Here is a 72089-nt window from a genome sequence, read left to right as displayed (position 1 = left end):
TTTGTTGTACACACACAGGCAATAAATGAGAACACACACTCAAAGACTTAACTCCAGGCCAATAGGTTTATTGGTAGAAAAATATTCTTTTCTTAATTTATTTTAGAACCACAAGATTCAGAATTCAAGTAAGTACATAAATTGTAAGGTACTTGGCATAGGTAAATATGGAACTTTGAATTAAAACAGTAGTGTACACAGTTTTGGCAAAAATGGCAAATAGCTATTTTAAAAGAGGACACTGCAAAAATCAACAGTTCCTGGGGAGGTAAGTAATGGTTAGTTTTCAGCTAAGTAAAGCACTTACAAGTTCAGTCTCTGGGGCAGAGGCAGCCCACAGTTTGGGGTTCAGGTCAACCCCAAACATCCAGCACCAGACGGTCAGGTGTAGAGGTCCAAGTAGGGCCCAAATAGCATAGGCGCCTATGGAGAAAAGGGGTGGTCGGGTTTCAGTCTGCTAGCAGGTAAGTACCTGCATCCTCGGGGATCAGACCAGGGTTTTTTTTTAGAACACTGGTGGGGTCACAAACATGCACACAAAATACACCCTCAGCGGCACAGGGGCGGCCAAGTGCAGTGTGTGAAGTAGGTGTCGGGATTCAGATAGAAATCAATGGAGGGACCCGGGGTTCACTCTGGCGATGCAGACAGGGCACAGGGGGGCTTCTCAGGCCAGCCACCGACTGGGCAAGGAGATGCCAGCCACCGACTGGGCAAGGGGATGCCTGCTGGTCACTACTGCACTGTTAGTTGGTTTCTCTTGGGCCTGGGGACTGCGGGTGCAGTGCTTCTTCCAGGCATCGGATTCCTTTGTTACCGGGCAGTCGCGGTCAGGGGGAGGCTCTGGATCCTCTTTGCAGGCATTGTTGTGGGGGTGCAGAGAGGTTGACTCAGGGTGTCCACATTGTTGGACTCGCCTGGGGGTCCTCTCTGCAGTGTTGGTTCTTCTGAACATGAGCCGGGGCCGTCGGGTGCAGAGTGTTGGGGACTCATGCTTCTGCAGTGAGGCTGGAGTCCCTTTAAAGATGGTTGTTTCTTGGTGTCTTGGACAGAACGCTGTCCACTGGGGTTTCTTGGTCCTTTGAGTGCAGGGCAGTCCTCTGAGTCCTCAGAGGTCGCTGGTCCCGCTGGATGCATCGCTGTGCAGGCTCTTTGAGTCTTGAGACAGGCCGGTAGGGCTGGGGCCATTTCAGTTGTCATCTCAATCGTCTCTGTGGGGCTTTCAGGTCAGCAGTCCTTCTTGTTGTTGTAGGTTGCAGGAATCTGGTTTCCTGGGTTCAGGGTCGCCCCTAAATACTCAATTTAAGAGTGTGTTTTGCACTGGGGGCAGTAGCCAATGGCAACTGTCCTTGAGGGTAGCTACACCCTCTTTGTGCCTCCTCCATGTTGGGAGGGTGGCACATCCCTAATCCTATTGGGGGAATCATCCAAAACAAGATGGAGGATTTCCTAAGGCAGGGGTCACCTCAGCTCAGGACACATTAGGGGCTGTCCTGACTAGAGGGTGACTCCTCCTTTTTTTTCTTATTATCTCCTACAGACTTACCACCAAAAGTGGGGGCTGTGAACGGAGGGGCGGGCATCTCCACTAGCTAGAGTGCCCTGGGATGCTGAAACACCAGGCTTGAGCCTTTGAGGCTCACCGCCAGGTGCTACAATTCCTGCAGGGGGAGGTGTGAAGCACCTCCACCCAGTACAGGCTTTGTTCCTGGCCACAGAGTGACAAAGACACTCACCCCATGTGGCCAGAAACCCGTCTGGCACTAGTAGTTGGACTGGTATACAGGGGGCGTCTCTAAGATGCCCTTTGTGTGCATTTCTCAATAAATCGCACACTGGCATTAGTGTGGATTTATTGTGCTGAGAGGTTTGATACCAAACTTCCCAGCTTTCAGTGTAGCCATCATGGAACTGTGGAGTGTGTGTTTGACAAACTCCCAGACCATATACTCTGTATGGCTACCCTGCACTTACAATTTCTAAGAATTGACTTAGACACTGTAGGGGCATAGTGCTCATGCAGCTATGCCTTCACCTGTGGCATAGTGCACCCTGCCTTAGGGCTGTAAGGCTTGCTGGAGGGGTGACTTACCTATGCCACAGGCAGTGGGTTGTGGGCATGGCACTCTGAGTGGAGTGCCATGTTGACTCAGTCATTTTCTCCCCATCAGCACACACAAGCTGTGAGGCAGTGTGCATGTGCTGAGTGAGGGGTCCCCAGGGTGCCATAATACATGCTGCAGCCCTTGGAGACCTTCCCTGGCCACAGGGCCCTGGGTACCAGGGGTACCATTTACAAGGGACCTATCTGTGTGCCAGGGCTGTGCCAATTGTGGAGACAAAGGTACAGTTTAGGGAAAGAACACTGGTGCTGGGGCCTGGTTAGCAGGGTCCCGGCACACTTTCAATCATACCTAGCATCAACAAAAGGCAAAAAGTAGGGGGGTAACCATGCCATCAGAGGCATTTCCCTATACCCCGCCAAACGAAAGAGGATCAGACGAACTGTTCCCAAGAGAGTCTTCATTTTCTAATTGGAAGAAACTGGAAAGGCCATCTGCATTTGCATGGGCAGTCCCAGGTCTGTGTTCCACTACAAAGTCCATTCCATGTAGGAATATGGACCGCCTCAACAGTTTAGGGTTCTCTCCTTTCATTTGCATTATCCATCTGTGAGGTCTGTGGTCAGTTTGAACTGTGAAGTGAGTACCAAATAGGTATGCTCTCAACTGAGCACATAGTTTCTTTCAGGGTGTCAAAGGCCTGTTGACAGTCCAAGGTCCAGTTAATTTTTGTGGGCATTTTCTTGGAGGTAAGTTCTGTGAGGGGTGTCACTATGGATCCATATCCCTTCACAAACCTCCTGTAGTAGCCAGTCAAGCCAAGGAATGACCTGACTTTGGTCTGGGTTTTGGAGCTTCCCAGTCCAGAATAGTCTGGATCTTGGGTTGGAGTGGCTAACCTTGGCCTCCACCAGAAGGTATCCCAAGTAAACCACTGTGCCCTGCCTTATCTGACATTTGGATGCCTTGATAGAGAGGCCTGCTGCTTGCAGGGCCTTCAAAACCACCTTCAGGTGGGCCAGGTCACCCCACACTCATTCCACATATGTTTCAGATAAGCTGACATGAAGTTGGTACCTCTCTTACAAACCACCTCCTTAGGAAACCCCACTCTGGTAAAAATACCTATGAGTGCTTTGGCTACTGCAGGGGCAATAGTGGACCTAAGGGGAATTGCCTCAGGGTACCTGGTAGCATGATCTACTACTACCAGTATATATTGGTTCCATGGTGCTGTGGGAGGTTCAAGTGGACCCACTATGTCCAGTCCCACTCTCTCAAAGGTGACCCCCACCACTGGAAGTGGAATGAGGGGACCTTTGGATGACCACCTGTCTTGCCACTTGCTTTGACAGGTGACACAGGAGCTGCAAAACTCCTTTACTTTCTGGGACAAATTGGTCCAATAGAAATGGTTGACTAATCTCGCCCACGTCTTGGTTTGTCCCAAATGCCTTGCAAAAGGGAATGTCATGGGCTAAGGTCAGAATGAACTCCCTAATCTCCTGAGGCACTACCACTCTCATAGTGGCACAAGGTTTGGGATCTCTTGCCTCAGTGTAAAGGAGTCCATCTTCCCAGTAGACCCTGACACAGCTGTTCCATTGAGGGTCCCCCTGGGACCAAAGCTCTACCTGATAAGGCTCCAGGTCTATGGACTCAGTTCCCTCAGGGGATAGAACATCTTCCTGAGAAGAGAGGTTCTGTTTCTTGTGCTGTGCAGAAGCTGGTCCCCCGTCTTCTTTCCTTTCCTCTTGGAAGGTTAGGTCATTATTCCAGACTCCGACACTTCTTTTTCACCCTGTGCTCTGCATTGTACTCTAGTCTTGACACACACCAGTTCAGAGATTCCCAGCATGGCTGCATGGGTCTTGAGCTCTACTTCAGCCCATGCTGAGGACTCCAGATCATTCCCTAGCAGACACTCTACTGGAATTGCAGAGGAGGCTACCACCTGTTTCAGGCCAGCGACCCCTCCCCATTTTAAAGTTACCATTGCCATGGGATGGACTTTAGTTTCATTGTCAGCATTTGTGACTGGATGTGTCTGTCCAGCCAGGTATCGTCCTGGGGAAACCAGTTTGTCTGTCACCATGGTGACACTGGCACCTGTATCCATCAGGGCTTCTACTCCATTCCCATTTATCAAGAGCTGCTGCTGGATTTTTACTTGTTAGGCAGCCAGGCAGCAAGTGTGGCTAAATCCACCCCACCCTCTGAGACTAAAGTAGCTTCAGTGTGGACCCTGATTTGTTCTGGGCCCACTGTTGATCCCACCTGGAGTCTGGCTATTACATTACTAACTGGAGTAGTAGTTGTGGGACTTTTCTTGGGGCAGGCCTTGTCTCTAGTTAGGTGTCCATGCTGTCTACAGTTGTGATACCAGGCCTTCTTGGAATCCAACTTTTTACCTTCATACCCATTTGTGGACTGTGAAGAGGCTCGAGGCCCACCCTCCTGAGCAAGTTTTTGGGGCCCTGTAGAAGACTCTTTATTTTTGACCTTGGATGTCTCACCACCCTTCCCCTGGGGAGGCTTTGTGACCCCTTTCTTTTGGTCACCCACTGTGGAAGTCTTTCCCAAATTTTGGGAGAAATAGGACCTAGGTCTACCAGATGTTGATACAGTTTGTCATTGAAGCAATTACTTAATAGATGTTCTTTCATAAATAAATTATACAGCCCATCATAATCACTTACACCACTGCCAGTTAGCCAACCATCTAGTGTTTTGACTAAGAAGTCAACAAAATCAACCCAGGTCTGGCTCGAGGATTTGTGAGCCCACCTGAACCTAATCCTGCACTCCTCAGTTGAAAATCGAAAGCCTTCAATCAGGGTAGCCTTCATGAGGTCATAAGATTCTGCATCTTTACCAGAGAGTGTGAGGAGTCTATCCTTACACTTTTCAGTGAACAGTTCCCAAAGGAGAGCTCCCCATTGAGATCTGCTTACTTTTCTGGTTGTGCAAGCCCTCTCAAAAGCTGTGAACCACTTGGTGACGTCATCACCTTCTTCATATTTAGTTACTATCCCTTTGGGGATTTTTAGGATGTCAGTATTCTCTCTGACCCTATTTAAGTTGCTGCCACCATTAATGGGAGTTAAACTCATTTCTTCTATTTCCCTTTCTATAGTTAGGAGCTGTTTCTCCAACACCAATCTCTTGGCATCCTTGATAAAATGATGTCCTCTTCTTTGAGGCTGCCCTCAGTGCTTACAGAGGTACTGGTCTCGCCTGTGGAAGAAACAGGCGTGGGGCTGTCCTGACTGAAGGGTGACTCCTCCTTGTTCTTCTCATTTTCTCCTCCGGACTTGCTGCCAAAAGTGGGGACTGTGTCCGGAGGGGCGGGCATCTCCACTAGCTGGAGTGCCCTGGGGCGCTATAAAACCAGGCTTGAGCCTTTGAGGCCAGATGTTACAGTTTCTGCAGGAGGAGGTGTGAAGCACCTCCACCCAGTACAGGCTTTGTTCCTGGCCACAGAGTGACAAAGGCACTCGCCCCATGTGGCCAGAAACCCATCTGGATGTGGTCAGCTTAGCGGGGCATCTCTAAGATGCCCTCTGTGTGCATTTCTCAATAAATCCCACACTGGCATCTGTGTGAATTTATTGTGCTAAGAAGTGTGATACCAAACTTCCCAGTATTCAGTATAGCCATTATGGAACTGTGGAGTTTGTGTTTGACAAACTACCAGATCATATACTCTTTATGGCTACCCTGCACTTACAATGTCTAAGAATTGACTTAGACACTGTAGGGGCATAGTGATCATGCAGCTATGCCCTCACCTGTGGTATAGTGCACCTTGCCTTAGGGCTGGAAGGCCTTCTAGAGGGATGACTTACCTATGCCTCTCTGAGGGGAGTGCCATGTCGACTTAGTCATTTTCTCCCCATGAGAACACACAAGCTGTGAGGCAGTGTGTATGTGCTGAGTGAGAGGTCCACAGGGTGGCATAATACATGCTGCAGCCCTTAGAAACCTTCCCTGGCCACAGGGCCCTTGGTACCAGGGGTATCATTTACAAGGGACTTATCTGTGTGCCAGGGCTGTGCCAATTGTGGAGACAAAGGTACAGTTTAGGAAAAGAACACTGGTGCAGAGGCCTGTTTAGCACGGTCCCAGCACACTTTCAATCATAACTAGCATCAACAAAAGGCAAAACGTTAGGGGGTAACCATGCTATCAGAGGCATTTTCCTACAAAGGGGTATAAGAAGAAGACCCAAAACTCCAGGCTTTTAGAATCGTTTGGGCATCAAGAGGAACATCTGCCTAGGAGAAGAGCTGAAGAGCTGGAGGAAGAGTACTGTCCCTTTGCTGTGTTACTTTGCTGGACTGGCCTAAAGTTGCTGCTTCTGCTTTAAAATAGTGCAAATGGTGAAATTTGCTGTGTGTCCTGCTCGAGAAAGTTCTCCAAAGGTTTGGAGCAGAGCTTGCCTCCTGTTGGAAGTCTCAGAGACACCAAAGACTTCAGTCTCCTCGACCTGCTGTACTGGGAACTGTGTGTTTTATGCTGTTCAAGAGGAGAAATCACTGCTATGCTGCCAACGAAGCCATTGGCCTGCACCTTGACCTGCACACTCTGCACAGAGTTGCATTGCCCCGCTTTGCACCGCAACCCTAGTCTCACTGATGCCATCATCGGATTACTTCACCAAGCCGCTGCTCGCACTGCGACCTGAGAGCACCGCACTCAGGCATCGCCTGCTCACACCGCAGCCTGGGCATCCCCGACTCACCGCTCCTGCCGACACCGGCCCCATTGCGTGCACCATGGCCTGTGGACACCGCTCGTGAGGTACATGAAGCACCGTCCCAAACCGCAGCCCTGGACCACTGACGTCAGCACCATCTACACCAGTGTCATCACCATACATTCCTGCCCGCACTGTGGCCTGTGGATACAGTTCATGAGGGTTACCAAACACCGCCTGGTCCCATCCTGCACCGCTGGCTTGGGCCTACCGATGACAGCGCTTCAGAAACGACGATGACGCTGCCTGCACTGTGAACTGGTGACATTGCACGTCGCTCTGACCCGCTTCACACCGCAGCCCTGGTCTCACCGATGCCTCTGGACGACCGTCACTGAGCCGCTGCCTGCACCATGACATGTGGGCACCTCACGTTGCACCGTCCCGCGTTGCACCGCAGCCCCAACACTATCCATGCTGGCGCTCTTAACTTCATCAGCCTGGATTTCGATCCCCAACGTGTATGACTACAAGGGCCCGATGACCCCGCACAGACTCCGGGAGAGACACTGTGATGCCAGCAACGCTGCTCTCCGGAGCTCACCGCGAGGATCACGACACCCTGCAAAAGGTACCGTTTGCAGGTCTCCCCAACACCATAGCTGGCCCGCGACACTGCTGCCGGCCTGAACTGTTGGTTTTGTTGATCACAATGCTGTGATAGCCCCTGGGTGAGCTATCAACTTCAAGCAACTGTCTTTTTGAGTAAATCTTACAGAATTCAAATTTTTATTATTTTATGTTGGATGTTTATCGTATTTGGTATTCTCTATCATAGATAAATATTGGCTATTTTTCTAAAACTGGTATTGTGTCCTTTTGTAGTGTTTTCACTGTATTACTGTGTATTATGTGCAAATGCTTTACACATTGCTTCTGAGATAAGCCTGACTGCTCATGCCAAGCTAACAAGGGGTTGAGCAGGGGTTATCTGAGCGGGTATCTCCCTTATCCTGACTAGAGTGAGGGCACTTATTTGGACAGGGTGCAAACCGACTGCCAACTAGAGACCCCTTTTGTAATAAGGAGGATATATGCTTAGCTCCAAGTGCTGTATCATGTGATCGCTATATGTAGTATATTTAACTGTGATATCACGTATTTTAGTAATGGAAGTCAGAGAATGGTGTAATCCAGTGGTTCCCAACCTGTGGTCTGCGGACCCCTGGGAGTCCGCAAAGCCTTCACAGGGGGTCCGCGAGAGCCTAGAAAATGAAAAAATATTAACAAATATGGACAAATTAGGTCCCCAGCTTCCAGTAATCACTCAGGTGGGGGTTCCCGGATTCCCATGATGATTCAGTGGGGGTCCCTGGGTTCCATTAATGTTAAAGTGGGGGTCCACAGAAATCAAAAGGTTGGGAACCACGGGTGTAATCAATTGTTGACCTGATTCTTGTGCTATGGCAAGTGCCCCTAGATGGCCCGTCCTTTTTTGTTCTGTTTCGCACTCTCAAACCTAGGTATTCCAGTGAATTGATTAACTCATGACCCATACGATCTTCTCTACAACTGCTTGTGGTGTGACATCCCAAGATCGCCTGGATTTACAAAAGTTCCTCGTCTGCCGGTGTGTAGATTAAATTGCCGTTACAATCTCCATTTACCATTATTATCCACAATGGATTTGTTAATTTTATCTGTGTTATAATACATATTAGGTTTTTAAACAGCGCCCTTTTTTGGATGCCTTAGGGTAAGTGTACAAATTAATAAGCAGAACTATCTTTGTGTGACTGTTGTGACTCAGTCTGAATTTTGAACTTAAATCCAAGGCTATTGATAGATTAACTGCCAAGCCCCCATTGGTCTTCCAAATCGGTGTGTCTTTCTGGTTTCTGCTTGGTATAGTGTAAATGCTGGTAGCTGAAGAGGATCGATTTACCAAGTTTCTTGTAGGGCAATTACCTCATACTTGCCCCATTCCAGTGAAGGTACCCTTCATAGAGAATCTTTTTCAGCCCTGCGATATTCCAGGAAAGAATGTTGAGGGATGTCTTCAGGGCGTCCCTTGCACTATGTCCTACTACTGCCATGTATGCACAAAGTCAGATTGTGTCACCGTCCAGGGAAAAGTGAAAAATGACCCATTCTCTCTCATTTTCTTTACTTTGAATTGAATTTTATATAGTGAACTTGCAGGTGTTTATCGCTGTTTATATGTTTACAGTGATACTTACTGTATTCCTATTGTTTTTTTTTTTTTAAATCAGTTATTATAGATTTAAAACAGATGTAGGTTAGTCCAAATATTACACCCTCTAGACTTTTTTGGCTCTGAACTTGTAAGTACTATAGGCAGGTCCACTGGAACTATGAGAATGTGTAGCAATTTTTACATAATTATAGATTTGCTACATTTGCCACATAATCCATCATCTGCAGTTTTAAACAAAACAAATATTACTAGCTCCAATGGTTCAAAAGATATGAAAAATGCAGTGACATGTGTTGCTGCACAGTGGAAGACCCTTTAGCCAAGCTGAACTGGTCTCCTTTCTGTTGCTTACTGCTATATTTGGGTCTGAAACAGGTACTAATAAGGCGCAACCAATACCCAGACAAAATACCAAGTTTAAAACTGACAAAATATTTAAGTAATACTATTGAAAAATGAGCTGCATTATACGGCATAATTTGCCTTTACTTGCTGCATAATTTTCTCAACCCTGCCACATAATTTGGCTTTCTCCTGCCCCAGAATTACAGTGGCCCTGAAAATTATTTAATAACCCATCATTATATATATATATATATATATATATATATATATATATATATATATATATATATATATATATATATATGTATTACAATGTGTGTTCCTTGTGATAGAGAGATATAATGGTTATTAATGAAGGTTATTGCTTCTGGTGCTCCAGTTTTCTTTACAAAGCTAGCTATATTCCAGGAAAAAATCCTGAATCATAAAGAAGAGTTTGTTGTATTTGACTCTATTAGTGGATGAAGGGACACCGATGTGTTTTGGTAATCAAGCACCCCTTAGTGTGTGCCAGATCCTGATTACTGATTGAGAGTTTGTATCCACCACACAATTAATTGTACTAGTTACTGAAGGCCTCAAGGTAACTTGTTTCACAGACAAAGGTTTAGAATTTATAACTTTTGGTCTAAAATGGGGAACAGTTTTAATTGGATATTGCACCCAGTAGAAGAGTTCTATAGAAGGATAAAGAGAGCAGACCATCTCTGATCTCCAGATGGGCTAGGGTAAGCAGTGATAGCAATATTGCTCAGAAGCACAAGAAACTGATGTGGCACTGAGTGTATCAAGTCAAATCACTAATTAGTAATACCTCACATTTTTAAACCCTTGAATGACCTTTTGTATCGCTGTGCTCTGGTCTTCATATTTCCTGCAGGACATTATTTTAACACTGACCATATAGGTTGAGAAATCAGGCTTGTAGCCTAAAGGCCATAGAAAACTGAGAGATGCAATAAGGGCAGTATCTTGCCTCCCTGTATGACTGTCAGAATGAGCTAGCATATTGTTATATATTTGTTTGAGTTCAAGTGCTCATTACAGGTCGTACCTTAATCTTTATCAAACTAATGAGAGGGTACCTACAATGACTATGGGCATCAATTCCCTATAGATTATATATGATCCCACATCAGGACTTCCAACATAGAAACCAGTAACTCATTTTGCAGTTCCGATGTCTAGAAAATGTGTTGAGTTCTCATTTGTGAACACTAGGTAACTTTGGAGAACTCATTTAACAATGTCTCTGATATGAGAAGATTAATAAATATCACTCAAGAGTGTTAACCCCATTTTCCAACTAGTGTCAACTATTCAGCAATTTCACGTAAGCAGGCACAAGTGGACTCCGAGGCATATGCGACATGAATATCTGCCTTTGGCGTTTCAAGAAAATGTACTAGGGCCCCAGGTATACAGCTGAGAGCAGTAGTTTCAATAGAAAGGAGCCACAGACGCTTGGAGCAGCTAAGACATCATACAGATGTCTACAAGAGGCATTGGTAGTAGAGATATGGTCAAGCCTAATCAATTTATCGGACATAAATTAATTATGTGCCATACTTTGGGGCCCATTATTAGACACTGAAACGCTTAAATGTTCTACCCAAACATTATCTTAGCTTGATTGTGCAATTGGCTTTGGGTTTCACTTTTTGGAGTAGATCTATTAAGTCGGGTTTTTCAGATGTCGTGGATAATTTTGTGCAATGTCCACTAGGGCTTTCTGAGTCCAATAGCAACTCATCCTAATCCAACAGGCACAACACTCTAGTTAAATGTACCTCAGAAGAACTATGTGATTTTTTGGGGACTTTTCCACACAGTTCACTCTGATGCCCTATTTATTTTCTATACCAGGCAATAAAATGTTAAATAATGGCAAATATTATATGCATCCAAGAAAAAAGAACCCCGTTTCAATACGCAAAAAATCAGGCCAAATATAGTTAGATTAAAAACAAATAAGCAATAGCATTCACCCAAATCAGACAAAATAAACCACAGTCACCTTTTACAGAAAGTAGTTAAAATCAATACGTTTAATAAAACAACATCGCTCAGCCCAAAAGTAAACACTATCTACAGTGCTTAGTGTAAATGTAATAAAGTCCATAGCACCATGGGAAATCAAAAGCTAAATCCCCAAGTGAGCTGAGATCATTGAGGGCACCGCGCTGACTAATGGAAAGCAAGTGGTTGAAGGGCTTATTTTACAAATTGCGGGGCATGTTTTTTTCTGTATCTACCAAGACTACTCAGAGCAAATAATAAATGGATTATAAAACAAGGGATGCCACTTTGCACAAGACCATATGTCACCAAATGAGTAGACATCATAGCTGCCAACATGTACTTAGACTTTCAACGGGCAAATCCGAATGGCATGATGGCGGCACTTTGTCCGAGGAGCCCTCTCTTAAATAGCTCAAAATATTTGAAAGCTAGAAAAACAAAACGTTGTGCACTGGGTGAAATGGTAAACATTAGGAGAGTTGAAAAGGCTTACCGAGGACACCAAAAGCCTGCAGACATTCCAGGGACAGGTTCAACTGGCTAAAAGCCTGGCCCTTCCTTATCTTCTCTGGGTACAGACATGCACTGATGGGTTTGTTATAGCCTAGGCTTTGTCAGGGCTGTAGCCAAGTGTGCCTCATTGAGACATTGGAGACACAGGATCCTAGTTACTTCCATAAGATGTCCCTCTCCTTATGTGTCAGCATCCTGTTTCGCCTTACATTCCACAATGTAGGAGCACAGGGTCCATTATGTGGTGCAGTGGTGGTTGGTGGGGGTTCTCGAGGTTCTGAAGATTCTGGATCCTTGGATGTCCATGAGCTGTGCCTCTCCTCCTTTGACCTTGCCTGAGCTCTCATTGCACGGGCACTGACGGGCCTACACCACCCCAGGCTTTGCTTGCGCTGTAGCTGGGTGTGCCTGTGCAACTCCCGCATCTCATGGGCCCTGGGTGGTGCATTGACGGTGTATGTGGTTTATCGGGGCACATAGCAGTCTAAACACTACTATCAACCAGTTTCTTTTCTCATGTGAGGACTCCTGGCCTCTTCTCGCATCCAGCTTTGCACTATTTGGGGTGCACTGCTGGTGGGTATAGCTTACCCGAAAGGAGGAGAATCTGGATCCTAGATACCAAGTCAGTAGTGCCATTCCTCTTGTGAGTGTCCCCGCCTCTCCTTGCATCACACATTTGCAGGGCTTATCGAGATACAAGTTGCTTTGGGTCGTGGAGTCCCTCATCAAAACTACCTCACCTTTTGTGAGTGTCTCTGACCTCGAGATTCCTTACTTGTCATATCTGAACAATCCCAGGAGAAAGAAAAAAGAATCATGACCTAGTATTCCTAGTGAGGGCAACTGGAACACCCAAAAGTACGCTGCTGTATGTGGTAATGATGTTTATTCTTATTCCAGAAACAAAAATGCTCAATATCATAAAACAACAAAGTACATATCAGTTGAAAGCGCGTGAATTGCACCTTTCCTCTGATCGATAACATGAATTATAGATCGTCTGTACACACTTTTCCACCTGAGAGAAATCATTGGGACACAACAGCCATGTCACGTTGAATTTCTATGAATGTGCAATGTGTTTATTGGGAAGCAAAGTTTCGTGTAGATCCTTAAACTGTTTTCATTTTTTTCCCTACGTTTGCGCCTTGTTGTAGCTTTTTTCCAGAACTTGCAGTTCTAACTTCTAAGTGCTAGACAGAGATGAAAATGGATGTGCTGTTTTAACTACATTGGAACTGGATTGATGTCCACAACCTTTCTACTTTACATGTCTTAAAATAGAAGCGAAAATCCAAAGTTGAACACATTAACTACACATGCAGAAAACTTTTCGCACTGTGGGTAGTTTTTATGAGGAATACGGTAAATTCAGACGAGAAAATAAATTAGCAACTTCTATCAACCCAACCTGAGATGCATGACTTGCGCCATCTTAATCAATGTCCTCAATCCTGAGTACCTCATTGCTTCTGCAGCACTCCTTAACATAAATCTTCACTTCAAATAATGTCTGTTGGGGGCACGTACCCATGTACATTTCCCTTTGCAAGACTGTAGTATAATTTTCAATATTCGAGATTTGCCTATTAATAATAATGACCCACACTGCTTCTATTTTGTAGCTTGTCCCTGCTTGGATATATTTTTGGCTGCTGTTTAATACTGTTTTTTTTTTAATTTATTTATCTCCACTGCCTTATTATTTGTTTTGTCAGTCTACAGAGAAAAACATGCAGCTCAGATGACATCTTGATCTCCTCTGTAAAATGGAAACGAACAAGATCAGACCTTGTGTAGCATACAAAGAATATATATTCACTACGAGCAAAACCTTGATCAGTGTTCTGCTTTTAAGATTTTAAGAAAAATCGAAGAGAAATTTATTATAATGGTATTAAATCAAAATAATGTTTAGCGTTGTAACCATGTTTAATATACAACCAGCATCTAAACCCTGGAGAGCACTTTGCACAATACTTCCTGACACATCTCTCTTTCTGGTCATTGGTAGATGCTTACATTTTCGCAAACAGAGTAGAATCTATCAAAGTAATATTCTGAGTGAAATTCGCCAACCATTTTTCACTTTGTGAAAATGAGTCTGTTTCCATAGCACCCACTCCTCGGGTACATCAACTTGTAGCTCAGTATTTTTATTGTATGAAGCGTATTTATCAACGGTGCTAACTGGGTCGGAAATCCTGACTAAAATTTCAGTGTACAGTCACATTTTAATGTGTAGGTATTGTATTCTGTAAATTCTTGGAGGCCACTTGCGACTACTACTCAGATGGTGTTGTTTTGTATTTTTATGCTTTGAGGTAAAGGTTTGCCATTTCGCTCCACTCATTTTTAGGGTCGATCCTGGGTTGCATGCGCTTGCGCATGCGTATCGCAGCGAGACGCTTTAGTGTTTAGAAAAGGGCTCTGAGCCCTGTCGAGGTCACGTCAGTGTTTTTCATTGGTTCGTGGGCCTGCCTAATAAAATCTGCTTGTTTTCATTAGTCGAAGGCATGCATAGGTCATGCCTTTTCCGGTGGCTAGTCCTCCTCGAGCGCATCGACCAAGTACAGAAAACATGCGAGGCTCGCTGTTTTCTGTCCGGCTCGTGGACTACTTTTTCTCTAATTTACTAGCGCGATTTTGCTTGGCAGAAGTCGAGTGCTTTACATTGTTAATTGCACTTTTTCGGGTACCTACATAAATGCACTTTTGCCATAGGTGGAAAGTCGGGTTGTAGGAGTTTACAACGCTATCAGCTCTAACATGAGCAAACGTGAGACCCGTTGCATTGCAAATGCTTGTTTTTTTATGCTTTGGTGGCGCAGAGTGCCAGTCCATATTTACAAGGCCAGACGAAGCCATCTTGCATGGTTTTTTATGGCCTTGTAAATATAGACCCTTTTCACGCATAACACTGTGTGAAAGGGGCGCTACATGGGGTTGCTTGGGGTCTTCCCACGCAAAACCCATGGAACCCAAAGGAATCTGACGCATTCATAGTTTTACAAGAGTGACGCACCTGGGATAAATATCTTTATGTCTCACGTTTTTTCCTCTTTCTATGTGTGCAACATTCTGCAGCACAGACAGAAAGAGGAAAACACCTCTTGTGATTGTTTTTTCCTCTTTCTATGTGTGCTACATTCTGAAGCACAGATCGAAAGAGGAAAACACCTCTTGTGATTGTTTTTGTGCAGGAAGTAGTCCCTTTCTGTACAAAAATAATCATCCCCACAAAGCAGGCACCCTTGCACCATGATGCAAAGATGCCTACAGTGGCACATGGCAGCAATTTGCGCACTGGAGCAGGGGTAGAGGAGAGAAATGCGCTGTGTCTTCTAGATACAGTGCATTTCTGCCCTTTCTCAGTGACGCATGGCAGCACAACAGGTGCCTTGCTGAGCCACCCTGAGCCACAGGGAGGGGGCAGAAATGCTTTACTGTGCCACCCTGCACCACCAGAAAAGGGCAAAAATGAGCTGTATCTACAAGTGCCTTGCTGCGCCACCCTTCGCCACTGGGAAAGAGCAGAAGTGCGCCATATCCACAAGATCCGGTGCATTTCTGTCATCTCCCCATGTTCTGGTGCACAAATTGCTGCCATGCGCCAATGCAGTCACCCTTGCACTATGGTACAAGGGTGCCTACATTATGGGGATGATCATTTGTTTGCAGTAAGGGACACCTTCCTTCGCAAAAACAATTGCAACAGGTTGTTTTCTCATTCTATGTGTGCTGCACAATGTAGCACACATAGAAAGAGGAAAAAGAGGGGAGAAGTAAAGATATTTCTCATTGTTGCATCAGTCTTATGCCACCCCTGAGGTGGCATAGAAATCTGGCACATTCTCAGACTTGTAAGTCTGGAAATATGTCAGATTCCTTCGGGTTCCATGGGTGTTGCGTGGGAACACCCCAAGTAACACCCACGGAACGCTCCTTTCACATAATGTTTTGCGCGAAAGGGGTCCATATTTACATGGCCTTGAAAATCCATGCAAGGTGGCTTTACGTGCCCTTTTAAATATGAGCTGGCACACTGCACCACCGGAGCATGAAAAAAAATGAAACTCTGGTAGCGCAGTTTGCTGCTAGAGCCTCGTAAATGAGGCTCTAACTCTTTGTTGTGACGGAAGTGAGGTAGTAATATTTGCAGGAACATTTCTTCATGAATTACAAGGTTGTTGTCACTGGTGTTAGTGACTTCAAGAAAGCTCAACCTATAAACAGACATTTATTTATATTAAACAAGAAGAACTAGATGGAAGGAAACATGGTGTATTGCTTCTCATAAAATTGCTATTGTTATATTTAACAAGGATCACATGAAAAACGACAATAAGTGCAAGCCCATGATACTACTTTCTTTGAGACAGACACACTAAAGGTCAGACAATGAATACATTTGTATCTTCCTCTTATCTATCCCTTTTTATTGAGCACCCTGGAATGTACACAAAGATATGTCTGTCTCTCTGCTCTTTTGATAGGCGTATTCAAAATCTGAGTGTGCACGTTTTGGTTTATTTAAATAAGTTACCCTCCAATGTGGGTATCACTTGTTTATTGGATACTTGTTCTTCATGTAATAATTTTCTTTGTTGAAATCTGAAGAGGTAACAGAAAATGGCGGATTACAAGAAGGATGTTATGCAAATGAGATGGGTAAATTGCACAATGTCAATGCTGATACCTTAAAATTCCTGTTTAACACTTCGAACAGCTAGAATTGTCAGTTAATGAAGACAGCTATGGAATATTCCACATCCTCCTAGATATGGGCTTCTCGATGTAAATAGCATATAGGGCCTTATTTATGAGCTTGTCATGCAGCACAGTGCAGCAAACCACCTTGCTCCGCTCCGTGACAGGGAAAAGGCAGGAATGTGCCATATTTAAAAAAAATACAGCGCAATCCTGCCTTTGGTTGCCTAACGCCAATGCAGGCACTCATGCACCATGATGCAAACGTGCCTGCGTTGCAGACAGGATTGTTTTTGTGCAGGAAAGGATACCTTCCTGCACAAACACAATACCCTGAGACATAGGTGGTCATTCCAACCCTGGCGATCCATGACCGCCGGGTTGGAGGTCCGCGGGAGCACCGCCGACAGGCCGGCGGTGCTCCAATGGACATTCCGACCGCGGCGGTAAAGCCGCGGTCGGACCGGCAACACTGGCGGGCTCCCGCCAGTGTACCGCCGCCCATTGGAATCCTCCAAGGCGGCGCAGCTAGCTGCGCCGCCGAGGGGATTCCGACCCCCCCTACCGCCATCCAGTTCCCGGCGGTCCGCCCGCCGGGAACCGGATGGCGGTAGGGGGGGTCGCGGGGCCCCTGGGGGCCCCTGCAGTGCCCATGCCACTGGCATGGGCACTGCAGGGGCCCCCGTAAGAGGGCCCCTAAATGTATTTCACTGTCTGCTGCGCAGACAGTGAAATACGTGACGGGTGCAACTGCACCCGTCGCACAGCTTCCACTCCGCTGGCTCGATTCCGAGCCGGCTTCATCGTGGAAGCCTCTTTCCCGCTGGGCTGGCGGGCGGCCTGAAGGCGGCCGCCCGCCAGCCCAGCGGGAAAGTCAGAATTACCGCCGCGGTCTTTCGACCGCGGAACGGTAACCTGACGGCGGGACTTTGGCGGGCGGCCTCCGCCGCCCGCCAAGGTCCGAATGAGGTCCATAGTCAACTTTCTATGTGTGCTGCAGCATGGAGGAAGTGATGAGGAGAAATAAACATATGTTTCCTCGTTACACCTCACCTGGAGAAGCGTAGCAGTTTTTGCACATTCTCAGGTCTACCACTAACCATAAATCTGGGAATGAGTCAAAATCCATAGGTGTTGCATGGAAACACCCACACATCACCCACGGAACACCTCCATGGGGCAGATTAATCCAATGCAGTGATTTGTGCTGTGTTGTGTTGCTTCTCATGTATTAAGCCACTCAGGGCCATGCAAAGTGGCCTTGCTGGCTTGAGAAATCGCATTTTGTAGTGCTGTCATGCTTGCACCCCATTGCATGGCGTAAGAGTGATGCAACTCATTCATAAATAAGGCCCATAAAGTATACGTCCAAGTGTCCAAACCAAAGTGGCAAGAAAATAGGAGAAATTATAATTCAAGGTCAGAGACTAATATGCAGGTAAATGATCTATTAGGATACGGCTGGGGGAAAACCAGACTAACATATTTCATTATCCCCTCTCTTATTTTTAAATTGTTGCTGTGATTTGCTAAAACTCTGTTGATGTCACAAGTGTTTAATGCCACATATTATTATATGTAAATTGTGTCTACCTTTACAATATAATCTGTTGAATGCTTACATTTTTCCAAAAGCATAATCACATGAGATTCAGTATGAACAGACCTTCAGAAGTGATCAAAAAGCAATTAAAGCCAGGAAATGTCATTTTTTGCTGCTTTTGTATTGTGCAAACTTGCCTCAAGGACAATATACACGCTGACCCAGAAAATGTTGACACATTTGAAAAAAAAAACAAGGTGAGAGATGGAATGCTTGAATTAATCTCAGATGGGGCATAACAACTAGAGATAGAAACCTTGGAACTGGGCAACCAGTATGGAATCCCAGCCGCTGCTCAACATCCTATGATTCTGGTCAAAACTCATAATGCCCTGGTGCCTAAAAATGTGTTGCAAAAACAACAAGGTGAACAAGGTAATGGATGGAATGATTGAATTAATCTCAGCCACTGCCAATTCCTCAGGCCATAACACAATCCATCATTTATTTGCCCACCATGCCAACTCATTTTGGACCGAGTCCATCCCGAACTGCCATCATATTGTTGTTTTTGCATTTGCTGCCCTAAGTGTGCCGGGTATAGCCAGAGATGGGTCCCAGGCTCACTGTGCCACTGGAACCAAACTATACCAGGCTGAAAAGCCATAACAAGGGAGAAACTAGTCCTAGGTTGCTTGTGTTCCTGTTCACGGAAGTCCTGACCTGGCAGTTGAGGCTGGGCTGTTCCCATTAACAGCAGGGTGAGACTGATTTGCATATGGATGGGTCCAAACTGAGATGGCATGGTGGACAAAAAAATTATGGGTTGGGATGCGGCCAAAGCGATTGTCAGTGGCTAAGATTAATTCAAGCATTCCATGCATCACCTTATTGTTTTTGCAACACATTTTTTAGGCATGAGGGCATTATCAGTTTTGACCAGAATCATAGGATCTGGTTTGCATCTAATGCTCTTGAGGCAAGTTTGCACAAGAAAAAGTTTCAACCAGACTTATAGAATGTTGAGCAGTTCCAAGGTTGTTAGCTCAGCTGTTATTTTACATCTCCCCAAAGTACTATAGACAAGCCATATCTAGGAAAATGTGTTCTGTTTATCTGGCTCAAACTGCACTCATTAAAAAATTTAATTATTTCTGCAGGGAGATGCACTGAGTTGGGATGCATAGCGACAAGATGTTGGTTACACTGTAACTCTCCCCTTTTAGGTCATCATTTTTTTTCATGTTTCCACCACTTCCAGCCTTATCCATCTGACCCACAGATTAAAGTCTTTGGGCCTGATTCACAAAGTTAAAGTTACACCTTTGTGTAAGTTTCTGATTGTTTGCTTTTCATAAAAGTATTTTAATGACTGAGGAGTCTCTGCACAAAAATATATAGGAAGGTATTGTCCGGTTAACAAGCTGAAAAGAGTGTGTATGAAGGTGTGCTGCTTATAATAATTGGAAGGTGGTGGATGAATTTAAAATTAAAGTTATTACTTTTAAACATTTGTGTAGTTTTAGTTTTATTTGTATTGGGGAAACACGTTTTCCTAACTATAATTAAGCTTAACTTTGTTTTTTCATTGAATTTTAATGTTTTATTAAACCTTTTAATGAAACTATGTTTGAAATCATAGAGCCCCGTGTTGTTTAATGGAGTGTCATACAGTAAAGTAGATTAGAGTGTTGTAAAGTCTACTGTTGTAGAGTGGAGTACATGGAGTAGAGTATAGAGGAGTAGTGTATTTTATAGTGTAGTAAAGTGTTATGTAGTGTAGTGTCTTGGTGTCTCATATGATGGGGTCAAGTATTGTAGAGCCAAGCTGCAGGTTGTACAGTGGACTAGCCCTTTGCACAGTAAAGAAGGGTGTCTTAGACTATCATAGAGTGGAGTTGAGTGTTTTAGGGTGAAATAGGGTGAAGTTGAGTGTCGGAGAGTCAAATATCGTTGAGTGGAATATTGTAGGGTATAGTGGAGGGGAGAGTTGTAGAGTGCAATACTGTGTCATATAGTGGAGTGGTGCATGATAGAGAGGAGTGGAGTGGTATGTCACCGAGTGTCATACAGTACACTAGCATAGAGAGGATGGGCATAGAGTAGAGTAGAGTCACATAGAGTGTAGTACAGTGTTGTCCAGTGGTGTTGCATACACTTGAGTAGAGTGTTGGACAGTGGAGCAGGCTAGAGCACAGTATAATACAGAGTCATGGAGTTGGATAAAGTGTAGTAGAGTGGAGTATACTGGAGTGCAGTAGAGTGGAGAATATAGGAGTGGAGTACACTGGGATGAGGTAGCATAGAGTGGAGTGAAGTGTCATAGAGTGAAGTGGCATTTTGAAGACTATAGTGGTGTGCAGTGCATTAGAGTGGAGTGGCATAGCATACAGTCAAGTAAAGCTTCATAAAGTAGAGTACTGTTTTGTACAGTGGAGTGGAGTGGCATGTTGTACAATGTGGTAAAGTGTTGTATACTACAGTAGAGTAGAGTGGCATACAGTCTATTAGAGTTTTGTAGAGTGGAGTGGTGTATAGTATAGTACAGTTTTGTAGAGTGTGGTAGAGTGGATTGGCATGTAGTGTTATAAAGTACAATGGTACATAGTGGAGTAGAGTGGCATAAAGAGGAGTAGAGTGGAGCACTATATCATAGAGTATAGACGAGTGAAGTGTGGTGCAGTGGCATACAAAGAGTTGTGTACAGTGTTGTATAGGGGGTCATTCTGACCCTGGCGGTAAAAGGCACTTACCGCCGGTCAGAAGACCGCCATCATACCACCGCGGCCGCGGTAAACCGCCACGGTCATTCTGACCCACAACTGCCAAACCGCCAAAAACCCGACATCCACTGAAGCCCACCTCATCAGCGGTCAGCAATAAACTGGAGATGACCAAACCTCCACCGTCACGCCAACACAAACACGCCCATGCCATTACGACCCACGAATCCACGCGGCGGTCTTTCAACCGCGGTATTCCATTGGCGGTATACACCGCCGCGCTCAAAATAGACACACCTTTACAAAACACAGCCACATTGGACAATTCGAAATACACACACCTGATACACATACAAACACCACTCCCACACACCCATCACCATATAAAACACACACCCACATCACCCACAAACCCCCACAAAGCGAAATTCAGAGACAAGGCGCAATACACAGAGAGAGAGCACAGGGAACGCAAACCACAACACACACAGGAACCCAACATCATCACCCACACCACATCTACGCACAAAACACCACACACCACTACACTCATCACCACAAACACCACCCCACACCTCAACCACACCACCCCATGGCACCCCAAAGACACCCCAGGTTCACGGACCAAGAACTCAGGGTCATGGTGGAGGAAATAATCAGGGTAGAGCCCCAGCTCTTCAGCACACAGGTGCAGCACACCACAATAGCCAGGAAGGCGGAGCTATGGCAAAGGATCGTCGACAGGGTCAACGCTGTGGGACAGCATCCCAGAAATCGGGAAGACATCCGAAAGCGCTGGAACGACCTACGGGGGAAGGTGCGGTCGATGGTGTCAAGATACAACATCGCTGTGCAGAAGACTGGCGGCGGACCCCCACCCATGCCACCCGAATTCACAGCATGGGAGCAAGAGGTCTTGAACATCCTGCATCCTGAGGGCCTCGCTCGAGTAGGCGGAGGAATGGACTCTGGTAAGTCTAATCTCAACTACTTCCCCCCCCCAACCACCAGCATGCCAACCCACACCCCCACCCCCACCCTCACCCCTAACCCCCCAGCACACATACTCCCTGTTAATGTCTCACCAGCACAAACCACCCAACCCAACCCAAACCCCTGAATGCCAACACAAACCATGGACACCCATCACCTAAGCATGACCACTGCACATACCCATCCCCCCCCACAAACCACCCTCACAACTCCTCCCACATGGGACTGCCAGCACTGGGGGACAAGGGCACCCACAAATCGCACGCCACGGCACACACAAAATCAATAACCATATTCTTTTACCCCTGCAGGGCCCGCACGCCAACACACCGGCCAGGAGGGTCCAGATTTGTCCATCCCACCCCCAGAACAGGCCCCCAGTGATGACAGCAGCTCTGTCGACCTAGAACCTGATGACCAGCCCAGACCATCGGGGACCTCTGGACAGTCGGTTACCCTCAGTCAGCCCCAGGCCACAGCAGACCTACCCCCCTCAGGAAACACCAGCACAGCACCCACCCAGCGGGCCCATGCTTCTGTCTCCAGGACAGGTCAAGCAGCGGTGTGTCTACCAGTACAGGGCACCCAGGGTAACCCACAACCCCAACAACAACAGGGACCTGGGGGCACTGGTAGTGGGCACACCGTCCAGGGGACAGAGGCCCAGGAACAAAGAGGAACTGGGAGGGCTGCTGTGCGACAGAGGGAGGACAGGCCTAGGGAACCCACTGTCCAAGAGGCCCTCACCACCATCATGGGAGCGTACCACCACTCCCAAGAGACGATGGCGACGGTCCTGGCCAGGTTCCAGGAGATCCAGGCCATGCAGGAGGGCCAGTACATGGGGTTCCGGGAAGAACTGCTCACCATCAGTTCCGCAATGGGTACAATCGTGGTGGCACTCAACCAGATTGTCACCACATTGTGGGACAATGTGGCCCCCCAAAGGGCCCCTGCTACTAGCATGGAGGAAGAACAGCCCACCACCTCCGCCGGCGCTAGTGGTCAGGAGGCCCCGACACAACAGCAACGGCCCTCCCGGACCCCACCCCCTGCAGAACAAGAACCACCCCGCAAGAAAGGACTGAGATCGAGGAAGAAGACAGAGTAGGATGTCAAGACCCCCGCCATGCACGGAAACCCCCGGATGTCATCCCACTGTCCCACTTTTTGCCCTGTCCAACCTTGAACTACCCCTGCTCCACCTTCCACAGGCATATGGACAATGGACCTGTAGGAACGACAGTCTGGACACTGCCAAGGACATGCCTCCACCATCACCCTGTTTGAACTATACACCTATTTTAAAACTTCAATAAACACAATTATTGCACATTAACCAACTGGATTCTGCTATCTATTTATTTATAGCAAATGTATTCGATATAACCAACAAAACATTTCTAGTTACATTGTGATGACAACATACCAGTGTCACACAGCGGGAGACCATGGGGAAAAAAACCAGAGGGCACTCCGTGGGGATCAGATCACTGAAATAGGAAATGATATACACAACTAAGTTACCATACATTGGGGTGAAAGGTCAGACAGTAGAGAGCCACTACAGTTACAGATATATTACAATGCTGGAGTAGATTATTACCTGTGTGTCACTGGAAATACTGCAGTATCACTCTGTCCCTGTTGTCTGTGTCGTCCTCTTCGTCTTCCTCCTCTTCACTCTCCGCAGGCTCCACAGCGGCCACAACACCACCATCTGGACCATCCTCCTGCAGGAAAGGCACCTGGCGTCGCAAAGCCAGGTTGTGAAGCATGCAGCAGGCCACGATGATATGACACACCTTCCTTGGTGAGTACATTAGGGATCCACCAGTCATATGCAGGCACCTAAACCTGGCCTTCAGGAGGCCGAAGGTCCGCTCAATCACCCTCCTAGTCCGCCCATGGGCCTCATTGTACTGTTCCTCTGCCCTGGTCCTGGGATTCCTCACTGGTGTCAATAGCCAAGGCAGGTTTGGGTAACCAGAGTCACCAATTAGCCACACACGGTGTCTCTGTAGCTGTTCCATCACATAAGGGATGCTGCTATTTCGCATGATGTACGCGTCATGCACTGACCCTGGGAACTTGGCATTTAAATGGGAGATGTACTGGTCAGCCAAACAGACCACCTGGACATTCATCGAATGATAATTTTTACGGTTCCTGTACACCTGCTCATCGTCTTTTGGGGGAACCAAAGCCACATGGGTACCATCAATGGCACCAATGATATTGGGAATGTGTCCAAGGGCATAGAAATCACCCTTCACTGTAGGCAAGTCACCCACCTCAGGGAAAATGATGTAGCTCCGCATGTATTTCATCAGGGCAGACAACACTCTGGACAACACCTTTGAAAACATAGGCTGAGACATCCCAGATGAAATGGCCACGGTAGTTTGAAATGATCCACTTGCCAAAAAATGCAGTACTGACAGCACCTGCACTAGAGGCGGAATCCCTGTGGGTTGCCGGATGGGTGACATCAGGTCTGGCTCCAGCTGGGCACACAGTTCCTGTATAGTGGCACGGTTGAGTCTGTAGATGAGTATGACGTGTCTTTCTTCCATTGTCGACAGGTCCACCAGCGGTCTGTACACAGGAAGATTCCTCCGTCTCCTCGCAAGTCCCAGCGGACGATGCCTAAGAAGGACAACATGGAGCACAGAGTCAAGCAACCCACAGGTAAGTGCCCACAGCATGCCCAGTACACGAATCTCTCGGGATTGAATGGCTAGTATGATTGTCGGTGCAAGGCCTAGCCATGTGTGACGCAGTAGGAATGAAGCCATGTGGGCCCTTGAAATGGCGGCTGCCTGACCTGTGAAGTGTGACAATGTGAAGTGAGGTCATTGCGCAAGCGTGGCACACCGTGGCGGTAGGCGGTCGCAGTCCGCGGCACAAAGCCGCATTGGACAACATTGAACCCTATGGGTTTCAGGAGCCAATGGCGGTGAGCGCCGGTGGTCGCGGTACGCACCGCCGCGGCACGCACCGCTGCGGCCATAACCGCCATTTTCTCTCTGCTTGATCACACGAGACCTGAGCATCCACAGGAGAGGACCTATACTGCAAGTGCTGGTGTGACCTCGGTCTGGAAGTGACAATGGCTGCTGCGACTGGGGAAAGGGCCCCCGCCTTCAGTTCCGAGGAGTTGGAGAAGCTCGTGGACGGGGTCCTCCCCCAGTATGCGCTACTCTACGGGCCTCCAGACCAACAGGTGAGTACACGGGGGGCAATGCATAGTGCCCAATGCCTGGGCTGAGTGGGGAGGATGTACGATGGAGGGGAGGGCAGCGAATGACGAATGCATGGCACGTCAGATGAGAGCATGTGCCACATGGCAAGGTTGGGGAGGGGGGCCACTCACATCGAGCATGCAGAAAAGTGATGATGTTTCTCTTCCCCCCCTGTACATGTCACATGGGTCAGCGCCCATCAGAAGATTGACATGTGGCGTGCCATCGCCAAGGACGTCCGGGCCCTGGGGGTCCACACCAGAAGGGGCACCCACTGCCGCAAGAGGTGGGAGGACATCCGCCGCGGGAGCAGGAAGACCGCGGAGGCTCTGCTGGGGATGGCCTCCCAACCTAGGAGGGGTGCCAGTCGTACCTTGACCCCCTGATGTCCCGGATCCTGGCGGTGGCCTACCCCGATTTAGATGGGTGCTTGAGGACATCACAGCAGACTCAAGCGGGTGAGTACCAGCACATTCAGCTATTTTGCGCGCAGTGGAGGTGCCTGGTTGGGGGAGGAGGGCTGTGGGTATCCCTAGGCCAAGGCGATTTCTGTAGGATAGGCCCGTCCGTGAAGTATGGTCCTGTGCCCCCGCCCCCCACCTCTGTAGGGTGCCTAGTAACGCGATTCATGGACCAGTGTATACTGTGTGGGCAGTTGTCGCCCATAGGCTTGTAGGGCATGTCCCATTGAATGAGTAGTGTACCCCAAGGGCGCAGCGTAGTGCAGGGGGCTTCTGTGTCTGTCCTCTCCGCCAACGGTGTCCCCAATGCATGCACTCAACTTGTCTTTATGTTTGCCACCACCCCCCCATTTTCTTTGTTTTTCTGTGAATGTGTGCATTAGCATCATCAGGCGGAGGAGAAGTGGCATCGGCGCAAGAGGGAGCTGCATCTCACATGGCCCCGGAGGGCCATGCAACGGACTCCGACATGACCAGTGAGACGGAGGGCGAGGGGGGCTCCACCACGGGGACCCGTGGAGACGGCAGCGACACCGACACGTCCTCGGAAGGGAGCTCCCTTGCGGTGGCGGCAACATCCGTGCCCACCGATCCTACAGGTACAGCCGCCACCCAGCGCACCAGCTCTGCCCTCCCAGCAGCCCCTCGGCCCGTGCCCGCAAGGCCAGGAAGCCGGCCATGTCCTTCGCCCCAGGCAACTCAGGCCCTGCCCCACTCACCCCTGCTGCCCTCAGTGAGGAGGTCATTGACCTCCTGAGGACCATCATTGTTGGGCAGTCTACCCTTTTGAATGCCATCCAGGGTGTGGAGAGGGAGGTGCATCAAAGCAATGCATACCTGGAGGGCCTTCATTCGGGTCAGGCTGCCCATCAACGATCGTTCAACGCTCTAGCCTCAGCACTGACGGCAGCGATTGTCCCTGTCTCCAGCCTCCCTCTTCTGACTCCCTCCACCCAGTCCCACTCCCTTGTTCCTCTGCCTATCCCATCCACACCTACAGACCAGCCTGCACACACCTCAACACCCAAGGGCAGGTCATCCAGACATAGGCACCACAGGACACACAAGCATTCACCCAAGCAGCATCCAGATGCAGACATGCCAACAGCCACTACCTCCTCTGTGTCCCCCACCTCCTCGTCTCCCTCCTCCCTCCCTGTGACGTCTCCACACACACCTGCAAGCACACCACCATCAGCCATTGCACCCATCACCAGCACACCCTCCACACCAGTCCGCACACGTGCAGTCACCACCCCCACTGCCATGTACACGTCCCCTGTGTCCTCTCCCAGTGTGTCTGTCACCCCTGCTTCCCAACCACACAAACGCAGGCAGGCACCCAAACAACAGCCATCCACCTCACGTCAGCCTCCTGCCCAAGCACCTGCACCCAAAGACAGCACACTTGACTCTCCTACAACCACATCCTCTTCCTCCACTCCCATACCCACTCCAGCCACCCTTCCTATGGCTCCAAAGAAAATTTTCCTCTCTAAAGTGGACCTCTTTTCCTCACCTGACCCACCCCCTCCATCCCGTAAGAGTTCCACAAACACCTCAGCCACCACCAGCCCAGCAACGCCAAAGAACGTCGTGCCTGGTTTTTGGAGTCCGCCCTTTCCTTGGGCTGGGACATCGTCCAGCAGCAAAGGCACAGCCAGCCCCCCCCCCTGGGAAGAGGACCAAAAAACTGAAGGGCAGGCGCGACAGGCCTGATACGCCTGCCCCCAAGGAGGGTAGCCTTGCACCGTCACCTGCCACATCGGGTAAGGGAGCCAAGGGCCACGGACAGTCTGCCAAGGAGGGCAAGGGCAGCAAGGAGCAAAAGGCAGGGAGCAGCCGACCTGGCCATGAGGGCCCCACCAGCCCCATTCCGGGGGTATCGAAGGAGAGCCAGGGCCCCAGGACTCCATCACAGGAGGGCCCCGCAACGGAAAGGTCCGATGCAGAGCGAGCGGCAAGTATTGGCCAGGTGTGGTTCACTGGAAACACAAGACAGGCACCGCTGAACAGGGCCCCGCCGTGAGGAGCACCGCTGAACAGGGCCCCGCCGTGAGAAGCACCGCTGAACAGGGCCCCGCCGTGACCAGAACCGCTGAACAGGGCCCCGCCGTGAGAAGCACCGCTGAACAGGGCCCCGCCGTGACCAGAACCGCTGAACAGGGCCCCGCCGTGACCAGAACCGCTGAACAGGGCCCCGCTGTGAGAAGCACCGCTGAACAGGGCCCCGCTGTGACCAGAACCGCTGAACAGGGCCCCGCCGTGAGAAGCACCGCTGAACAGGGCCCCGCCGTGACCAGAACCGCTGAACAGGGCCCCGCCGTGACCAGAACCGCTGAACAGGGCCCTTCCTGTCAAGCACCGTTCCGCTGGGCCCTTCCTGTCAAGCACCGCTCCGCTGGGCCCTTCATCTTAAGCACCGCTCCGCTGGGCCCTTCATCTCAAGCACCGCTCCGCTGGGCCCTTCCTGTCAAGCACCGCTCCGCTGGGCCCTTCCTGTCAAGCACCGCTCCGCTGGGCCCTTCATCTCAAGCACCGCTCCGCTGGGCCCTTCATCTCAAGCACCGCTCCGCTGGGCCCTTCATCTCAAGCACCGCTCCGCTGGGCCCTTCATCTCAAGCACCGCTCCGCTGGGCCATTCCTGTCAAGCACCGCTCCGCTGGGCCCTTCATCTCAAGCACCGCTCCGCCGGGCCCTTCCAGTCAAGCACCGCTCCGCTGGGCCCTTCATCTCAAGCACCGCTCCGCTGGGCCCTTCCTGTCAAGCACCGCTCCGCTGGGCCCTTCATCTCAAGCACCGCTCCGCTGGGCCCTTCCTCTCAAGCACCGCTCCGCTGGGCCCTTCATCTCAAGCACCGCTCCGCTGGGCCCTTCATCTCAAGCACCGCTCCGCTGGGCCCTTCCTGTCAAGCACCGCTCCGCTGGGCCCTTCATCTCAAGCACCGCTCCGCTGGGCCCTTCCTGTCAAGCACCGCTCCGCTGGGCCCTTCATCTCAAGCACCGCTCCGCTGGGCCCTTCATCTCAAGCACCGCTCCGCTGGGCCATTCCTGTCAAGCACCGCTCCGCTGGGCCCTTCATCTCAAGCACCGCTCCGCTGGGCCCTTCCTGTCAAGCACCGCTCCGCTGGGCCCTTCATCTCAAGCACCGCTCCGCTGGGCCCTTCCTGTCAAGCACCGCTCCGCTGGGCCCTTCATCTCAAGCACCGCTCCGCTGGGCCCTTCCTGTCAAGCACTGCTGGCCCATTGGCAGTCCCGGTTCTGTGTCGGGCAGGCCTTCACGACGCACTCTGCCCACCATGCCTCCTCCATGACCAGTGGTCTCTGTAATCCACCTGATGGACTGTGGCTTTGCACTCCCCAGGATGTAACAGTGGGCAACCCACCCACTGTAGAGACTTGTGAGACTGTGGCTTTGCACTCCCCAGGATGGCACAGTGGGCAATCCACCCACTGTAGAGACTTGTGAGACTGTGGCTTTGCACTCCCCAGGATGGCACAGTGGGCAATCCACCCACTGTAGCGACTTGTGAGACTGTGGCTTTGCACTCCCCAAGATGGCACAGTGGGCATGGAGGCCCTTTGTGGATCTGGCGTCGTGGACTCATGTGGCTGAGGTGCCCCCCCTTCCCTTCCCCCTGAGGTGCCTGTCTTTTTATTTTAGTGATGCCCCAGCAGTGTTCTCTCCAATGGACTGGATCTCGTGTGTGAGCTTTGCCCATGTGTTGCTGCACATTGGCCCACGGACCTTTGGACTTTGATTGACTGGGCCGGACTTTTGCTGCTTGTATGGATAGAGTTCTAGATGTGTATTCATTCTTCATATATTGCTAAGGTCGCTATACTTTATTGTTGCAATTATATGGTTCTACTTTTACATTCATTGGCTTTTGTCTTTGTTTTTTGGGGGGAGGGGGTTGGGGGTGTCACTCTGACTTTTTTATCTGCATAGGTGTGTAGGTATTTCGGTGGGGGTGAGGGTGGGGGTGGCTGTGTGGCGTATGTGTGTGCCCGTAACCTTTCCTCCTCCCCCCTCCTCTGTGTCGTAGGTGCAGTACTCACCGTTGTCGTCTGCGGCGAGGTTCGTGATCCTGGAAGAAGAGCAGGAAGGCAATGGCTGGGAGGATGTGGAGTTCGGGTTCCATGCTGTTCCGATTCCGCATGGAGTGTGTCGAGGTAAGCGTTTTCCATTGGAGATGTCTGTTTCCGCTGTGTTTTTATCGGTGGGGCTCCCGCCCCGGAAAAGGTGGCGGATTGGTGGGTCGTGATAGGGTGGGCGGTACATTGTCTGCCGCCTGCCTGTTGGCGGTGACCGCCACGCTGTTTGTTTGTACCGCCGTGGCGGTTGGAGTGTTAAAGCGTCGGCCTGTGTTGGCGGTTCCCGCCAGGGTCAGAATTCATATTTTTAGGCCGCCAGCCTGTTGGCGGGTTGGCCGCCGCTTTAACACTGACCGCCAGGGTCAGAATGACCCCCATAGTGTGTATAGTGGTTTAGAGTATTGTAGAGTGGCATAGAGTTTAGTAGAGTGCTGTAAAATGGCATTTAGTGTAGTACAGTGTAGTACAATGGAGTGCAGGGGTATAGACTGAAGTAAAGTGTTGTAAACTGTTATAGAGGCCCTCATTACGACCCTGGCAGTCGGTGATAAAGTGGTGGTAATACCGCCAACAGGCCGGCGGTAAAAAAAAATGAATTATGACCACGGCGGAAACCGCCAACACAGACAGCCACTTTAACACACCGACCGCCACGGTGGTAGCAACAAGCACTGCAGCGGTAACTGTCAACAGCCAGGCAGAAGACAATGTGCCGCCCAGCCTATTATAACAGGCCAATTCACCACCTTTTCCAGGGCAGTACCAATGCCATCAAAAGCTCGGCAGAAACATAACACAGAAGGGAAAGGACTCACCTCTGGACAATCAAGGAACAACCACAACGTCATGGGGGTGTTACCCATGCTGGTCTACCTCCTCCTACACCAGGAATTCCAATGCCGGCAAAGACGACCATGGTGAGTACTGCCGCCTAGCACACAGGGAAGGGGGCAGGAAAAAGAGAGTGACACACACACGCAACATGCAACACCCCCAACCCCCCCCAACACCACACACACAAACAGATACAATAACATAACATATTTACCCCGTACCCCTCAGGAATAATGCAAGGACAAAAGGAAGTGAATGAAGTGATTGTAAGAAGATAAAATAACAGTTATACGTCCTCAAAAATAAATGGGATCTGGAAGTTGATTCGTTCGCTGAGGTAGGCCGGTCGAGTGTTGTGGAGGGCTTTGTGAGCGTGGATTAGGAGTTTGATGATGATCCTTTTGCTGATGGGCAGCCAGTGTAGGGATCTGAGGTGGGCGGAGATGTGCTTATGGCGAGGGAGGTTGAGGATGAGACGTGCTGCGGCATTCTGGATGTGCTGGAGTTTTCTCTGAAGCTTGGCTGTGGTCCCTGCATAGAGGGCATTGCCGTAGTCCACTCTGCTGCTGATGAGGTCATGGGTGACCATTCTTCTGGTTTCTATTAGGAGCCACTTGAAGGTCTTGTGGAGGGTGTTGAAGCAGGATGATGATATGGCGTTGATTTGCTGAGTCATGGAGCGAGACGAGTCAAGTATGATGCAGAGATTGCATGCGTGGGTGGTGGGTGTTGGGGGTGGTCCTAGGGTGTCAGGCCACCAAGAGTCATTCCATGCTGTCTTGTTGGGTCCGAAGATGATGATCTCAGTTTTTCCTGAGTTTAATTTGACGTGGCTTGCTGTCATGCAGCTAGTGATGGCGATGAGTCCGGCGTGTAGGTTGTTCTTGGCTGTAGATGGGTTCCTCATGAGGGAGAGGATGAGCTGGGTGTCATCGGCATAGGATATTATGTTGAGGCCGTGGGGCCAGACGATGCTGGTGAGCGGAGCCATGTAGATATTGAAGAGGGTGGGGCTGAGTGAGGATCTTTGGGGTACCACACAAATGGGCTTGGTGGCTTTAGACCACAATGGAGGGAGGCAAACTCTTTGGGTTCTTTCGGAGAGGAAGGAGGTGAGCCAGTCCAGGGCTTCGTGGTGAATTCCGGTGCCGAAGAGGCGTGTGTGAAGATCTTGTTGGCATACGGTGTCGAACGCTGCAGAGAGGTTTAGAAGGATGAGGGCTACGGTTTCACCCTTGTCCAGTCTGGTCCTGATGTCGTCTGTGCAGGCGATGAGGGCGGTCTCGGTGCTGTGGTTTTTGCGGAATCCAGACTGGGAGACGTTGAGTATGTTGTTGTCCTACAGGAAGTGGGACAGTTTTTTGTTTACTATCTTCTCTATGACGTTCACGGGGAAGGGGAGTAGAGAGATAGGAAGATAGTATGTGAGGTTTTCAGGGTCTGCTTTGGGTTTTTTGAGCAGGGCGTTGAAATTCCAAATATCTGGGAAGGTTGCGGTCTCAAAGGAACTGTTGATGACGGCCCAGAGCTGGGGAGCGATGATTTGTCTAGCCTTGTTGAAGATGTGGTTGGGGCAGGGGTCTGTTGGGGAGCCTGAAGGGATGGAGCTCATGGTTTTGCTGGTTTCTTCATCGTTGGTGGAGGTCCAGGTGTTCAGCACGTTGGTGCTGCAGGGTGCTGTGGGGTTGGCTGCCTCAGTGGTGGTGATGGTGGGTGGCGATGATATGAAGCTTTCATGTATGTCTGCGATCTTGTGGTGGAAGTAGTTGGAGAGGGAGTTGCAGAGGTCTTAAGAATGCAGAGGGTCGATGGCGCAGGATGTGGGTTTGATGAGTTCTCCTAACAATGTTGAAAAGTTCCTTGCTGTTGTTTGCGTTGTCGTCTATGCGTTCTTTGTAGAAGGATCGTTTGGTGGTCCGGATGAGCTGGTGGTGTTTGCACATGGCTGATTTGAGGGCGGAGAAGTTGCTCACTGATGGTTCTAGGCGGCAGGCTTTCTCAATTTTCCGGCATTCTTGTTTGGAAGTCTGAAGTTCTGTGGTGAACCAGGGAGCTGTCTTGTTGGTGTGGGTGTTGTTTTTTTTGAGTGGGGAGAGGGAGTTAGCACATGCGTCGAGTCATTGTGTGAGGTTGAGGGCGGCAGCGTTGGGGTCATTGGTAATGGGTGGTGGCACTTCGGCGAGGTTGGAGACTCCTGCCTCAATATGGAGAGAACACTGCTGGGGAATCAGGTCGAAAATACACAGGCACCTCAGTGGGGGAGGGGGTGCAACTCAGCTGGAAGATGGTACAATGCCACTGCTCCTGGAGGGGGCTACATGCCCTCTGTGATATCCTTGGGAGTGCAAAGCCACAGTCTCTCAAGTGGGTGATTTGCCCAGTGCTTGGTCCTGGGGAGTGTAAGGCCTCAGTCTCTCAAATGGGTGGTTTGCCCACTGCATGGTCCTAGGGAATGCAAGGCCACAGTCTCTCAGGTGGGTGGTTTGCCAACTGCTTGGTCCTGGGGAGTGCAAGACCACAGTCTCTCAAGTGGGTGGTTTGCCCACTGCTTGATCCTGGGGAGTGCAAGGCTAGTCTCTCAAGTGGGTGGTTTGTCCACATGCTCTAGAGGGGGCAACATGCCCTCTGCTTGGTCCTGGGGAGTGCAATACCACAGTCTCTCAAGTGGGTGGCTTCTTCCACTTGTTGTGGAGGGGGCTTTGTGCCCAGTGTGCTTCATCCTGGCAAGGAGGGGTGAGTGGATGCCTTCTTCCACTGGTTCTGGAGGGGGCATTGTGCCAGTGTGCTTCATCCTGGCAAGGAGGGGGTGAGTGGATGCCTTCTTCCACTGGTTCTGGAGGGGGCTTTGTGCCCAGTGTGCTTCATCCTGGAAAGGAGGGGGTGAGTTGATGCCTTCTTCCACTGGTTATGGAGGGGGCTTTGTGCCCAGTGATGCAGCACTTGGGGAGTGGCATGTCACAGTCCCTCACCTGGGTGTCAGACCCACAAGATTTGCCGTGGGCAGGATGCATGACACGCCATGGAGGCAGGACTACAGTCCATCCGCCGGCGGAGACGGCTACAAAGTGGTGATAGTGCCGGTGCTGGTGGCAGTGCTGGCATTGATGGGGTGAGGCTCCAGCCCTTCCCCTGCAGCCTTGGACGGCTGCCCACTGGGGCTGCTGCTGCTGGCAGTGGTGCTGACAGTGGTGCTGGTGGTGGTGCAGGTGGCGGTGGAGCTGTCGGTGCTGGTGGCGGTGCTGGCAGTGGTGGGGGGAGACTCCAGCCCTTCCCCTGCAGCCTCGGATGGATGAAGTGCCACAGTTGGTGTTGTGTGCTCAGATCCAGCACCAGGCCCCATAATCATCCTGTCTTCAGTAGCCGGACCTTTGTCTTTGCCCTTGGCAGCTGGTGGTCCCTTCTTTCCCTTTCCAGCTAGTGGTGCCTGCTTGTCGTCTGGTGGTCCCTTCTTGCCCTTTCCAGCTGGTGGTGTCTCCTTGCCCTTGGTAGCTGGTGGTCCCTTCTTGCCCTTGCCAGCTGGTGGTGCCTCCTTGCCCTTGGTAGCTGGTGGTCCCTTCTTGCCCTTGCCAGCTGGTGCAGGGACACTGGCAGTGCTGATGGGTGTCTCCTTGGAGCCTCTCACACCTGCAGTAGCTGCCAAAACTACAGTGGCCGTGGACTGGGTGGCTGAGGTGCAGGCCTGGGTTCTGCCTACCCTGGCCCGAAGTGAAGGGCGGGGGGACGGGCAAGGAAGAGGTCAAGGGTGGAGAGGAAAAGCTTTTTAGGGACACTGCGGTGGGAAGAGGGTGAAGGTGTGGGAGTGGAGGAAGAGGGAGTGGTGCTTGGAGGTGTCTGCTGTGTTTGCGTGCAGGTGCATGGGTTGGATGCTGTTGTGAGGTGGATGGCTGTTGAGTGTCTGAGTGCTTGCGTTTCTGTACTTTGGGAGGAGGGGGCACAGACACAGTGGGAGAGGATACAGGGGATGTGTGCATGGATGTGGGGGTGCTGACTGCCAGTGAGGGGTGTGTAGTGATAAGCGTGATGGTGATGGAGGTAGTGGATGAGGATGTAGTGCATGCAGGTGTGAGTGGAGACTCAACTTGGAAGGAGGTGGGACTGGGTAGAGGAAGTTGGAGGGGGAGGCTAGAGACAGTAACAATGGCTGCCATCAGGGAGGAGGCCAGAGCCTGGAATGATCTCTATTGGGCCGCCACGCTAGAGTGAATGCCCTCCAGGAATGCATTTGTTTGTTGCAAATGCCCTGCCAGCCCCTCAATGGCATTCACAATGGTTAACTGCCCAACAGAGATGGATCGAAGGAGGTCAATAGACTCCTCACTCAGGGCAGCAGGGCTGACTGGGGCAGGGCCTGAGCTGCCTGGGGCGAAGGACATGCCCACCCTCCTGGGTGAGCGGGCACGGGAAACATGCTGAGGGGCTGCTGGGAGGGTGGTGCTGGTAAGCGGGGTGGCGGCAGCACCAGGGATCTTCCATTGGAGGAGGTATCACTGTCTGAACTGTCCCCTCCAGACTTCGCCGGGGTGCTCCCCTCGCCCTCCGTCCCACTGGTGCCCTCACAGTCGATTGACTTTGCCTCCAGGGCCATGTGGGATGCAGCTCCCTCCGTCGCCGGTGCTTCTGCTCCTCCGCCAGATGATGCTCATGCACAGAAGGACAGGGTGACAAAACAAAAAGGAGGGGAAGACAGAGGATACACTTGGTCAATGCCAGCCACAACACCACTGTTGGCATACACAACACACAGGGGACAGCCCTGTGCACTAGGCGTTGCACTACCAGTCAAAATGCTGGTCACCAGACCTTGGAGAATAAGGCCTAATGCCAAATGCAGCATACCTGAGACCCACAGAACCCTGCCCAAGAGTAGATGCCCACTAGCATGTTTGGGGGTGGGGTGCAACAGACCCTGCCCAACATGGAAAATCTGCTGCAATGTTTGACCTGGCTTAGGGGCACCTACAGGCCATAAAAATAAACATAGAATAATGCTATCAGTCATACCGTCCGGCCTGTTACACTCATGGCCCATTATATCCCTCCCATCCCCTTACGCACATACATTGCCCACCATACATGCAGCACTCTGCCTAGGACCCCACAACCAGACCCCCTTACACGAGGTCTTCGCACACAGCACTCCATGCATTCCTGCCTCATGCATCGTGCACACAGTGTACTCACCTGTTGGTCTGGAGGCCCATAAGGCAATCAGTACTAGGGTAGGACGCCATCCACCAGTCTCTTCAACTCCTTGGAAGTGAAGGCTGGGGCCCTTTACCCATAGACTCGAGTCATGGTCGCTTCCAGACACAGGTCACAGTAGCACTTGCAGTGTAGGTCCTCTCCTATTGAAGCTCAAGCAGCAAGTGAGTGAACAGATAGAAAATGGCGGTCACGTCCACAGCAGTGCGTACCGTCACCGCCGGCCTACATCACCAATGGCTACTGGAACCCATAGGGCCAAATGATAACCAATGAGGAGTTCTCAAGTGCTTCTCACAACGGCACACAACGGCAGCGGAATTACCTCATATCCACCTGTCCCTCCACACAGGATAGGCACCTGCCATTTCAGGGAGGGGCAGACCATGGCACCTAACTGTGTCAAAGCCGACATAAGCACATTTTGGGAATTAGCATAAACATACTGTTTCTGTCACAACATGCAATGCATTCTACAATGAGGAAAAGTTGAAAACTGACCAGATGCTCATCGTTTTTCCCCCTAGAGTACAACTGCTGAGAATGAATAGGAGATGGAGACATCCCCCTGTGTACAGGCACTTGGTGGACTTGGCAAAAATGGAGGACAGGCACATTAGGCTCACCTACAGACTTGATAAGGCCACAATCCAAGAGCTGTGTGCCCAATTGGAGCCAGACCAGACTCAGCTATCTGTCAGCCCACTGGGATTCCCCCTCTTGGGCAAGTCCTATCAGTTCTACATTTCTTGGCAAGTGGCTCCTTCTAAGCGACAGTGGCCATGGCAGCAGGGAGGTCACAGCCAATGTTCTCAAACGTGCTGACCAGAGTGTTGTCTGCCCTGTTGAAACACATGCGCAGCTACATCGTTTCCCCCAGGTGGAGGATTTCACCACAGCGAAGGCTGACTTCTATGCAATGGGACATATCCCCAACATCAATGATGGTACACGTATTGCCTTTGTCCCCACCTGGAGAAATGAACAGGTGTTAAGAAATCGAAAGAGCTTTCATTCTATGAATGTGAAGATAGTGTGCCTTTCAGACCAGTACATCTCCCATGTAAATGCAAAGTATCCTGGGTCTGTGCATGATGCCTTTATCCTGAGAAATAGCAGCATCCCATATGTGATGGCTCAGCCAGAGGCACTGGGTGTGGCTAATAGGTGAGCCCAGGTCCCCCCCCAGTGTCTGTTGGTTTATGGGTGTGGGGTTGGCCCTAAGGCTAAGTATGTGGCTAACAGGTATCCCTTGATATTTGCAGGTGACTCTGGCTACCCCAACCTCTCATGGCTACGTACCCCAGTGAGGAATGCTAGGACAAGGGCATAGGAACATTACAATGAGGCACATGGGTGTATTAGAAGAATTATTGAGTGCACCTTCGGCCTCCTGAAGGCCAGGTTCAGGTGCCTCCATCTGACAGGTGGATCCCAGTTCTACTCACCCAAGAAGGTGTGCCAGATCATCATTGCATGTTGAATGTTGCACAACCTAGCCTTGAGATGCCAGGTGCCTTTTCTGCAGGAGGATGGGGCTGGAGATGGGCATGTGGTAGCTGCGAGCCTGTGGACAGTGACGAAGAGGAGGCAGAGGATGAGGATGTGGACAACAGAACAACTATCATACAACAGTACTTCCATTGACACACAGGTAAGACACTGTAACTTCACCTTCCATTGCAGTTTTGTGTAGTTAATTTTCTCTAGGCAGGCTGCTGTTGCCACTATTCTGGCCACTCACTGTACCCTTTGACATGTCTAGTCACATATCTTTGTGCCCTACTCTGGCTCCTGGTGTATTGACTGCAGCACATTACAGGTCATACCAATGTATACATAACTGTACAGTCTAATTGTGATGTCTACATATTGTTAAACAAATACATCCTTAAATCATTTGACAAACTCCATACTTATTTTTAAGAGGGTGTTTATTTCAGTGCTGAGAAGTAAATGGGGATGTGCAATGGGCTGAGGTGATGATGGAGGAAAGTCTAGAATAGAGTTCAGTCTATTTGTATCACAGGTGCATTGTCCAAGGAGGCATAGGAAGTAGAGCAATGGCAGTTCAAGGTGGACAGGGTGACAGAGTGGGACACATGGGTGAAAATCAGGAGAGTCTTATTTCCAAGCAGGGGTCTTGGCAATATTCTCTGGCTTTTTCCTGGATCTCAGGGACCATTTGCATGGTGGTTCTCCTTCTGCAGGGGGTGGGGTGCTGGTGACCTTTTGTTCCTGTGGTGGGGCCTCCTGTCCGCTAGCGTTGGCAGGGGTGGAGGGCTGTTCATCATTGTGGCTAGTGTCAGGGGCCCGTTGGTAAGCCAATGCCTCCCTCATGGTGGCCATGTCAGCCAGCACCCCTGCAATGGTGACCAGGGTGGTGTAGCTGTCTCTCAGGTCCTCCCTGATCCCCAGGTACTGTCCCTCCTGCAGCCGCTGGCTCTCCTGCAACTTGGCCAGTATCTGGCCCATCATCTCCTGGGAATTGTGGTATGCTCCCAGGATGTTGGTGAGTTCCTCGTGGAGGGTCGGTTCCCTCGGCCTGTCCTCGACCTGTTGCACAGCAGTCCTCCCAGCTTCCCTGTTGTCCTGTGCCTCTGTCCCCCTGAATCGTGTGCCCACTGCCAATGACCCCAGGTCCCTGATCGTTCTGTGTTTGTGGGGTGTCCTGGGGTCCCTGTAGTGGTGGATACACTGCTGATTGACGTGTCCTGGGGAGAGAGGTATGGGCCTGCTGGGTGGGTGCTGTGGTGGTGTTTCCTGAGGGGGGAGCTCTGTGGTGGTATGGGACTGTGGCTGGGTAACCGACTGTCCGGAGGTCCCTGATGGGCCAGGTTGGTCATTCTGATCCAGGCGAGCAGAGCTGTTGTCATTACTGTGGGCCTCTTCTGTAGGAGTACTGGATTTTACTCGCACCTCCTCTCCGGTGATGTTATGTGGGGGACCTGTGGGGATGAAAATGCAGTGTTATAGTTTCTCAGTGTGTCATCTTGTGCATGGGTAGGTTGCCCTCTATGGTTGATATTGCCATGGCAGATTGGCCATAGTGAGTGTTGTTATTTGGTGGGCAAGGTGATTGTCTCTAGTGTACATGCAGTGGTGATGGTTGTCCATGCAGGTCTGTGAGTAGTGTCCATGCATTGGTATATCATGCAGGGCTTGGCATTGGGATGAGTGGGTTGTGATGGTGGGCTGTGTGGGTACTGGTGGAGTGATGGGAGTGATGGTGGCGGTATGTGATGGAATGCAGGTGGGGGGGAAGTAGTAAAGATTTGACTTACCAGAATACAGTCCTCCAGCTACTCCTGCCAGGCCCTCAGGATGCAGTATTGTCAAGACTTGCTCCTCCCATGTTGTTAGTTGTGGGGGAGGAGGTGGGTCCACCGCCAGTCCTCTGCACAGCTATCTGGTGTCTTGCAACCACAGAACGCACCTTCCCCCGTAGGTCATTCCACCTCTTCCTGATGTCATCCCTTGTTCTTGGGTGCTGTCCCACGGCATTGACCCTGTCCACGATTCCCCACCATAGCTCCATCTTCCTTGCAATGGATCTCTGATGCACCTGTGATTCAAATAGCTGTGGCTCTACCCGGATGATTTCCTTCACCATGACCCTTAGCTCCTCCTCTGAGAACCTGGGGTGTCTTTGTGGTGCCATGGGTGTAGTGTGAGTGGTGTGTGTGAGGGTGTGTGGGGTGATGTGTTGGGTGTGTGCTGTGAGGTGTGTGGATGGTGTATGGGTGATGGTGTTCTGTGACTCTGGTTCTGTGGGTTCTCTTGGTGTGTCTCTCCCTCTCAGTTGTAAATATTCTGTAGTCGTAAAGGGATCTAGGTGGTGTGGGTGTGTGTTTTATAGTGATGTGTGTGGGTGTGGTGTGTGTATGATTGTCAGGTGCGTGTAGGTTGAATTGTCCAATGTGGTGGTGTTTTGTTTGAGTGTGTGTATTTTGAGCGCAGCGGTATGTACCGCCAATGGTTTACCGCAGTTGCATGTCCACCACGGTGATTCGTGGGTCAGAATTCTGTGGGCATAGTCCTGTTGGCGTAATGGTGTGGGTTTGGATACCGCCAGTTGGCGGACTTTTGTTTGTGTCTGTGTAGTGAAGGATTGCTATGTGTGGGTCATAATATGGGTAGCGGTATACCTCCATGGTATGTTGGCGGCAGTCAGCATGGCAGTAAGTGGGACTTACAGCCAATGTCATAATGAAGGCCATAGTGTGATAGAGTGTTGTAGAGTTGATTTGCATAGAGTACAGTAGAGTATCAACAATGAAGCTGTGTAGAGTGGAATGTAGCACATGAGCATTAAGGCCCTCATTACAACCCTGGAGGATGGTGCAATGAGGGCGGTAGGCCCGCTAACAGGCCGCCTGTCATTACCGCCCCATTATGACATTGGCGGTGTGGCATATGCCAAACCACCAATGTACCACACCGTCCACCATGGCGGTAAGGACCATTGGCTGGAGACACCGGTCTCCAGCCCAGCGGCCGGCACTAGTCCACCGGCAGTTTCATGACCCCCATGGATTTTGTGGAGTTTTGAAACGCCATGAAATCCATGGGGGTAGGCACTATCAGTGCCAGGGAATTTGTTCCCTGGCACTGAATGGGGTCTTTCCCCCCCTCCTCTGAGTCCACCCTTAACACCCACAACCTCCCTACCACCCCCAAAGGTAGTTTGACCCCCTTACCCACCCCAGCCCTGACCCCCATTGACCCCCATAGACCCCCAAACATACCCCCAACCCCCTCATGCATGTTCACACCACTCACACACACAGGCACACATACATGCACACATGCACACATACATGGAACATTTCCCCTACACACATTACACCTCCGGCATACATACACACACTCACACACCCCCTCTAAACATTCACACGCACACCCCCATGCATGCACACACCACACAACACCCCCACCCCCTCCCTGGACGGACGATCACTTTACCTGTTCCGGTGATTCTCCATGAGGGAACAGGATCCACGGGGCTGCTCCGCCACCAGCAACCCGTCACCAGAACACCGCCACACCGAATACTGGGGTGGTGTTCTGATGATATGGCGGTGACGGTGGAGCAGCCTCCACTACACCGCCAACCGCCAGTATGGCTGCTGGCGGCTCTCCGTCCAAAAAAGGGCAGAGGGTCGCCAGCAGTCATAATATGGTTGGAAGAACACCACCAACACTGGCGGTCTTCGGCCCAGCAGAACCTCGGCTGTCTTCGGAAAAGACCGCCGAGGTTGGAATAAGGGCCTAAGTGAGGTAAAGTCTGGTACAGTGGAACAGAGTTAAGTAAAATAGTGTAACAGTGTGGAGTAAAGTATAATATAATATATTGACGTGTTATAGAGTAGAGTTCCATGAAGTGAGTGTAGTTGTGTAACATAGTCAGTAAACTGTTGTAAATTGGAGATGGGTCTCATACAATAGAGTGGAGGGCTGTGTTGTACAGTTTAGAAAAGTGTTGTATGGTGGAAGAGAGTATTGTGCAGTTGAGAGTATGGGCAGAGAGTGGATAATACAACTGGACTGTGGAGTGTACAGGGATGGAGTGGAGTACAATGTCATAGAGTGCCATAAAGTGTAGTAGACATCTATAGAGTGTTGTTATACAGAGTGGTGGAGAGTGTCATACAGTGGGGCAGCGTACAGTGGAGTGGTGTACACTGTATTGGCATAGAGTGGATTACCATACAGTGGAGTAGCATACAGTAGAATAGCATACATTGGAATACCGCACACTTGAGTGTGGACAAAGTGGCATAGAGTGGAATAGCATAGAGTGGAGTAGTGAATAGTGTAGTGGCATAGAGTGGCGTAGTGTATAGTGGGTTACCATACAGAGCAGTGGTATACTTTGAAGCGGCATACCATCAAATAAATTGTTAGAAATTAGAGTGGTGTCTCATATAGTAGAGTGGAATGCTGTACTGTACTATGTTGGAAACAGTTATAGATTGGAGTAGATTGATGTACAACAGAGTGTATGGGCATAGAGTCTAATACAAATTTAGACAGTGGATTGTACAGGCATAGAGTGGAGTAGAGGCTAGTAGAGTGGCATAGAGTATAATAAAGTTTTGTAGGATGGAGTTATATAGAATAGAGGAGAGTACACTGGAGTGGCATGGAGTACAGTAGAGTACAGTGGAGTGGCATATGGGGGACTAGCCTACACTGGACTGTCGTAGAGTGGAGTGGCATACAATGGAATAGTGTAGAGTGGAATATCGTAGAGTTGGAATAGAGTATAGTGGAGTTGCATCCAGCCAAGTGGTTTACAGTGGAGTAACATAAGCTGGAGTGGCATACAGTGGAGTGGTGTAGAGTGGAGTGTTGTAGTGGAGTGGCATAGACTGTAACAGCATACAGTGTAGTAACATACAGTGAAGTTGCATATATTGGAGTAGTGTAGACTGGAGTCGCGCACAGTGGAATAGGGTGGAATGTGATGTCATTCAGTGGGTAGGATACAGTGGAGTGACATCTAATGGAAGAACATTGAATGGAGTGCCATACAGTGGAGTGGGATAGAGTGGAATACCATACAGAAGATTGGTGAAGATTAAAGTTGCACCCAGTGTATTAGTGTAGAGTGGAGTGGTGTAGAGTGCAAAAGCATAAAGTGGAAGATCACACATAGGGTTGAATACAGTGGAGTGGTATAGCCTGGAGTGGTGTAGACTAGAGTGGCATACAGTGGAGTGAGTTAGAGTGGAATGGCACACAGTGGAGTGACATAGAGTGGAATGTCATCCAATGGAGTTGCGTAGAATGAAGTGGCATATATTGGAGTGGTGTACATTAGAGCTGAATAGAGTGCAGTAGCGTATATATAATGGAATAGCATAAAGTGGAGTGACATACAGTAGCGTGGGGTAGAGTAGAGTAGCATACAGTGCAGTGGCATGCAGTGGAGTGGTATAAACTGGAGTGGCATACACTGAAGTGGGTTAGAGTGTAATAGCATACAGTAGAGTGGCATACACTGAAGTGATGTCCAATGGAACAGCATAGAATGGAATGGCGTAGAGCAGAGCGGCAAGAACCTGAGTGGTGTACATTGTGGTAGTGTATACTTTAGTGACATACAGTGGAATAGAATATAGTGGAGTGTTACACAGTTGAGTGACATACAGTGGAATATCATAGAGTGCAGTGGCATACAATGGAATGCCATAGAGTGGAATAGCATATAGTGGAGTAGACTGTAGTGGAGTGGCATACAGTGGAGTGGCGTATACTCAAGTGGCATAGAGTGGAGTTGCATATAGTGTAATAGTATGGAGTGGACAGGCTTAGAGTGGAGTTGTGTACAGTGTAGTAGCATAGAGTGGAGTGGTGAAGAGTGGATTGTTGTACTGTGGAGTGGCAAAAGAGTGTAATAACATATGGTGGAGTAGCATACAGTGGGGTGGCATACATTGGAGTGGTGCTCACTTGAGTGGCGTACAAAGGACTGTGGTAGAGTGTAATAGCATACAGTGGATTGGCATGCATTGGAGTTGTGTCCAACGGAATATCATAGAATGAAGTGGCATAGAGCTGAGTACCATGAACTGGAGTGTCATTGAGTGGAGCAGTGTACAGTAAAATGGCATACAGTGGAGTAGTGTAGAGTGGAGTGTTGTAGAGTGGAGTGTCATACAGTATATTACCATAGAGTGAAGTGGTATACAGTGAAATGGCATGGAGTGGAATGGCGTAGAGTGGAGTATCATCCAGTGGAGTGGTGTACAGTGGAGTGGCATATGCTGTAGTGGTGTAGAGAGGAGGTGTGTCCAGTGTAAGAGGGTAGAGTTAAGTGTTGTACAGTGGAGTTGTATACAGTGTAATAGCGTAGAGTGGAGTCTTGTACAGCGGAGAGACATTGAGTGCAGTAGCATAGAGTGGAATAGCGTATGGAGGAGTGGAGTGCTGTAAAGTGGAGTGTTGTAAACTGGAATGGCGTATGCTGGAATATGATAGAGTGGAGTAGTGCATAGTATAGCAGCATACAGAGGAGTGGCATGCAAATGTATGCGAACTTTAGTAGCAATGAAGATTATAATGTGTAGAGTAATGCAAAACAGCAAATTGAGCTGTCTTGTGTTGCTCTAGATTTACCAATCAATGCAGGGCAATGTAGGGTGGCCTTGTGTTGCTCTGTAAATCTGACTTAGGTATTGCATTGCCCATGCTACACCATGCGTGGGGCAAGGATTCCACAATACAATATTACAACTTGGCCTTAGTTGTATTTTGGGCCACGGTATACCATGGAAACTTTGAGATATACCATGGTACATGGTGATGACAAGCCAGTATTTAATTGGGTAATGGCTGTTTTTTGGAAAATGAAAAGGCAGCCATATTGTTTTTACTGCACTTTGACTGTGTTCTGTGTGTAGGGCCTTAGATATAGGTAAGAAGTAGGTTTTATTGTAGATCCCTACCTATTCCTACTTGATTTAAGTATTTATTTTTTTACCTATTTTTAAATAGGTTAACTGAGTACTACCTGGTAGGTGCCATATCTTTAAAGGAATGTTTCTTTTTTTTAAATTGCTCAGAATTTGCACAGATTTTTTTAGTTATTTCTGCTGTACTACGTACACATTTTTTTACAGAATTAAATGTTACAAATTGTAAAACTCTGTACTACACTATGGCCCTCATTAGGACCCTGGTGGTAAATCCCACTTAACGCCATGCTGACGGCAACCATCTTACAGCGGCGGTGGCGGATATCCGTTCACCATATTATGACACACACACACACCAATCCGACAGAATTCAGACACAGACACAAATTTGCCAGCCCAAAAGTCAGTGATAAAGTAGCGGTATCGAAACCCACACTGTTATGCCTACAGAACAACATCCACCAAATTATGAACCACGAATCACCACGGACATTCAGCGGTGGTAAACCATTGGCGGTACAAACTGCCGCGCTCACAATGGACACCCACAGACAAAACAACACCACATTGGACAATTCAAACAACACACACCTGACACCCAAACACACACCACACCCACACCACTATAAAACACACACCTACATTACCCACAACCCTTTACGATTATAAATCATTGGTGCAAGACTGACACCAAGACCACTGACACAACTACATACACCCATACATCCCTCACACACCCCACTTCACACACCCCAAGACATTACCAAACACACCCTCACCAACACACATCACAGAACACCCATGGTACCACAAATGCACCCCCCACTGAGGAGGAGTTAAGGGTCATGGTGGAGGAAATTTTCAGGGTAGAGCCACAGCTATTTGGAGCACAGGTGCAGCAAATAGCAACAGCTAGGAAGATGGAGCTATGGCGAAGAATTGTGGACAGGGTCAACGCCGTGGGACAGCACCCCAGAACAAGGGATGACATCAAGAAGAGGTGGAACGACCTACGGGGAAAGGTATGCTCCATAGCAGCAAGACACCAGCTCGCTATCCAGAGGATTGGCGGTGAATCCCCACCTCCTCCCCCACAACTCACAGCATGGAAGGAGCACGTCTTGGCAATACTGCATCCTGAGGGCCTGGCCGGAGTTGGAGGAGGACTTGACTCAGGTAAGTCAACTCTCTAATATTATCACCCCCCCCCTACCTGCATGCCATCACATACCCTCACCCTCGCCCTCACTCCCATCACTCCACTACATCCCACACATTCCACCATCACATCTATATAATCCCAATGCCGAGCCCTGCATGCTGTACCAATGAATGGACACCCCCACAGCCCTGCATGGACACTCATCACTAAAGCCTGCACAGCACAGAGAACTAACAATCCCACCATACACCAACATACACAAGTAAAAGCTGGCAGGGGAATGCCAACCATAAAGGGGAAGCCAGGGATGTATAATATGTCACATAACACATCATTTAGATCCCCACAGGTGCCCCAGCCAATGTCACCGGAGAGGAGGTGCCAGCACTATCCAATCCCCCAACTGAAGAGGCCCACAGTGATGATAGTAACTCTGGTCTTCAGGTTCTGGATGATCTACCTGGCCCATCAGGGACTACTCGACAGCCTGTTACCCAAGTCCAGTCACAGACCACCACAGAGCCTCCCCCAACAGGAAACAACACCAAAGCACCCACCCAGCATCCCCAAACCTCTGTCTCTAGGACAGGTCAATCATCAGTGTGCCCACCTGTACAGGGACCCCAGGCCATACCTCGCACACAAGACAATCAGGGACCTTGGGTCTGTGGCAGTGGTCACATGGTTCAGGGAACAGGGACACTGGAAGGATTGCTGTGCTCTAGGGGGAGGACAGGACCAGGGAACTACCTCTCCAGGAGGGGCTCTCTGAGATCCTGGGAGCCTATCAACATTCCCAGGGCATGATGGGCCAGATCCTAGACAACATGCAGGAGAACAGGCGGCTGCAGGATGGACAGTATCAGGGGATCAGGGAGGACGTGCAGGTCATCAAAACCCTGATCTCCATAGCAGGGGTGCTGGCAGACATGGCCAACATTATGATGGAGGCAGTGTCACACCAGTGGGCCCCTGCCACTAGCCAGTCATCTGAACAGCCTTCCATTTTTGCTGCGGCTAGCGGCCATGAGGCCCTGACACAGGACTCACAGGCCACCAGCACCCCTCCCCCACAGAACGTGAACCACCCCACAAACATTCTCTGCGATCCAGACAGAAGTCAGAGACACTTGCCAAGACCCCCGACAGGAAATGAGAATCTCCTTATTGTCCCCCTTGTGTCCCACTCAGTCACCCTGTCTACCTTGAACTGCCATTGCTCCCCTTCCTATGTCCCCTTGGATAATGCACCTGTGCTACGAACAGACTGAATCAATACCTTGGACTTTCCTCCATCATCACTCCATTCCATTAAACTTCCCCCTCGATATATTAGCACTACAATAAACACCCTTGGATAAAAATTGATTTCGAGCATGTTATGTATTTCAAATATGTATTGATTGAAACAGGTACAACCATTGCAAAAGAATTGTACATAGAATGAGCATAGAATCAATGATCTGTAACTGGCTGTTGTGATCAAACCAGGAGTTTTTGCCAAATCACCAACATCTGCAAAATGAATAGCCAGAGGTGATAGTAAGTGGGCATAGAAGTGGGAAATACCAGCGTGACAATGCCACACAGAATACAACCAAAGTTATTGAAATGTTAAGTTGCACTGTCTCACCTGTGTGTCATTGAAAGTACTGACGGATTACAGATATTCTGTTGTCCACATCCTCATCCTCTGCCTTCTCCTCTTCACTGTCCACAGGGTCCACTGCTGCCACAGGGGCATCTCCAGTCTCCTCCTCCTGCAGAAAAGGGACATGGCGTCTGAGTGCCAGGTTGTGCAACATGCAGCATGCCATCACTATATGGCAGCCCTTCTTGGGTGAGTAGCACAAGGACCCACCTGTTAGATGGGGACACCGGAACCTGGCCTTCAGGAGGTCAAAGGTCCTTTCAATTACCCTTCTGGTTCGCCATGTGCCTCATTATAATGTTCTTCTGCCCTTGTCCTGGCATTCCTCACAGGGTCAGCAGCCATGATAGGTTTGGATAACCAGAGTCACCTGTAAATATTGAGGTACATCCTTTAGCCACACACTATCCCATATGGCCAACACCATAGGCATACAACCACATATACTGGGTGGGATCCAGGGCTCACCTATCAGCCACACCCTGCGCCTCTGTAGTTGGGCCATCACATTTGGGATGCTGCTATTTCTTAGGACAAAGGCATCATGCACCGACCCAGGATACTTGCACTGACATTGGAGATATACTGGTCTTCCAAGCACACCATCTGCACATTCATAGAGTGGAAACTCTTACAATTCCTGAATATCTGTTCATTCTGGCGGGGGTGACAAATGCAATATGTGTTCCGTCAATCGCACCTATTATATTGGGGATATGTCCCATTGCATAAAACCTGGCCTTCACAGTGGCCAAATCCTCAACCTGGGGGAACGCAATGTAGCTGCATATATGTTTTATCAGGGCAGACTACACTCTTGTCAGCACTATTGAGAACATTAGCTGTGACATTCCTGCTGCCAAGCTCACTGTCACTTGGAAAGAACCAGTTGCCAGGAAATGTAGAACTTATAGCACTTGCACAAGAGGGGGGATCCCAGGGGGATGACAGAAAGCAGATATCAGGTCAGGCTCCATTTGGGCACACAGCTCTGTGATTGTGGCCCTGTCCAGTCTACAGGTGAGGATATTGTGTCTGTCCTCCAGTGTAGCCAAGTCCACCAGTGGTCTGTACACAGGGGTATGTCTCCATCTCCTATTCATCTGCAGCGGAAGGTATCTAAGGGACAAAAGAGTGAGGAGGCTGTCACAAACTGAACAATGGAGCCACAACAGTAGTCCAGAATCTGTACATATGTTATGGGACAGTGTGATTTGTCAAGTATGTGCCTATTTATCTTGTGTCGCAGCATTATTCCATAGGCCTGCCCCCCTCCTAAAATCGGGTCCACCTGTCCTGTGTGGCCGGACAGGTGGAATTGAGGTAATGCCACTGACTTTGTGTGCCGTGGCTGGAGATGTTCGGGAACTGCTGTGCAATTCCTCATTGGTTGTGGATACAGTGGCCAATGGCGATCTACGCCGGCGGTGACGGTATGCACCGCCGTGGATGTGACCACCATTTTCTATCTGATTCCTCCCTTGTTTCCTGACCTTTCATAGGAGAGGACCTACACTGCATGTGCTGCTGTGACCTGTGTCTGGAACCTACCATGGCCCGTGTGACTGGGGAAAGGACCCCAGCCTTCACTTCAGAGGAATTGGAGAGACTGGTGGATGGGGTCCTACCTCAGTACGGACTGCTGTATGGGCCTCCGGACCAACAGGTGGGCACGATGCATGTGGCATGAATATATGGAGGAGTGTGAATGCATCATGTAAGGGGGGAGGGATGTCCTCTTGGCTAGGTACACGTTGAGTGCTGGGCTATGTGTGTGCCAATAGTGATGGAAACAGGTATGGTGAGTCATTCGAGGTTACAGGCTCGACTGTTTGTCTAATGGTGTTCTCCTGTCTGTATTGCCTCTGCAGGTCAGCGCCCATCAAAAGAAGGGTATATGGCGTGCCATCGCCAAGGAAGTGTGGACCCTGGGGGTCTATGGCAGGCAGAGCACCCATTGTCGCAAACGGTGGGAGGACCGGAGACGCTGGGTGCAGAGACTGCAGAGGCCCAGCTGGGGATGGCCTCTCAACGAGGAAGGGTTGCCAGTCGAACCCTGACCCCCCTGATGGCCCACATACTGATGGTGGCCTATCCAGTGCTGGATGCGTGCATGAGGGCATCCCAACAGCCACAAGGTGGTGAGTACAGTGGCCATCATTGAAGGACACGGCTGGAGGGGTGGTATCTGGGTGCTGGGCGTGTGTCAGTGGATGCCCCTAGGCCAGGCCAGACATGGCAATGTAGGTCCTCTGGTGGCTAAGGGTCTGAAGTGTAAATACTGCCTACCTAGCTTGTTAGCATCCACTACTGGTCAGGGCTTTGTTGGTCCCAGGTGTGCTGCAGTTGGCGATGTGTGCTCCTCCTCATGCCTTGGTGGCTAGCAATATCACTGGTAGTGCACTGCATAGTGCGTAGGCCTGTCCCCTGTGTGTGAGGGTGCTGGGTACGCCAACTGTGGTGTTGGTGCAGTCATTGACCCAGTGTATCCTTTGTGTCTCTCCCCCCTTTCTTGTTTTGTCATCCTGTTCTTATGTGCATTAGCATCATCTGGCGGAGGAGCAGAGGCACCGGTGAAGGAGGGAGCTGCATCCCACAGGACCCAGGAGGCAGAGTCCACCGATGCTGAGGGTAACAGGGGGATGGAGGTTGAGGGGAGCACCACAGCGGAGACTGGAGGGGACAATACAGACTCTGATACCTCCTTCGATGGGAGCTCCCTGGTGGTGGCAGACACCTCTGTGACCACCCCAACTACAGGTACAGCCACCACCTCCCATACCAGCACATCTCTTCCAGCAGCCCCTCAGTGAGTTGCCCGTGCCAACTCACCCGGGAGGGTGGGCATCTCCTTCTCCCCAGGCACCTGAGGCCCTGCCCCAGTGAGCCCTGCTGCCCTTAGTGAGGAGGCTATTGACCTCCTGAGATCCAGCTCTGTAGGGCAATCAACCGTTGTGAATGCCATCCAGGGGCATTCCTGGAGGGCATTCACAATGGATTGGCGGCCCAACAGAGATCGATCCAGGCTCTGGCCTCCTCGCTGATGCAGCCATTGTCCCTGTTTCAACCAACACCCCCTCCAACTTCCACTTCCCAGTCCCATTCTCCTCAACCCCAACCCATCCCAAGTACATAGACAGACAAGCATGCACACATGACAACACCCAAGGGTGTCACAGCCAAACACAAGCACCACACTTCATCCCACAGGCACTCACACAAATACCATTCAGTTGCAGACACAACAACATCCATTATTTCCACTGGCTCCCCCTCCTCCTCCTCCTCCACCTCTCACCCAGTTATGGCCACACTCACAACTGCATGCACTACATCACCATCTACTACCTGCATCATCACCACACCAAGCAGAACTCACACCTCACTGGCAGACACCGCCACAACATCCATGCACACGTCCCATGTGTCCTCTCCCACTGTGTCTGTCCCCACCCTCCTAAAGTACACAAACAGAAGCACTCAGACACCCAACAGCCATCCACCTCACAACAGCATACAACCCATGCACCTGCACCCAAATTCAGCAGACAAACACCTCCAACAACCACTCTCTCATCCTCCGCTCCCATTACTTCTCCCTCTTTCCACCAAAATGTCCCTAAAAAGCTTTTCCTTTCCCAGATTGACATCTTTCCTACCCCTCCCCGTGTCCTGCACGTATGGCCAGGGTATCAAGGACCCAGACAAGCACCTCAGCCAAACAGTCCACGAGCCCAGTTTCAGCAGCACCTTCTAGTGGTGGAGAGGATTCCGGGCCACAAATACTGAAGGGGAAGGAGCCTGCACCAGCCAGCAAGAACGGGAAGGAGCCTGCACCAGCCAGCAAGAAGGGGAAAGTGCCTGCACCAGCAGCTGTCACAGAGACCCCACCGCCAGCCATGGTTGTGCTGCCATCAGTGAGTGCAGGGGCTGAGGAGGAGCCTCCCACAACCACCACCAACGTGCAGCCATCAGAGGGTGCAGGGGCTGACCAGGAGCCTCCCTCAACCACCACCACAGTGCAGCCATCGCAGGGTGCAGGGGCTGAGCAGGAGCCTCCCACAACCACCACCACATTGCAGCCATCAGAGGGTGCAGGGGCTGACCAGGAGCCTCCCACAAGCACCACCACAGTGCAGCCATCGAAGGGTGCAGGGGCTGAGCAGGAGCCTCCCACAACCACCACCACAGTGCAGCCATCACCACAGGTGGACGCCATATGATCCAGTTTCCATGGGCTGCTGTGTGGTCTGCCACCACCAGAACTAGTGGGCAAGACACACACTCCAGAGACTGTGGCCTTGCACTCCCCAGGACAAAGCAATGGGCATGTTTACCCCTCCAGAACAAGTGGGCGAGTCACCCACTCCAGAGACTGTGGCCTTGCACTCCCCAGGACAAAGCAATGGGCATGTTGTCCCCTCCAGAACCACTGGGCAAGTCACCCACTTGAGACAGTGTGGCCTTGCACTCCCCAGGACCAAGCACAGGGCATGTTGCCCCCTCCAGAACCAGTGGTCTTGTTTCTGCATCCAGCTGAGGTGCCCCCCTACCCCTGAGGTGCCTGCCTATTTGCCAACTGATGAACCTGCAGTGTTCTCTCCTTATTGGTGCAGGGGTCGAGTGGGGCCTTGGACTTTGCCGTGTGGCCATGTGGCCCCTGTGAACAGTGGACTGGGCAGTGTCCCTTTTTTGCACATTTGTACATATCTGTTGCATTGCCACATCGACTTATTATTTTTGATGTTGATCTTATTACAATCACTTTAGTCAATTCCTGTTGTCCTTGCATTGTTCAGCCAATTTTCAGGGATAAATTGTTTTCTTGTGCAGCCGGTTGTGTGTATGGGGTGTGTGTGTGGGGTGTGTGTTGTGCGTGTGTGTGTCACTCTCATTTTTCTCCCTCCTCCCCTTGTGTGCTAGGCGGCTGTACTCACCGTCGTCTTCTTCGCAGGCGTTGGTCTTTGTGGGGGAGCATAACGTAGAAGATCATCGGAAAGACTTACAGTTCTGGTTCCATGGCAGCGTGGTTCTTCCCTGTGTCTCCAATGATGATGGTGAGTCCTTTGACTTCTGAGTTCTGTTTCCACCAGGATTTTGATGGTGTTGGTACCGCCCCGGAAAAGGTGGCGGTTTGCCATGTCATAATATGGTGGGCAGAACTTTGGGGGTCATTCCGACCCCGGCGGTCAAGGACCACCGGGGCCAGGGTCGGCGGGAGCACCGCCAACAGGCTGGCGGTGCCCTGCAGGGCATTCTGACCGCGGCGGTTTGGCCGCGGTCAGAAGAGGAAAACCGGCGGTCTCCCGCCGGTTTTCCGCTGCCCGACGGAATCCTCCATGGCGGCACAGCTTGCTGCGCCGCCATGGGGGATTCCGACACCCCATACCGCCATCCTGTTCCTGGCGGTTCGCCCGCCAGGAACAGGATGGCGGTATGGGGTGTCGTGGGGCCCCTGGGGGCCCCTGCAGTGCCCATGCCAATGGCATGGGCACTGCAGGGGCCCCCGTAAGAGGGTCCCACAAAGAATTTCAGTGTCTGCTGTGCAGACACTGAAATTCGCGACGGGTGCAACTGCACCCGTCGCACCTTCCCACTCCGCCGGCTCCATTCAGAGCCGGCTTCCTCGTGGGAAGGGGTTTCCCGCTGGGCTGGCGGGCGGCCTTCTGGCGGTCGCCCGCCAGCCCAGCGGGAAAACCAGAATGGCCTCCGCGGTCTTTCGACCGCGCAGCGGCCATTTGGCGGTTCCCGCCAGGCGGGCGGCTACTGCCGCCCGCCAGCCTCAGAATGAGGCCCTTTGTCTTCTTCCTGGCTGAAGGCGGCTTCTGCCGTGGTGTTTCCGCCCTGGCGGTTGGTGTGGTACATTGGCTGTCTTTCGGAGATATCACCGACATGGTCAGAATTTGGCAGTATTTACCACCAGCCTTTTGCCGGTATGACCGCCACTTTATCCCCAGCCGCCAGGGTCGTAATGAGGGCCAATATTTGTGAAATATAGTGTATTACAGTGTTTTTCCAATTTTGTAAGACTGATTTTATTTATTTTTTTAAGTACTCTGGCACTTCCTAGGTAGTACCAGAGTACTCTGCAAGATTTTTTTAAATATATAGAAAATTATAATTATTTTTTCATATGTATTACCACTTTACTAAATTGGTAATAGGTAGGGAAATAATATACATCTTAATACTTACCAGTTTCTAAGGACTGAGCCACAACTCTGGCAAAGCGGCCTTAAAACAGCCCAGCTGCCTTAAACTTTTGTAAAAGTAGTCATTATCTATCAGATAAATGACCTGTGAAATCCATGTACTGCTGTAGTTTCATGAGATTATGTGAAATTATGCAAAAGTACTGTGGCCACAGATATCAATAAGTTTAAATGCCTTATAACTTCAAACTAACTTATCCTACTTTCCTGCAGTACCCAAAAAGGTTCATCTGTGGACCATTAAGTGTAATCCTGCCAAATTTCATGTAAATTCTTTCAGCCGTTTTTGTAGTACATTGAATACAATAGGCTATGGTAAATGCATTGGTTGGAAGTTTTAGGATGCTTTTTTTAATCTCTGCACCCCCTCAATGATTCACCACAAAAATGTACATCATCACAAAATGTAGAAAATGTTGTAGGTCTGGAAAGCTTTGTGTTGATTCATCAAAGGGGCAAAAAATTATTGGGGAGCAAAAAACTGAGAATTTCATATCTCCTGGAATCTGAATTTATCTTTTGTATTTATTATGCATTTGTGTATTGGTTTATATAATCATGTGACCATAAATGTGGCTTTTAGCTGCTTATGTAGTAATTTTGACATTTTGCATATGCTGACTAGTTTATTTTTTGGGCTTCCTTTCTACTTTTAATAGTTTGTTCTACATATTAAGCCCAAAGTGAACAAAAGCCAATTATTGTTGTTGTTATAAAAAGTGAGATCATTAATTGTTTTTCTTGTGACCAATTATCATGTCCTCCAAATAGTAGTTTGTGTAGCTTACTTCTAGGACACTTTTCCATTTTGTTACACAGGAGTGCATGAGGAAGATGTTTTTTGTTTGGCTTGTTGAGCACGGTTTTGTTTTGGGAGCTGGAGGCCATGCAAAGAAAACCTATGTAGATTTGCATGTATTCTATTAGATATGTATTTGTTTTTTGGTTCCCATTAGCATGTGACCATGCATGGGTCTTTCAGTCATTTATGTAGTAAATCTGTAACTTTAAAAAATGCAGTCTAGTTTATTATATATTTTTTTTTTGCTAATGTTAGTAGTATTGTGCTACATAGAAAAAACAACAGATATCACTAAAAAAATGTCTAGCTAACACATCTAAAATTTCCAATTCTATTAAGGACTCAGAGGCAAGGATTATGGTTCTCTTTCTTCGCTGTTTATTGTCACATTTTTTACAGCAGCCAATCAAAACTAAACTAAAATACAAACTACCATTCCCATAACTCCTAAAATAAAATCACACTCTCTGTGCCAACCATCATGTCTCTGGCCTCATAAAATGCTTCACAGCCATTTCTAATCCTCTTTTTTGCCTACATGGCTGTCTCGTGGTAAAAGAATATAAATCCATCGAACTAGCTCCAACAGCTTCAACTGAATAACGATAACATATTCTCTTGTGGCGGTGCTCAAGAACTGGAGTCATCTGCAGAACAATCTGTAGGATAACAACTCTGAATATGGTTAACCTTTCTGCTGTATTCTATTCCTGTTTCTAGTCAGTGCCTTCAAGGACAAAGAAAGGAATACAGTATTATGCAGGTGAGCGAAAATAGTAAATTACAACTATCAATTCAGTACACTCTTGGGGTGGTTATAACAGTTGTACAAACAATAATGGCAATTTGGATCAAACATCACTCAAGATTAATTCTCACATCTGAATCCTTCATAAGATTGAAAATTCAAGACTTGTTAGCTAGAAATTTTAAATATTTATGTCAGGACCAGAGGCTTCAGCTTATGCTTGTTCAAAGCGGATTCAACACCACTGAGGCAATATCTACTATTGCCTTTTAATAGGATGTTTTGAAAGTGAAATCTGGTGACCGGTCAGCTGTTCTCATTGTGCCTTGTAAATGAGAACCTAAAAGGTACGATTTTTAGCCCATAGCTCCACTCACTGAGTAAGCACAGAATTTACTGGTTTCAATACTGGCCTCTGTCATTTGCCCTTTTACTCAGCTTGCTAATGTGGGTGATGACACCAGATAAAAAGACTTCTGAAGGACAATTAGTAGCTGACTGCCATTGGATAAATTCTTGTTTGCTGTCATCATATTCTTTCAAACATTGTACAATGCTACGTTTTTAATTTTCTGAGAAACTAAGGCATGTGACCTGTTTTGAAAAGGCCTTTGTTATCCTAGGTAATTTAAAGGAAACCCCACCCAGGGAGAAAAACCTCACTGCTAAATCCAGGGCTTTCATATTGGACACTCTCCTCCAGGAGGCCAGGCATAGAAGCATAGTTAGCTTTGCTGAAAGTTTTTTCCTTGATATGTCTGAGTTGGTTGGCAATTTCTGTAAGATGTTGAGAACTATTTTGACATCCCAGAGGAAAGTGACCTTCGAATGAGGAGGGTTCACTAAACAAATACCTCTCATGACTCTGCTCACCAGCAGGTATTCCCCTAGAAGCTTCCCTCAAACAAAGAATTACTGTCTGAGCTTGCTGGCTGATAGTTGTTTACTGAGAAGCAGGTTAGGCCAGATGAAGATGATTGAATCGGAAAGTTGATGACAAAGGTAATGGGGGCCCCCACGGGAGCCAGACCCCATTCATTGCACCAAACAAACCATCTCTGCCATGCTAAGGAGTACCATTTGTGAGTACCATTGGACCAGAAACTGGATATGAAAATGGAGATTGTTCTACAAGACCTGAGAAGAAACAGCAACTTCTGAAATGCACCAAGCCATGAGATGAAGACGGCCTTGCAAAATCAAGGAATATTGAAGGCTTACTGGCAGAGGCGTAGCATCAAGAGGGTGTATGTGGTGTTAAAACCCTCAAATAAATGTATATTGTGATAAATAGTTGGGTGCAGGTGTTTTCAGTCGGGTATGGTAAGGTGTCTGTCAGATTTCGCTAGGAATTTTACACGGACAAAAACGTGAACACTCTCTGTTTGGAAAGACTTTAAAAATATTGGTATTTCACAAAATAATGCAGTTTCTCTCAATTACTACACCTACCAATATGCATTCCTGTCCCTTTCCACTGCCTATTAAGCCCCTCTTGTGCGCCATGCTTGTTGTATAATACATTTTAACATTATACGTAGGTGTGATTGTTGGGAAATCTGAAGCTCCCCCTCCCCGCTTCGCCCCCAATCAAATTGACCTAGCTACGCCCCTGCCTACTGGGCCTAAGAGGGGATCCAGAAAAAAGAGGAAGCTGGACTGGGAAGTGGCACGACATGTCCAGAAGTAGGGGGAACCATGGTTGAGCTCTCAACAGAGGAAACAAATTGGCTCTAATGTGATAGTACATGTAGATGCAGATATTCACAAATTCTGTTCACGTGAATTTGCATGTTCCAATGCTATTTATCACTTTAAAACCTGTCTTATTGGCTTTGCCAGTGCTGGGAGAATAATCACCAAAAGCGGCCGCTTTTTGTGTAGAAAGTACATAGGATGTAAAGTGGCAAATGTGACAAACAAGTGATGTTTGAGCACACTTATTTAATGAAAAAAAGTTCCTTGTGTATTTCAATGGAAACTTGGAAGCTGGAATGACACAACAAACAAGCAAATAGCATGAGATGGGAAGGTATTGCTTTTCTGACTAGAGCTAAAGCCCATTGTATGTATATATTAAATAATAGATAACAATATGTCTCACAGACAGAGGCACCATCAAGCCATACCTAAAATTAGATTCCCCTTCGAATGCAGCCAACATGACTACCCAGGACATACTCATAATATCAGTGCATTTGTAACCATCAGACTTTTGATTTGCAGTTATATATTGCTCGACCTCGATTCACGGGCATTGGAGTGCTTCACATGAAAATCACTTACATTACACAGGGTCATATTCGTTTGTTTTCACATATTAGGCACAGAGCAATTACGTGATTTGCCCTGAATCACAAGATGTTGAGCTGACTAGGTCTTGCACTAGGTGTCACAGTTCTTAAGTCAGCAGCTCTTGCCGTAACACCACATCCTCTCCTCTAACTAGTAATCATTTCAAGGAACCCTAATCCAAGCAAGGGTATGCACCCTTCTGAAACCCAGGTAGTGAAAGAGAGCCAAAGCTAGATTCCATCCATCCTTCACACCCTAGTGCTAAGGCAGTACTGCAGCTATCGCACTGATTATTGCTATGTCCCTGTTAATGGGGCTGAAGTCAAAACCATAACATCAGACTGATAACAAATACGGATATAGGTGACCAGCGAAGTGAAACAAATCTACAGTCTAGCATCATTAACACCGAGCAGATTTAAACTGAAACTCACCCTCACAGCATAGGGTCAGTTGGAAGAGATGTTGTGTACACATGCCCTAGCTTAGTTGCTTAGCTATCAAGCAACTCCATGTCACATGTGACACGTTCTGCTTGAGCTGGCTATTTACACACATGCATGTTGCAGTCTGGAAATTACAGTTTTGCTTCTAACGTTGTGTTCCTAGACAGAAAATCTAAGCATGCTACATATTATTGTCAGAAAGAGTAGGACTGGCTGAAGGTTTCATTTGGCATAGGTGTAGGAAAGTACCATCTTTCTTTGCATGTTACCCCCATTTTTACCTGTGTGTCAGTATGTTTTTGCCTGTCTCACTGGGATCCTACTGGTCAGGACCCCGGTGCTCATAGTTTGTGGCCTAATGTGTGTGTTGTCAGTAGTGCTTAACTGTGTCTTTGAGGCTCTGCTAACCAGAACCTCAGTGCTTATGTTCTCTCTGCGTTTAAATTTGTCACTATAGGATACTGACTTCATTTACCAATTTCAAATGACACACTAGACCCCCCTTATAAGTCCAGAGTATAAGGTACCTAGGTACCCAGGGCATTAGGGTTCCAGCAGATCCTTATGGGCTGCAGCATTTCTTTTATCACCCATAAGGAGCTCAGAGAAACCCTTTCACAGGACTGCCACTGCATCCTGCGTGAAATAGTGCACACACTATTTCACAGCCATTTTCACTGCACTTAAGTAACTTATAAGTCACCTACATGTCTAACCTTCATTTACTGAAGGCTAGGTGCAAAGTTAGTAAGTGTGAGGGCACTCTTGCACTAGCAAAGGTGCCACCATGCACTCCAGGGCCAATTCCCCAGACTTTGTGAGAGCGGGGATGCCATTACACGTGTGCACTGCATATAGGTCAATACCTATATGTAGCTTCACAGCGGTAACCCCGAATATGGCCATGTAAGGTGTCTAAGATCATGGAATTGTCCCCCCATTCCTAATTTGGTAATGGGGAACCAATTCCATGCATCCTGGGGGCTCCACCATGGACCCCCAGTACTGCCAAATCAGCTCTCTGAGGTTTGCACTGCAGCTACAGCTACTGCCACCCCACAGAAAGAGTTCTGCCCCCGTGGGGTCTGAACAGCTCAGTCCCAGGAAGGCAAAACAAAGCACTTCCTTTGGGAGGAGGGTGTTACACCCTCTCCCTTTGGAAATATGTGTTGCAGGCTGGGGAGGGATAGCTTCCCCTAGCCTCTGGAAATGCTTTGAAGGGCACAGATGGTGCCCTCCTTGCATACGTCAGTGTACACCAGTTCAGGGACCGCTGGTCCCTGTTCTGCCATGAAACTGGACAAAGGAAAGGGGAGTGACCACTCCCCTGTCCATAACCACCACACGGTGGTGCCCAGAGCTCCTCCAGTGTGTTCCAGACTTCAGCCATCTTGTTTTCCAAAGTGTAGGGACACTATGGGGGCCTCTGAGTGGCCAGTCCCAGCAGGTGACGTCAGAGACCCCTCCTGATCGGTCCATACCTGATTAGGTAGCCAATCCCCCTCTCTGGGGTATTTAGGGTCTCTTCAGATTCTACTTGCAAGTTTCCATCAGGAATCCTCTGTAAGTACTACTTCATCCTCTGACACCGGATCGACTGCAGACTACTCAAGGAACCGCTGGTACAGCAACAAAGTATCCAGAAGGGCTACTTTTCCTCTGCAACTTCAGCTCCAGCCAGCAACAGCAACAGTTTCCATGGTGTGCACGCTCTGGGGACGCCCTGTCTTCACCCTGCACCAGAAGGACCAAAGAAATCTCCTGTGGAGTGACAGAGTCACTTTGCTGCTCCAGCAGGCACCTTCTAAGATGATGACCGGTTCTCTAGGACTCCTCTCCTGGTGATGAACGTGCTCCTTGGAACACAGGTGGTGGACCCCTTCAACACAGACTGTCCTAAGGTCCTGTTGTCCGAATTTGGAGGAGGTAAGAGCTTGCCTTCCCTGATTGAGATAGTACCCCTGTGCACTGCGTAATCTTCACCTCCTGAGGCCTCTGTGCACTATTTGCAAGAATCCTTCATGCACAGCCTGGTCCAGGTCCACAGCACTCTATCCTGTGACGCTCAACTCACTAAGTTGTTCTTCGGCGGCATGGAACCTTCCTTTGTGATGCTGCAGCAACCGCAATTTGCATCTTCTTTGTCCCCATGTCCTGGGACCTCCGTGGGTGCTGCCTGGTCATCTGTGGGTTCCCTCCAGTGTTGGGAACCCCCTCTGCCTCCTCAGTCTGAGTTGAGGCCCCCAGGTCCCTCCTGGGTCCAGGCAGCACCACTTTGATACAATCGGCAACATTGCTTGAACCAAGGGTTGTTGGATGAATACAACATCTCCATGCAGGACATCAATTGCATCATGCAGGAACCCGCAGCCATCTTCTCTTGGTGCATTTCTGCAGTCTTCGCCCAACCGGGGATTTTTCTTTTGCACCCTCTTCTAGGTTGGCAGGGGCTCCTGTCCTTCCTGGAATCTTCTCCGACTTCTGGACTTGGTCTCCTCTTTTTGCAGTTCTTCAGGTCCTGGAATCCACCATTTGTTATTTGCAGTCATGCTTGGTTTTTGCAATAACTCTAATCACGACTTGTAGTGTGTCGCAAAGAAACTTGCAATACTTTACACCTACTTTCCTGGGCTTTGGGGTTGGGTATTTTACTCATGTTTGTGGTTTTCCTACTCTCCCAGTGATTCTCTACATACTACACTTGTCTAGATGAGAACTCGTGATTCGCATTCCACTTTCTTAGTATATGGTTTGTGTTGCCCCTAGACCTATTTTCTCCTATTACATTCTATAGCATTTCCCATTGTTTGCACTATCCTATGTCAAATTACTTACCTTATTTTGGTGTCTAGTGTATATATTGTGTATAATACTTACCTCAAGAAGGAGTATTTTTGGCCTTTTGTCACTCAAATAAACTACCTTTATTTTTGGTAACACTGAGTATTGTCTTTACTTGTGTATATGTACTGTGTAACTATAGTGGTATTGCAGGAGCTTTGCATGTCTCCTAGTTAACTGGCCCTGGTCTAACGTGTAAGTACCCAAGGTACCCACTACAAACCAGGCCAGCCTCCTACAATGGGTCTATCAGGTAGGGATGAAACCGCTAATGTTTTCGGAATCTAAATAACAATTGTAACTGCAATTGAAGGGGGAAATGTAAAACAAGAGATTAAAATAATGAAGAAAATAAGCAGTTCTATCTCATCATATCTCAAAAGTTCTTAAACTCTACAAATACTGACTTGACAATGCTGGTAATTTTCAGCAAATCTGACTTTTACATTCGAGAGAGCACTATGTCTATTTGGCATTGAACTTTCATACTTGTGACAAGACGACTGAAGAAACACTTCTAAGCATGCACAGTGCTGTAGACTGAAACAAGGCCTAGCAAAAAGGCATCTAATGAAACATGGCACTCTGAGAGCTGTAAACACATAACATAGATATTGACAGGGTGCTTAAGTTTCCTAGGTCCATGCGTAAGTAGTTTACCTAGTCTATAGTGCTGCTGTGCATGCTGGGGCTTGAGATTATCATTTTATGAAAGGGTTAAATTGAACTACAAGTCACAAAATACAAAGTAAGAAATTTGAACTAGAAACTTTACTCAAACATTGACCTGGGAAACTTGACAGCTCTATATCAATGGTGCAGCGGTACAGAGGACCATGTGTGGACAGTCCTCAAGTATCCCACGTTCATAACAAGTCTTCATCCGGTCCAGGTTTTATTCTCTGCATGCTGGGACTTGTAGTTCTGACTTTATAATGACATAAAAGAACTACAATCCCCAAAACGGAAAACAAAACACCTGGACTGGATAAGCTACTAATGCAGTGTTGGAAAGTGGGTCATTCTTAGTGGTAAGTTTGCACCTACCACTGGCAACAAGGCTACTAACACAACATAGGGTCAGTAAAGGTCTCAGGTAATTAGCCCCTTGCTCATCCCTAGGGAGCTGTAACCGAGCAGGCAGGCCCAACTTAGGAGACAAGGGAGTAAGGCATTCAAAAACAGCAATTCAATTTATAAGTAAGACACAACACACAATAAAAATCCCACACAAATTTATAAAAATAGGTTATATTTTTATAAGTAAATAGACACCAAAATAAAAAAAACTCCAATGTAGGAAACCAGAGAAATGAATTTTTAAAGAATAAACACTTTCTAGTGCTTAGAAACACAAATAGCCAAATCGGGGCATCTGGTCGTAGTAGACCAGGACAAAGTTAAAGTTTGAGGCCAACTGCAACGGAGCCCTGGTCAGATACACTAAGCAAGAGGCAGCGGTTAAAACTTTACCTTCCACTTTTATGGAGCTGGCCCTCACTTCTTTTCACCAGGCTGTGTCTGGAAGTCAGACTTTTGGAGAATTTCAGCAGGATGAACTTGAAATCCCGGCTGGGTAGTGGTGCTAGTTCACCTGCTTGACTTCCCAGGTCAAGTCTATCACCTCCTGGAGCTTTTTCATGAAAGTTCTCCAAACTTGAGGAGATCTTTCCTGAAGTCCTCCTTTGAGGTTCAATGGGTCCGAAATACAACTCCAGGGGTCTGGAATCTCCTTGATGGTCCTTGGAAGTTTGGCACCACAATACCTACAATGCACGTTGCCAAATCCTTGAAAGTCCCCAGGCTGGGGACTCTTGCTGGAGATGATGCAGTTGATGTTCTATTAACCTGTACCTGCAGGAAGTCTACTACTTAGTCCTTAGTCCTTCTTGAAGCAAGGCACAGTCCCCAGGGCTGCAGTATCAGACTGTGCACAGGCATAGTTCACTCAGAAGTGCATGCCAAGGGTGCAGATCCAGATTCCAGCAGTACAATTCTTCTTTCTCTTGCAATTTCAGGCAGAAGAACTGAGAGGCTATGCACCTCTCATATACTTATTTACAGCCCCTGCAAGTGCAGGGTGACTCCTAGGTGTATGGCCACTTCCTCCAAAGTGAGGCATATTCCTGTTCCTGTAAGCACCATTATTCCAAACTTCATGATGGCTGACATTTCAGCTGAGCATTCAGAGCTAACTAAACCAACCCCCAGTGTGGCTCATTTCCATAGCACTCCTCTTCCTGTCATCTGAAAATTCCTTCCTTAAGCCTAGTATCTGGCTAAGGGGCACAGGATGTGGGGGTAGATGGCCTGGTATAACTTGCTTGTCCTGCTCTCCTTTGATGTGGGATGGATTATTACCCCTTCCTCTCCTCTGGCATTCAAATGCAGCTGCAGAGCTCTCTTCAGCAGATACACTCTCCCCTGGACAGCCACTTATCACCTAATCAAAGCATCCTTGCTAATCCTGTTAGCACTAGCCAGTCAGGGGGTACCTCCAGAAGCCTGGATTTTGGCTTACAGAAAGATAAAACTCATAGCTTATTTTTTGTACAAATTATGATAACTTTACCAATAGTAAATTGCTGGATTTATCAAAACAAATCTTTTAAGTCCTAGAATGACATGTCGACTCTTTTTCTAACAATATTTACAATCAAATATAATATTGCAATGTTAACCTATGGAGCCCAGTATCTTTTAGGGAGGAAATTAAATGAGCAGTTTCCCTCACCAGGGTTTATAAAACATATGTTATAAGGACCCTGCTTGTGGTTACATGGTCCTCACCCCTGACACCTATGGAAGACCCTGAGGGTACCTAATATGTATAAATAATGTAGATTATCACTTTTAAAGTGCCCATTGTACCAAAGTTGAATTGAGACACCATTCCATTTAAATGCAGTCTGCATAGTCAGGAGGCATTTAGAAGTGCCCACATGGAAAATCTACTGGGCATCTAACTCCCATGCCCTATTAACTACTAGGGTCCTATAGGTAGTTGGCACCCTCTTCCTTATTATCTGCTAGGGACTTATAGGTGCTGTCATGCAAAGGTAAGAATTTGACTTTTAAAGACAGGCTGCAAGACAGGTCTGCCTTTAAAACGACAGAAAGCACACAACAAGTGCAGAAATTCTGCTGAGCATCTAATCGTCATGCCCTCTTATATACTAGGCACATATAAACAGATTGTACTCCCTTGCCCTATTAGCTACTAGGGACGTATAGGGTCTATCAGGCCAGTTGAGAGCATATCTTACTACTTAGTGCACTCTACTACATGTGTGTGGTTAAAAATGGCACTGGCCTGGGCCTGGCTAGCAGGGCCCAGGGCACAGTCAAAGTCAGTTACCATCAGCACCAGTCAACAAAAAAATGGTGGTGAACAGGGATAAAGGATGATTTTGCAATAGTGCCCCCTCACAAACGAAAGATAATGGATCAGTAGCCTGCACCCAGATAGTCCTCATCAGCTAAATGGAAAAACCTGGAAAGTCCATCTGCATAGGCATGGGCAACTCCAGGTCTCTGTTCCACTGTAAAGTCCATCCCCTGCAGAGAAATGGGCCACTTCAAAAGCTTGGGATTCTACCCCCTCATCTGTGGGAGCCACCTGTGAGTTCTGTGATCAGTTGAACTTGAAAGTGAGTATAAAACAGATATGGTCTCAGCTTTTTCATGGACAAAACCAGAGCAAAGACTTCCCTCTCAATGGAACTCCATCTTTGGCCTCTGGGGAGAAGTCATCTGCTAATAAAGCAACTGGCTGATCCAGGCCCTCCTCATTTACCTGTGCTAACAGTTCCCGAATTCCCTGCTCTGAAGCATCAGTCTGGACCACAAATTCCTTTGTGTAGTCAGGGCCCAGCAATACTGGTGCTATACACATAGCAGGCATCAGTGTGCCAAAAGCCTTCTGATACTCTGGAGTCCAAACCACATTATTTGGCCTCTTCTTAGAAGTAAGTTCTGTCAGGGGAGCCACAGTGTTCCCATAGTTCTGAACTAACCTTCTCTAGTAACCAGTTAGACCAATGAAGGCCCTGACCTGTGTCTCGGTAGTAGGAGCTGTTCAGTCCAAAATGTTTGGATCGTGGCCTGGAGAGGTTGTACATGTCCTTGTCATACCAGGTGGCCCAGGAACACCACAGACCTCTGCCCTATTTGGCACTTGCTGGCCTTAATAGTCAGACCTGCCTGCTTCAGGCCTGCCTCACAGGTGACACAGGAGCTGCAAAATTCCTTTACCTTCTGAGACATATGAGGACAATAGAAATGGTTCACCAACCAGTTCCAAATCATGCTCTGTCCCAAATGTCCTGCCAAGGGGATATCATACCTCAAAGTCAGGATGAACTCTCTGTGCTTTGGGGCACCACCAACCTCCTGGTGGTCCCCTCCTTGAGGTTTCTGGCCTCAGTATACAGCAGCCCATCTTCCCAGTTCTGCTAAATCCACTATCATCCCCTTTTTCTTGCTTAAAGGCAATCTGCCTCAATCCCTCAAAGGTGGGACAGTCTCTCTGCCCCTGACTAAACTCCTCTCTGGTGGGCCCACTGGCTCCTGTAAGTTCTGCCAAGTCTGACAGATCTGGTAGAGACGGAGTCCCATCCTCAGAGGTCAGATCCTCCCCATCAGGGTCAGGTTACTCTTGCACCCCCGGAGTTCCCTGGGCTGGCTCACTATGCCCACCATCCTTGTCCATGGAGGCTTGACACTTTTTTTCAGGGTTCAAGTGTTAAGTATTTCCCTTCTGAGTAGTCTTTGACCTGGTCACAGCACATATTCACTCGGGAGCTCCAATATTCTCATATGGAGCCCTCTCTCCACTTCTGACCACTCAGAAGCATCAAGATCATTTCTGATTAAACACTGTACTGGGTGGTTAGGTGACACAGCTAATGTCTTAGGGCCTGTCACATCTCCCAACTCCAAATTCACCTTAGCCATTGGATGAAGTTTGGTCCTGCTGTCTGCAAAGGTCATTTGGTGAAACTCACCGGGGTAGGATCTGCTATTGAGACACCAGTGTCTCTCTCACCAAAGTCACACTGGCTCCTGTGTCTCTCAGAGCCTCAACTCCATTCCCATTGATGTTAAGCCTCTGTCTGTACATGCCCATGCTTGGAGGTAAGGCAGTTAGAGTTGCAAGATCCACCCCACCAAAGGACACTAAGGATGCCTCTGCCACTTCCCTACCACTCTCTGTGGCACTCTCTACCCCCACACTTACACTATCAATCCCTGGGGACTGCCCAACAGTGGAAGGATTATTTGTGCAGACAGCATCTCCTCTCTTGTGCCCTGGCTGACCACAGTCAAAGCACTTTCCCACCTTACAGGGATCAAAGAACCTACCCTTCCTTCCCTGATACCCTCTCCCCTTGGAGCTGGATTGGCTTGAGGCCCCCCTCCTTTCTCAGGTTTTTGTGGGTCTGTGGAGAACTCCTTCTGTTTTTAACCTTCTTTTGCCCTGGGCTTTCCCCTGGGGAGGGACCTATCCTCCTTTCTTCTGGTCACCCCCCTTGTGCTGATTGGAAACACTGGTTCTGGCCCACACATCAGCTGCCTTGACTAGTTCCCTAGGCTAGACAGTTTAAAGTCTACTAGATACTGGCATAACTTCTCTTGTACCCAACAAGCCAAAATATGTTATTTCAAATACAAATTATACAATCCCTCATATGTGCTCACTTAGGGCCATATGTACGAACACTTTTTCCCATAACAAAGAATGGGTAAAAACCTTTGCTACATCTGGCCCTTAGTTACCAACAATCCAGCTGTCTAGTACGCTATCTGAGGCATCCAAAAAGTCCACCCAAGACATTGTACTCACTTTCTGGGTGTCTCTGAACTTCACCTTAAACTGCTCTGGGGTCAAACCAATGCACTCAACTAAGCATATCCATATGTGGGTGAGGGGTTTTGTTTCCTCCCCATGCAGGGTCGAGAGCCTATCCCTCCCAGCTACTGGAATCAGTTTGCACAAGACTGAACCCCAGTGTTTGGGGCGGACCCCTCGCATCTCAAGAGCTCTTTCAAATGAAATCAGCCATTTGACAATGTTGTCCCCCTCTATGTACCTGGGTACTATTCCCTTGGGAAGCCTGAAATCAAAACCCCCAGCCTTGGGCACCTGAGAATCTTCTTCATTATCTCTGCCACCATTTCTCTTAGCATTTTCCACCTCCCACTGCTCCTTAGCTAACTCCAGTTTCTTCTGCTCCAAAGCTATTGAAGCTAATTGGGCCTCAAACTGTCTCTTTGCAAGGGACAGTGGTGGTTCCTGAGTAGGGGCCCCTGCCCTCCTCCCACCATCTGAAGTGACAGACTTAGTACTGGAAGCAATGGAAGCTCTACCCTCTTCATCCTCCTCTGTGATGAGGTTGGAAGAGTACACCTCCCCCTCCCCTTCACTCTCTGGAGCTGGTGTGGCCCAGACCTTCAGGGAACTAACCAATGTTGCCTTCCTAATCTTGTCAGTAGCAGGTAGCCCCCTAGCCTTACACAAAACCCTAAGCTCAGCCACATTGAGTTTAGTCATTTTAGCCAGGACCAGCTCCATGGTATCCCTAGTCACAACAACTATCAATCAGACGTGGAACACATTTAGAAAAATCAAAACAATGGATTAAAAATCAGGTAGTTCAAATTAAAAAAATCTAAAATCTAAAGTGTTTTTCTAAGGCAATTTGGCAAACATTTACTGATCTTAACTTAAACACTGTATGGTGAACTTGAACACAAGTCCTCATCCACATGGCTGAACACTAAATGTTGGAAAGTGGGTCATTGGTAGTGGTAAGTTTGCATCTACCACTGGCAATAAGATCACTAACAAAATTTAGGGTCAGTAAAGGTCTAATGAAATTATCCCCTTGCTCAACCCTTGGGAGCTGTAACTGAGCACGCAGGCTCAACGTAGGAGACAAAAGTCTAAAGCATTCAAAAACATCAATACAGTGAATAAGTGAGACACAGCACACAATAAAAATCCCACACCAATTTATAAAAATAGGTTATATTTTTAAGCGTAAATAGACACCACAACGATAAAAATCCAATGCAGGGAACCTGAAATATGAGTTTTTAAAGAATAAACACCTTCTTGTGTAACGCCGCGCCTCGACGCAGCGTCTGTTTTTCCGTCTGCGGTCGGAACACGCTACCGATTGTCAGAGCGGCGTTCCTCGCGTTTTCTTGCCGTTTTGGAAACACGTACCGGGAAGTGTGTTTTGCACTCCTGGTCGCGTTGCCCTTACCAACTGTAGGGCATTGTCTTCTCCCCTGTCAGTGGTGGTCTTTTTATTTTCTTTTTTCCTTTCTTTTTCTTGCTTCTGTATTCTGCATTCCTTTATGTTCCTGTTGGTGTCCATGTTGACTTCTTCTTGTTTTCATTTCCCAGCATGCTTTCTTATATACTACATCTTTTTCCCTATTCTTTTCTATGGGCTTTTCCCAATTCAAGATGGTGTTATTTTCATTTCCTGTGATGTCACTTCCCTTTTTTCAGTATATAAGCCACTCAGTCTTGCTCTACCTTGCATTGCAAACACTTCGCTTTGGTAGTGCTCTTCGCTCCTGTTCGTCGTTCCTGTTTTCGCCTTGGAGTATTTTTGCCTTGTTTTTTCCTGTTTTCAAGTCCTGTTTTTTCTTCTTTTGCAGGAGTTCCTGTTTAGGTTTTTTCCCAGTTCTTGGGTTTTTTCCCTCTGGGACTCCTTCTGGAGGGTATGGTCTGCTTTGGGGTTCTCTGTCAAGCGGCACCGTGGCTACTAGAAAGGGTCACCCTTGTCTGGGATTATCCAGAACCTGCAGAAGACCAGGTGTTTTCCCCAATCCTGTATCCAGAGGTGAGAAGTTGAGTGCAGTTTGTGATATCTTGCGCTTAGAAACACGAAGCACCAAATCAGGACATCTGGTTGAAGTAGACCGGGACAAAGTCAAAATTGTATGCTGCCTGTGATGGAGCCCTGGTTGGATACACTAAGCGGGAGGCCTCGGTCAAAATATAACCTTTACACGTAAAAACATTTCTGAAGCTTTTTCTTCTGAGGGCCCACTTTGCTCTTCACCGGGCCCGATTCGATGAGAATTTGCTGGCTTGACTTTTGGTGAGCTGCCAGGCAGATCTTGGAAGTCAGGTCTTCAGAGCTTTTCAGGGGGACAAGCTTGAAATCCAGGCTGGGTTGGGGTGAGGGTTCGCCAGGTTGACTTCCTTGAGTCGAGTTGGTAATCTCTTACATCTTTTACACAAAAGTTCTCCAAATTTCTCCAAACTTCAGGAGATGTTTTCTGAACTCCTCCTTGCAAGTTCAATGTGTCCAAAGTAGAACTCCAAGGGTCTGGAATCTCCTGGATGGTCCTTGGAGGGTTAGGAACATGATTTCCACAATGCACCTGGCAAAATCTTTAAAAGTCCCCTGGATGCATTCCAGACTGGGGACTCATGCAAAAGATGATGCAGGTGAAGCTCTGTTAAACTGTAGCTGCAGGGAGTCCACTCCTTAGTCCTTCTTGAAGCAAGGCACAGTCCCCAGGGCTGTAGTACCAGATTGCGCAGCGGGCGCAGTTCACTCAGAAGTGTGGGCCAAGGTTGCAGATCCACATTCCAAGAGACAGTCCTTCTTTCTCTTTCTATTGTAGTTTCAGGCAGAAGAACTGAGACACTATGCACCGCTCACATAGTTATTCATATCCCCTGGGCATCAGGAAGCGGGGCATCCCTGACCAATAGAATGCAGGGTGACACCGAGGTGCATGACCACTTCCTCCAAAGTGTGGCATATTCCTGTCTCAGAAAGTATAATTCTTTCAAAATTCATGATGGCTGAAATTTCAGCAGAGCAGTCAGAGCTAACTAAACCAACTCCCAGTCTGCATCATTTCAATAGCTCTCCTCCTCCTGACATCTGCAAATTCCGTACTTAAGCTGGCTATCTGGCTGAGAGGCACAGGATGTGGGAGTAGATGGCTAGGCATACCCTGCATGCCCTTCTCTCCTTTCAGGCTGGATGATGTATTACCCCTCCCCTGCTCTGGCATGTCTGTCCAGCTGCAGAGCTCCCGTCTGCAGATAGACTCTCTCCTGGACAGACACTTATCAAAGCATCCTTGCTAATCCTTTTAGCAGTAACCAATAATGGGGGACCTCCAGAAGGATGGATTTGGCTTACAGAAAGAAAAGACTCATAGCTTCTTTTCTGTACAAATTATGATAAATTCACCAATGACAAATTGCTGGATGTATCAAAACAAATCCTTTAAGTCCTGGAATTAAACTTCTACATCATTCCTAACAATATTTACTATAAAACACATCTTTGCAATGTTAGCCTATGGAGCCCAGTATCTACAATGGGGAAAAATGAAATCAGTTGTTTTCCCTCACCAGGGTTTCTAAAACATCATTAAAAAGGACCCTGCTTAAAGTTACATGACCACCCTCCCCTGGGACACCGAGGGGAGACCACGGGGGTGGCTAATATGTAAAAATAATCTAGATTATCACTTTTAAAGTGCCCATAGCACCAAAGTCTTATTGGGACATTTCCAGTTAAATGTAGTCTGCAAAGTCAGGCTGCATTTAAAAATTACAGGAAACCTCCAGGAGTGCCCACATGCAAAGGGCAGAAAATCTACTGGGCCTCTAACTTCCATGCCCTATTATCTACTATGGTCTTATATGTAGTTGGTACCCCTTTGCCCTATTATCTATTAGGGACTTATAAGTGGTGTCATGCAAATAGTAAGAATTTTACTTTTAAAGACAGGCTGAAAGGCAGGCAGAAAGCATAGAGCAGCGAACACATGCAAGTGCAGAAATTCTGCTGGGAGTCTAACCTCCATGCCCGGTTATACACTAGGGACCTATGGGCAGATTGTACTCCATTGCTCTATTAGCTACTAGGGATTTACAGGGTCTGTCAGGCCAGTTGTAGGAGGGACCTTAATACCTAGTGTACTCTACTATATGTTTGTGTTTTAACGTGGCACTGGCCTAGGCGTGGCTAGCAGGGCCCAGGGCACAGTCAGAGTCAGTTACCATCAATTACAGTCAGCAAAAAAATGGGGATGACCAGGGTAAAAGGGTGGCTTTGCAACACACTGGTACCTTCAAAAGTGGAGAGACCCGAGGTGATGAGGGGCTGACCTTGTCCCAGTTATGACAAATTGTTTGCTAATAACCTGGAGGGAACCAATGCATGGTTCTAGCTTGCATTAGTGCCCATGTCACCAAAGCCATGCCACTGGCTTTAACAGTCTCTATTTCATAGCTACCATATTTCCCAGGTCTATGTGTGAAGAATAGTTCCAGTTCAGGTATTTTGATTTTATTACAAGACCGGAGGCTCATATTATGCAGTCTTTTCTTGCTTTAATTTTAACAGCAGCCAAGTAGAAACTACAGTTCCCAGTGAAAACAAACTACAAAAGTGACATCCAGAAGGAACAACCAATAGGATATCGAACACCAGTACTAATATCTTAACTGCGAGCAACAAGCCCTCTTTTCTTGCTGCTCGCAGTCAAGATAAGTATCACTATGTTTTTCCTCAAATTCATAATGTTGTTTAAATGAAATGTTATAATTAGTTATATTGAATACTAATGTTTAGCTTGTTTATGCGCTTGCTACGCACGTGTTACTTTTGCTCAGTAGCGCGTCTTCAATGGTCTTTTTCGGCCGTTATAGATGCGCGCGTGCAAGCGCGTAAGTTTTTCTTCTCATTCCCCACCTGAATAACGTGTTGTTCAGCCCTCGCCTTGGAGCTCATTTCGAGCGTATTTTCACTCGTTTCTCCTTCGGTCGGGCTCCGGTTTCAACACGCAGCTCGAGACGCTTCTCCTTCAGAGACTGTTGTTTATTGGGAACCGCCCCAAATTCTGGGCTCCTGCACCCTTTAGCCACTCCTTCTCTATTCTCCTCATAGCTTTAACCCCTGGTTAACCGGATATTTTTCACTTCAGGTATTTTGACAAATCCTTCATATATTTTGTATTTTTTCTGATACATATGTATTTATTAATAATCCCTTTTTTGAAATGGCCGAGGAAGAAGATTCCCAAGTTTTCCAAGAAAATTTGAAATCTTTTATCAAAGATTCAGTTCAGCAAGCAGTTGCTGTTTCTATGTCTGACATAACAAAAAATGTGGAAGCCTCCTTTTCTAAAATTATGTCCACTTCTAAAGTGCCTTCTAGTAAAGGCAAGAAACGTGCGGCTACCCTCCCGGTGCCTTCAAAAGGCGTTTCTTCTGGTCCTTCCACCCGAGAGGTGTTTAAATCGGGTTCCTCTCTTTCTCCAATGCATATAACTCAATTGAGAGACACTGATGATGAGCATGATGACTCCCCTAGTCATACTGATGATATGGACGGATCTTCGGATCCTTTTTCGTCTGGGCCTCTGGAGAAAAGGCGTAAAATTTCTCCTGGTGACGGTGGTGACGTTCACCCTGTGTCTCATATTTTGGTGGACCATTCTGGTGAGCCCATGTTTGACCCTTCCCTAATGGTTCATCCAAATTCAAAAGAGTGGTATCCGTCTGACCATGTTGCTGACTATGTCTCCTTCTTTTTACGTCACCCTCTTGATAAAGCTACCCGGAATAAACTTAAATCAGAATGTCCTCACCCCTCGTTACCTGCTAACATTACTTCTACCCCAGTTATTGATCCCAATATGCTCATGTTTTTCACAAAATTTGGCAAGGATCCCAAGAAAGGTGTCGATAAAGCCTGGTCAGGTTGTCAGGACAAGCTTCTGGATTTGGTGGGTCTTCTCACCAGGATTTTTTATTTAGTGGAAGAGGCTAAAATGGACAACATA

The sequence above is a fragment of the Pleurodeles waltl genome, chromosome 4_2 (assembly GCF_031143425.1).
Source record: "Pleurodeles waltl isolate 20211129_DDA chromosome 4_2, aPleWal1.hap1.20221129, whole genome shotgun sequence".
Classification (NCBI taxonomy): Eukaryota; Metazoa; Chordata; class Amphibia; order Caudata; family Salamandridae; genus Pleurodeles; species Pleurodeles waltl.
Note: the sequence above shows the minus strand (reverse complement) of the source record.